The sequence below is a fragment of the Epinephelus fuscoguttatus genome, linkage group LG1 (genome assembly GCF_011397635.1).
Source record: "Epinephelus fuscoguttatus linkage group LG1, E.fuscoguttatus.final_Chr_v1".
NCBI classification, from domain to species: Eukaryota; Metazoa; Chordata; class Actinopteri; order Perciformes; family Serranidae; genus Epinephelus; species Epinephelus fuscoguttatus.
Genome location: NC_064752.1, coordinates 7,183,317 through 7,255,405, shown reverse-complemented (window position 1 = coordinate 7,255,405; position 72,089 = coordinate 7,183,317). Strand labels below are relative to the sequence as shown.

Genomic DNA, 72,089 nt, shown 5'->3' with positions numbered 1-72,089 from the left:
AAGTTGTGTTCCAATATGAAATATCAACCGCTGAGAGAAAAAACTCCAGTATAATGACTGATAGCACAGTGCTGAAATGCATCACAGTGCTTTGTTAAAGGACAGTTTCTAATTTATAACACTTTTACAGGTGAGAGGATCCGGATGGAAGAAGACACTCAGAGATTTATATTGATCCTACATAAACAAGTAGCAGTAATTCCTGCTTGCAGCAGCAGCACTCTGCATGGCCTCAGAGACCTGAGGAGAAACTGTAGTATAACTTGCTGGATGTGCAAGGCCCCGCAAGTCTCACTAAGTCACGAAGTCATACTCAAAACTTTTCTTGTACAAGTTTTTCGGGTGGTAGTGTGCTTTTTTTGTTACTGATTTGATGTGATTGTTAAAATTCAGCTCTTCAGTTCATGATTACACTAACATTTCTGTTTTTTTGGTTTCCAAAGAGACAGACAGATATTAACTGACTCTGAGGCTTGTTTCTTTTGCATTATGTCTTTCCATCATCTGTGTTTACATAAAGGAAGAACAGGAGCATTCAATCATTGATTTGTTCAATAGATTAGCAACCCAACTGCCAGACTACAGACACGCTGTCACAGCTCAAGTTTCTCAGGTTATTTTTTTTGTTTCATTCATTCATGTTGTTTCCTGTTTTACTTTGAAACTCACATCTCCTCTTGTGTCAGATCACTTCACTTCCTGCCCCTTTGTGTTTTCCCTCCCTTTTGATGATGTCACCTGTGTCTGATTGTCTGCCCCGCCCTGATTAGCCTCACCTGTGTCTCGTTATCCTTCCCCTCTTCAGAGTATTCAGAGGCCGTTTACACGTTGCCGGCTATTTTCATAAACGGACATTTCACCGTCTCCGTTTTCAAAAAGATCTTCATTTACACTTCCCCGTGTATATATACACAAGAGCATGCCAAACCTGTAGGTGGCAGTGTAACGAGAGACTCAAGCCTTCCATGTATCCATTGTCACCATAGCAACATAGGTCGCACTTTTGACACAGGCGCAAGTACTGGCGCATACTGTGACGTCGGCTGCCTATAACTCCGTTTATCTCCGTTTATCTCAGTTTACATGCAAACGCGCAACCGGAGTTTTCCAAAATCTCCACTCTGGCCGGAGTTTTTAGAAAGACTCATTTTCAGAGGAGAAATCTCCATTTGCGTGTAAACCAAGGGCACAAACAAAGGAAGATGTCTCCGTTTATCAAAATCACTGTGTACGTGTAAACGGCATCTTAGTGTGTGTCATGTTTTCTCTCATTACCAGTTTGTCTTATCGCGTTTTGTATCTAGCGCTCCAGTTTTTTGTTTCCTTGTGTCCTTTTCTTATCCTTCTGTGTACTGAACCACCTTTTGGTTCAACGATGGTTGTTTGGTTCACCAGTTGTTACACACGCTGAAATTCAGCGATGTCTAGGTGAAAAACAATTGCTTTTCATGGCACAATCCTTGGTGGAAACACAGGGATGGGCAGCTAAAAAATTCATTCGTTGGTCTTGAACAGTGGTCTGTAGCTTGGCATCTCGTCTAAGTGTCACGCCATCCACCATCTCCACCACTTCCAAATGACAAAGTCAGGTCAAATTCTACGTCACTGTAGAGACATTGATATGATACATATGAAACATACAAATATAACGTATCCATAGTTTGCAGAAAAGTACGGTGCCAACATTTTTATCTGGCAAAAGGACTGATACAGTTTTACATGCCAGCTCAGAATTTCAGGGTATTTTTGCAAAAGGAATATTCTTGACAATATGACAAATTAGTATTCTAGTATTTTTTATTTCTTTACGAAAATAGAATTGTAACAAAGTAAGTGGTATAGTTTTACAGTTTACCTTCAAATATTCAGTAAAAACTAAACAACAGTGATGTCTCATTTCTTTAATTTGTGAACAACAACAGTAACTCAGAGTGAGATTCAGATTCTTCCCTACCAGGTACATCCACAGTTTTTGTTTATAAGGTAAAACCCAAAATGATTATGTCAGGTTGAGTACTGAGCCATGTCGTACCATTCAGTGGAAATGCAGCATTAGATACCTAAAACTAATCACATCGGACCAAAGAGGAAGAAAACCAGAAAACATACATGAAGCAAATACAAATGCATGTGCACGGGAGATACATATGCAGTCACATCTGTACACACACACACACACACACACACACACACACACACAGATGAAGATAAAGATAAAGGTTCCACCCTCTGTATGAGAGAAATGATGCATTGGAGGAGGAGGCGTGTTCACTGGTGTGTGCTTATGTTTGTCTTTCCTCATCCTTCCACCTATCCATCTACCTATCTACCCTTCATCCACTGTTCCCTGTAATGATCTGTGAAGAAGAGGAGTGTCAGGAGGAGGGGAGGAGGAAGGAAGAAAGGAGTGAAGTGAGAAAGGACGTGTTAGAAAATGAGGCCTTACAGGAAAAAAGTCATTAATGACCATGTCAGATTATACAACCATTTCAACAGATTACTTTTAAATGTCATTATTTTTATCTACTGACTTTTATAGTGTATAGAAAGTGCTTTTTTTGACACATTTTTATGTACGTGTGATTTGTGTATGTGACCAAGCATCAAAAGAAAAATGAAATTAAACAACTGTTTATAGAGTTTATGAAAATAAAATATGGTGTAGTGGCAAAATGTATAACTGAACAGTTTGGTTGCTGCAGACTTTGGTGCATCGAGCTTAGAAATAATGGTTGTTGAGAAAAGAAACAGAAAGAAGAAAGAAACACAGACACACACTTGGGTCATTAACAGACAGGCATAGGTCATTACCTGCAGTGCTCCAGAGCGATATGGACAGACAGGCTCGGTGAAAAGGTTGATGGATGACATTAACGCAGCACGGCTCTCATATCAAGCGTTTGTAAATGCAAATTGTCTTGATGTGATCTCTGTCCTGGCAATACATCAATAAAATGTCTGCAGTGGGTTTCCCCCTGGAAATGCTAAACCGTTTAACGCTTCAAAATTCTGCTCAGCTAATCCAGAAACAAAGTTCCACCTTAAACCGTAGGAGTTTTGTAAACGTGATCAGTTATAAGCCAACTAAAACTAATGACAATTTAATATGTCAGATCTTCTCTCATAACCAGAAGTGGTCGCTGTGACTGTGTACAAGGGCAAAAACAGAACAAAAGGAAATAAAACACAAAAGTCATGAATCACAAAAGTAAAAATCAGACATTAAAAGGGAAAGACTTCCTAAAAATATATGTTTTAAGCAGTTATTTAAAAACAGGTAATGTGTTAGCCAGTCTACTCTCCTCAGGCAGAGAATTCCAGAGCTTTGGGGCCTTGATGGCAAAAGCCTGGTCACCTTTAGTTTCCAGTCTTGATCTAGGGACGACTAGTGAGGGCAGGCTTGAGGATCTCAGGTCACGACTTGAAGCAGGTAGTCAGAAGCTCAGCTATATAACTGGGGGCTAAAGCAAGAGTAGGTGACCCATGGAAATGAATCAGAGTTATTTCTTGTTGTACAAATGTGTAACCTGTAGGATACAACAAATTTTAAAACTGTATCAGTTCAGTCATAGCAATGTCTGCGGTCTGGCGTCTTTTCTCTAAATTTTACCGAACTTTAAGAGCGGTGTCTTGAGTCTCCTTGGTGAAGCTAGCTGTGGATTTCAAATCCAGGAAGGAAAAGTCTTGGAGGAAAATATTGAATTTAACTCTCTGAAACCTGGAGAGACATCACTTTTCTTAACCTGCATTCAGATGCATTTTGCGAGTATTTAAACCATTGAACCCTGAGCTAATTCTTAAAAACATGGGGAAAAAAGCAATGAGCAACTTGGTAAGAAATGTCCCACAAACTGCAAAAATGTAATAGATTTAAAAAATTACTCCAAAAAAAAAAAAAAAAAGGAAAAAAGGTAAGAAAAACTAAAATAAATAAATAAATAATAATAATAATAATAATAATTATTATTATTATTATTATTATTATTATTATTATTTATATGATAAATATTATTATTTAAAATTATGGTACAGAAAAAATATAATTTTAAATCACTTTTCCAGGCCATTTCCTTGTTCATTTATTTTTAACTTTTTTCTTACTTATTTTGTTGTTTTTAAATTTTAATAAATTAAATTTAAATTAATTCATTAATTTAAATTAATTTCTTGCAAATTCTTGGGGTATTTTTTTCCTTTAATTGCATATTGCAGGTCTCTCTTGAAAAAGAAATTGTTCATCTCAACAGAACTCACCTGGCTGACCATTTGTTAAATTGAATAAACAAATAAAAATACGTGGGTGGTGCTAACGTCAGCTCTGTTTCAGCATAAAGAGGTTATTGGTACTTTCAAGAATGTGTTTCTGTCATTAATCTGAAAATTTATGCTGCAATGTGCTGCACAATGGAAACAGAGATATCAGAAGCCATATGTATTAATTTCATGCAATCTATTATTCTGACACACAGCAAAATAAACTATACATGTATGAAGAAAGGGTCAAATTATTATGCTTAAATGTCTGCAATAACAAAAATGCTAAAGAGAAGGCAAAGTGCTCTGAGACATTTTGGTAAAAGTGTGTTATCCTATGGGTTCACTGGCAAATAAATACCAAGGTATATTCAAAGCAAGTTCCTCCATGTTTCATGTTATTCATTCATGTTTAATGTGTTTCCTGTTTTATTTTGTAGATTCTCTCCTCATGTGTCATGTCTGGACATACTTTACTTCCCTTTCTATCACACCTGTCTTCAACAGTCTCGTTAGTCCTTCCCTGTTCCCAGAGTCTTCCCTTCACACCTGCTCTGTATTAGTCATGTTAGCTCCACCCTAGTGTTTCCCACCACACCCTTGTTGTTGGCTAATCCCCATTTCCCTCCGTTTGCCCATGTCCACCTCCTCCTCCTCCTGTGTGTTGTTCTTGTGATTAGTTTTCTGTATGTACATATACCTATGTGTTTCCCTTTGTTCCTGATCAGTTCCTCTGTGTTCATGGTGTTATTTGTTGCCTAGTTTCTTGAGTTACATTTTTGATTTCTTCCCTGAGTTCATTGTGTTATCCCGGTTGGTTTTCAGTAGGGCTGCTCCCAACTAAGAATTTTCTTTGTTGATTAATAGTTGTCATTTAGGACCATTAGTCAACTAGTCACCTGCGTGTTTATGATATTAATTTAATGATTAAATGATATATTTTGGTGGTTTGAGTTGAAGGTGTGAGAAGGAATAGTATCAGTAACATTGTTAACACTGTGCTACATTACAGAGAAATACAAACCGTACTAATGAACCTTCATTAATATAGGCCTATATTTTATCTCCAAGTGCACGTCACACACTGAGCGAGCCGCCTGTTAATGACGCTGTGGGCTAATGGGCATGTAGCTACTTCCATGTTTCAGATGATACGTCATGTTTGTAGTCGACCAATGAAGATGAGTTTACATATCACCTTGGGTTCGTCCTTCACCTTCTCAAAATGATCCCACACTTTGGATTTCCTGCCCAACATGTTATTAACTAGCCTGTGGAATAACCGCAGGTACCAGCCCTGGAGATTAGGGGTCGATACATGCCGTGTCTTTATCCATTTGGAAAACACAAGGTCGGGCGCTGGGTGCTACTCTCGCTGCCTTTGTTGTGCCAGCTTTCAAGAGCATGGCGGCAGGTTCACTTTAGTTTTGGCTCTTTTTTCTTTTGGACTTTCTCTTACATGTGTATTTCTGGATGTTTTTCCTAGATGATTATTATGATCATGACAAAATATCAAAATATTACTGTAGTAAAAAGACCTCCTTGGAGTTTAAAGTGATTTCCCAGTAAATGTTGGTTCTACACAGCTTCATTCATCCAACAGAAACCCTCTGAGGAAGCAGCTTTTCTTCCTTCCATTTCCCAGGGTTTTTGTTTGTTCAGAGTACAAGCTAACTCTTTGGTTAACACAAAACAAGGAGGTCTATTCGAGTCATTAGCCATGTGTCTAACTATCAGACAGCTTGGCTGAACGCGCCCTGTGTATAATTTGCAGTTCTGTCCGTCTCTATTTCCTGCCAGCACAGGCCGAGTGTCACGGCTGTTAAACAGCTGACAAATAACAGGCCTGTGGAATCAGTTTAGACAGCAGGAAAAATAAAGAGCGTTGGTGGAAGTGATTACTGCCGAGTTTCCAGGATGGAATGGATTCATGGTTTCATTTTTTTTATGTGCGCGTTTGTTTGTGTGTGTGTGTTCCCCTCAGTATCTCACCTGTTTTCAGTTGTGCTCTCTTCACTCCCCCACCTCTGTTTCTTGTCATTTAGATTCTGTATTTTTGGTTTCTGTGCCTCCAACGTACCTTTTTTTTGTAAACTGGCAAGAGTCCATCAAAACTAAGGGACCACTTCTTGTGACAAACCCACAGTTCCCCTCAGCTCCAAAGAGCATCAAAAATCAAAGCAAACATCATTCCCATGGTGTCAAATCCATCCACTTTGTCACAGCCATCGAAGTGTGATATTGATGTCAAGGGCTCCCTTTAGCGTCTTTATGAGACGCACTGGGTTTTTACCTAACTCCGGTGTAACTAACGAACTCCATCCACTTCATTGTTGACATAGACGAGCCAGAAAATCCGGATGGGGTTGGTGGGAGGGGGAAAGGATGGGTCAAAAAAAACCAGACTTTCATCGAGAAGACCACAGTGCGTGTTTTGTGTGAAACCAAAAGTCCGCAAGCACTCCACAATAGAGTTTTCAAGGGGCCAAAAAATTACAGTCTGAACAGAACTGACCCGTGTGAGTTGAAGCCCGAACCTGGTCCGTCTGAAATCTTGACATGAAATACTGAGCCCGCACAAACCCGACCGTGCAAATTTTTGGCCTGAACCCGGTCTGACCTTTCAGGTTTTTAGGAACCTTTCAGGCTTTTTGGGACCCGTAGGCCTCAGGTTGAGATTGAGAACTCTGTTTCACAACATGAAACACGTGTTACAATGTGTTTCAGCCGTGTGTCATGTAGAACAACCTGGGAATGAGAACGTGTTGGTTACGTCTGAGGTCACAAACGTGGTGGAGAACAGCATTAGTAAACAGCAGCATGGAGGTCTGTGAAAATGTTAAGTTGGTTACTAAGTTGGGCGGCTGTGGCTCAGAGGTAGAGCGGGTCGTCCACCAATCAGAAGATCAGTGGTTTGATCCTCGGCTCCGAAAAGACAAAGAAAAGTCGAAGTATCCTTGAGCAAGATACTGAACCCCAAATTGCTCCCGATGGCTGTTCCATCGATGTTAGAGTGTGTTAAAAACTGAGTAGCAGGTGACACCTTGTATGGCAGCCTCAGCCACTAGTGTATGAATGTGTGTGTGAATGGGTGAATGTGACTTGTAGTGTAAAAAAAGCGCTTTGAGTGGTTGGAAGACTAGAAAGGCACTATACAAATGCAGGTCCATTTACCATTTTACTTCTCTTTTATGTCTGCTACTTACTTTCCCATTACAGAGTATAATTCAAACAATCGCCTGGTTCAAATTCATGGTTTGAACACAAGGGGTACTGATGGGTAATATTATGGAGGTGGTATTCATTTCATTTCTTATTTGGTGTTTCTATCTTAAAAAACTAACACTAACACACACTTTTTTATCTTTTTTTTCTGGATCTCCATTGATAACTGCAGGGACAACCGATTCCATGATGGGGTCACAATGTGTCAGAGTGTCTTTGATGGTCAATTACTTCTTGTTACAATAAGTTGTAAAAATGACAGGGATACCCATTTCAAGCCAAGACCTGAAGCTTTCATTTAACGTAGGAATGACTATTGAAAGATGTTTTGATGACAAGAAATTCACACTAGAGTAAAAAGTGAGAACCAGCCCCTGTCTCCCCAACACAGTGTTCCTCGGTGCATCTGAATCTTGTAGAATTGGATAATAGGACGTAAAAATGGAGAGAACTAGAGGAAATGGTTTCTGGGTTCTGGATGAATGCATCACCGATTCCTTCAGCTTGTCACTTTTCACTCCTTCCTCTTTAAGTCTTTTCTACAACCTCCTCCCGACACATTCTCTGTGTTCTCTCCACCTTTCCCCCACCTTTAGCTTTGATTTCCACTCCATCTCCCCTTTTCCATTTTCCTCTCCTCCCTCCTCTTTGTCTTGTCTTCCTCCCCACCTCCATCCTGTTCGCTCCATTTCCTCTCCTCCATCTTCTTCCTATTTCAGCACCTTCCTCCCTCCCCTCTCCTTTCTTTTCCCTCCCCACGATCCCAGTCCTCTGAAATGAATGAGTAACCTGGTTCCAGTTCTCATCCTCGGGCTCCTCTCTGGGATGGCATTTAAACGGCAGGGTGGGAACACACACACACACACACACACACTTACACCTGCTGAGTATGCAGACAGCAACTTTTGATTTTGCACAGCGACTACATACAGTATCACACACAGGGAGGTTCGGCACATGCACAAAAACAAAGACTATTCCTTTAGCATATTTTTCTGTGCAGTCCCACTGTGAAAGGAAACGGTGAAAAAGAAAGAGGTCCAACAGATCGTTCTCCCTGTAGAGGAGGAGGACTGGAGAAAAGAGATTAAAATCTAAACTGTGCCACTGCCAAGGACTCAGCCTATACCGACAAACGCTCCCTCAAATCTCTTGTCGATGTGGATGTGCAAAACGCATGCTCAAAAGCGTGAGTGATGCCAATGTGGTGTGCAAGCGTTCCCAAGCACCTTTTCTTTTGGCTCTAAGATGAATAAGGTTCGACTTTTGAAATGCAGTAATGTGCATGTTATGTGAAGAGGAACAACCAATCGTAGCTGGCTGATATCATTCCTTTCCCCGTTGATATCAGTCTATAACAAATATGGGTAAGATGGTGATCACAGGTATAGACAAAGCTTTACAATCAGTTCTATGGACAATATTGCAGGCCTCAGGCACACTTAAAACATTATTGTAAATTGAATAAATAATTCACTTTAAAGGGAAAATCAATGTTTTCAACAAAAGCATGAGTTTGCGTGTGTTGTGACCTCTCTCGGCCATCGTAGACATCTCCCCCTTGACCAAGCGGAAGACATTCAGAAGATATTTAGATCTGCCAGAGCCGTGTACATCCATATAGTGGGAATGATCGGGGCACCGACAATGAGGCTCTTAATGACACATTATCTGCCGCGAAACTCGTTCATTTCACCAATATGTTTTTATGAATGGCTAGAGTTGCTTGTCATCATCATCCGGGTCATTTATACTGACCTACTAACCTCTGACCTGGATGATGTCATCCAGGTGTGTGCGCCGCCACACACCCGAAGCACAGCTCTATTTACAACTGGAATTTGCTACTGTTAGTTTTTTGAAACATGGCTGAATATTTGTCAGATTTTGAGGTTCTGGACGACGACTTCGAACATGATGGACGTCCTTACCGTTTTGAGCCAGAGTATACGGATGAGGAGCTCTTTGAAAGGAGGATGCTGAGGCAGAGAGAGGAACAGCTGGCCAGAGAGCAACAAACCGCTGCACGTCCGAGAATAGATGCTAACTGGTGGTGTTCTTGTGGACAATGTTCCACTATGCCAACAGAGGAGGAATGCCTTTGTTGCTCCGAGTGGGGTTTGATGCCAGGAGATACACATCTGTCTCCAGAAATGACTGTCTCACAACTACAGAAGATTTCACTTCTATGATTAACCGGGCTGTTGTAGAGACTTTTTTCCGTGTCCCGAAAGTAAACTGGAAGACCCAGCCAAAGCCTGCAGGACCGAATGAGCAACTTTCGACTGAGTAAGTAACGTTAGCCTAAACACATGCATAAGTTGTTTATTTTTCTTGAATTTGTTTGCTTGATAAGTAAATATGAGAATTTACATTTCTTTAGTGTCTTCTCATCGCTTGTGTAGAACGGCCCGCACACTGCACAAAAAGCAGAGGCACTTCTTACGCAAAACGTGAATTTATTATTACATAGTGCTCAGTGACAAAAAGTGAGAAACAGAAAGGTGAATGTTTCAGTGGTAAAGAGGATTATCTTTACGAATTGCCTCTGACATCATACAGGTCAGAGGTTAGTAGGTCAGTATAAATGACCCGGATGATGATGACAAGCAACTCTAGCCATTCATAAAAACATAATGGTGAAATGAGCGAGTTTCGTGGCAGATAATGTGTTATTAAGAGCCTCATTGTCGGTGCCCCAATCATTCCCACTATATGGATGTACACGGCTCTGGCAGATCTAAATATCTTCCGAAGGACTCCAGATGACACCAAACTTATCTAGGTGAGTAAACAACCGTATTTAATGCCAGAAATAAGGTCCAGGTTGTAAAAAAACGGAACTTATTCCAACCCTTGGAGAATAATTATATTTAGCACTACAAATGGGTAAGTACATGAAACATGTGCCTGTCAGGTCTCGCTTGGTCAAGGGGGAGATGTCTACGATGGCCGAGAGAGGTCACAACACACGCAAACTCATGCTTTTTGTTGAAAACATCGACCATTCGCTCGTGACTCGCGCAAAAAAAGGTCGTCTCTTCTATTTTCGAGCTTGCTCTCGAAAGCAGTGCGACTCGAACAGCGCATAGAATGGATGCAATGTGAATGCTCTAACCTGTTAACATTCTTGCCAAAATGAAAACGCGAGTAAACAGCGACCGTTAACAAGCGCTACGCGAACACATCGCTTGCGGTATAAATGAGGCCTAATGCGTACGAGCTTAAGCAGGAGCATCCTCACCAGAAATGTTAAGGACAAAAAAAGTAGCTATGCAGACGTCTTTGCTGTTAGTGACGAATGTAGGTTCGAAGTTTTTGAATCAAGAATGAAACATAGAATTTCATGTCATGGGATTTCCTTTGTTACTATGAAAAGAAATTAATTTCATTTTTAGTTGCACATTTTAAACTTTTACATTTATCATCGAGCCTTTATGGCCATCACCATCAAGACCACTATTTTCTGACAGAAAGTCTGCTACAGTCAAACAAAGCCCATTTGTCTTCTAAAGGGCTCTTGAAGGGATATATATAAAGAGAAAAAAAGAACAAGAGGACAAGACAAGAAAAATTGAGAACATCCCTCCATGACATCGTTCTTTTGCCAGCCCACAGTGAAGACAAATGGAGAAAGAAAGAGAGACGAATCATTCTCCCCATGGGAACCTGCAGCGAAGCCTATTGGACAGAGAGTATTCCTCACAGTGTTGTTGCCGCACAAACACACAGTGAGAGGGATTGATAAGCAGGAGGAGAGAAGCCATGCTAGGAGGAGCTCATTCCTGGTCCTCTCATCTTGGCAGAGCCGTTAGAAGGGCCATCCTGTAGCTGAAAGGTCATGCAGGTCAAATCCTGCAAATGGCCAGTGTGTGTGCTTGTCAGCGAAATGTTGTCCTGTATCAGTGCAGCAAATGTCTGATCTTTGAATGTTTCAAATTGGCAAAGTGATGTTTAATTTCCACCTCTTGATGAAGCAGCAACCTCTGGGGCTGAAAAATGGAGGCAACACAGAAGTGCTGAAAACTGAAGTTCCTCTAATGGTCACTTGGGGCTGGCTCCAAGAGCGAGTCAGTCCGCCTTAATGTCATTAAGGCTTCAAGTTCTGCAAATGGACTGCACTTGTATAGCACATATAGGGTGACATTCCACTTTTTTAGGAGGTTCATGCATGTGTGACAGTTCTGGTGTAAAGAAAATTTGAATCCATGACCCCGAAGAGACTGGAGATGAAAGAGATGTGTGATGAAAACCAGAGACTGAGGGCCAGGAATACTGACAAGAGGGACAGACGATATAAAACAGTGTGTTATACAAGCTAGCAGCTAGTGTTAGAGTTAACCCCCGTCCTCTCGTCCAAATACGATCACTTTTGGCTCCAAAAATCCAAGATGGCGATGGCCAGAACGCCAGACCAAGTCCACAAACCAGTGCGTGGCGACATCCATGACTTTACAGTCTTATAGGGACCACAAGGCTGCCCCATTTCAGTGTAACCTTATTGCTTCTGAACACCGTTTTGCAATGGATGTGACACATATATATTATTTTCATTCTGAGTAAACTGCATTCTATTAAGTTTGTTTTGTGGGGATTTGTTTTTAGCAGGAAAGTTGGACATATCCTTCATCAAATATTCAGGGCCCGAGCGACCAGCGCTGTTTAAGTGCAGAGCTTTTTAGGCACAATTTACATACGCTAAAGAAGACGAAAACTGAGAGGGATTACAGAGCGAGGGAAGGAGGAGGAGAGAGGAGAGGATGGATATAAAATAAATTGGTAGAGAAGAAGAAGAAAGGAAGGATAATAATACATAGGAGAAGGTATGGAGTGATGCAGGGAGTGAAGTAGTATGGAGTATCAGAATTAAACACAAGGAGGCAAAAACACTTTTTAGCAATATTTTCTTAATCACATTGACATGAATGATTTCAGAGGAGTCAGATGGAGCAAGAGACGGGCAAGAAGCTGTAAGAAACAAATAGAAAAGACTAGAATGAGTAGAGTATGAGAGAAAAGTGAGAAAAAGAGGGATAAATAGATGGAGAGTAAAAGAGAGAGCGGGGGAGCAGCTTGTCGTTAAGCTCCACATTGATTTGACAGTTCTATTATGAAGAAGGATGAGTGGTAGAAAAGTGGAGTTTGAGCAGATCGCTCTTTTCTCTCCCCTTCTCCAGTTGTCTCTCGCACTTTTCTCTCCTTCCTCTTTGTTCTCTCACTCGATTTCCCCCAGTCCTTCCCTCCACTTAGCTCCCTTTTTCTCCCTCCGTCTCCATTGCTACCATGTGTCTGCCACCTAAATGAAAAAGGAGAGCTCTAATCTTTCACCCCTTATGGATGATTACCATTTTATCTTTCAATTACCAATAATCCCTCCCTCGCCTCCTTCTTTCTATTTTTTTTTATCTCACCCTTCTCCAGTTTCCCTCCTTACTCTCTCCATCTTTCTGGTGTTTGGTCCGTCCAGTCCTGATCCACACGTTATTAAAGACGAATAAAACAATGCTTTTTATTGTTGTATTTAGTGTTTCGCGGAACTTTTTTAGACAACAATGAGGTGAAAGTATGTCCAATTTGTGCTATTAATTTAATTTTGAATTTTATAAGATCTGAGATACACCTGCCTTCAGAGGAGCAGGGCAGCGGTGACAAATATTTAAGGAGGGTTAAAGTCGCCTAGTTGTCGCCTAAAATTTTTTGGAAAGTGATTTTTTTTTCAGCTGTCCAGAACACAAATAACTTTTGTTTTATTGCTATTTAAATGTCAGTATTTCAATACGAAGCGCAGCTATTTCCCAAATGTTGGAACCAACATTTAATGTTGATCTTGCATCACAAGAGTGACAAACTAATGACGCTGTGGGGGAGTTGCATTTTACAGAGTTAGCAAACCAACCAGTCTCATTCTGAAGTCTTCTAAATCCAGCGCTTGGTTTCCAGTGTCAGACACCATCCTTTTACGTTAGCATGATACGCGGCTGGTCGCATTATGATTTGGGTGTACTCTAAATAGACGTTTTAGGTCAATTTTTATTTGGTCACCTAAAAAATTCTTGAACATGACTTGGTTGCACTGAAAGACCCTGTAAGGTGTTGCATTTTTCCAGTTAAGCTCATTTCGTTTTAATGATTTTAAGCCTGTTTTTAGTTAGCAAAAATTAGCATTAGCATTATTGCATCAAACCATAGCTGTAAATGCAAAGTGCTAACCAAGCTAAGAGTTAGCATTAGGGTTAGCTCTACGCTCTCTGGTCATTTCTGGCTCCAAAGGTCCAAAATGGTGGCAGACAAAATGCTAAACAGGAGGTTTCAGAACTACATTAAATATACCAATGGGTAACGTCACCATGGCTATATGTCCATGGCTATATGTCATGTGCAACTTGGACTTATTTAATTTTAATGGACGATTTGATAAAGCAATAGCTAAGCAAGTTAAACTAGCTAAAAGAGCTTTATTCTCCTTGGAAAACAGAGTTACTAGATTACAGTTACCTGTTGATATACAATGTGAGTTATTTGACCAGCTTATAGGGCCTATTCTTTTATATGGAAGTGAAGTCTGGGGATTTCATAAACTTGACCAAATTGAAATGCTTCACGGATCTTTCTTGAAACATTTACTTAATGTTAATAAACGCACAGCAAATTGTATTATTTATGGCGAGTTTGGTCAAAATAGTTTAGATTTAAAGGTAAACATGACAATGATTAACTTTTGGGTACATTTAATTAGTCATAATACAGCAAAAATTTCTTTGACTGTGTTTATTGTTTTCAAGACTTTGTATGATGACAATATTTTTCAGTGTAAATGGATTTCCAAAATTAAAAATATTCTTGATGATTGTGGTGTATCGTACTTATGGCATGACGCTGGGCGGATGAACCCTAAATATTTAAAATTAATGATTGAACGTAGATTATCTGATATGGAACTACAGAGATGGCATGACAAAGTACAATTACAAAGTAACCCTTTATGTGATAGTTATAAATTATTTAAAACTGATTTCACTTCTGAACCTTATTTGATTATGTTAAGACCTGCCGAAAGAGTTTGTTTGTCTAAGTTTCGGTGTGGAAATCATAAGTTACCTATCTCTGAGCGCAGGTATGATCGTGAAAATGTCCCCCTGAAATGTACTCTTTGTTTGACTGGCAATCGAGGAGACGAATATCATTCTGTACTTGTGTGTTCTTTTTTTGATAAAGAGAGAAGAGAGTTGGTCGGACAGTTCTGTAGAGCAAATCCAAATATTTATAAGTTTCAAAAGTTAATGTCATCTCGAAAAGTAAAGGTCTTGTCAAATTTGTTGAAACTTTTAAAGAAAATCTTGAATAGTTTCTCTTGATTTGCTTTGACTTGTATGTATGTACGCAAATTCTGTTTTATTTATTTTGTTGTGCACTGGCTGCCGCCTGTCCTGAATTGTTAATGTTATTTTTTGTTGTCTGCCCCTTATACCCCAGGGAGGGGTCAAAAGGAATAAATGAAATGAAATGAAACTAATGGTGGAAAGTAACTGAGTACATTTACTTAACTTAAGTGCAATTCAAGGCACTAAGATAATTTACTATACACTACTTATGAATATATTCATAAAATATGATGCATTGTAACAGATTAAACACTAAGATATATAAATGAACTTAAATTAGCCCCACCCTGACAAACCACAACATTTCAAAGCTTCTCTCACATTAAAGCATTGGTAAAAATTATACATTATATACACAGTATTACAACACTTTGCATAAGTATTTATACTTGTGATACTTTAAGTAGAAAGATGATCATACTTATGTATTTCTAAACAACATTTGACTGCAGGACTTTGACTTGTAAACAAATATTTCTACGTTGTGGTTGTTTTCATGTACAAATACCGTGGTAGTTAAGAAGATGATCGAAATACTTACTTCACCATGGCTTATAAAAAACTCAAACTAATATATTTGTTCTTATTTGAAACCCCAGGTTTAGACATCTTATGTTGTGTTCACAGCAGGCGCAAATAAAACAATGTGCGCGAGTTAATTACCTGTAAAGTCCAAGACATGATTAGACACAACTTCCCACCAGGTGGTGCGATGGACGCGATGCGAAATACATGAATGAATTAGCATAAATGAAGCAAGTGGTGTGATTTCGTGGCATATGCTTATTCTTGAGAGTTGAAAACTCTGAACTTCAGCGACCGATTTGCGTTGCGATTGTCAGTCAGCATTGAGATCCTCTGGGGACGTATGACGCGAGGACGTACCTGTGGAACTTCTTTCATCAATTCAATGATTTCACGTGCATATGATTTGAGTCAACACAAAATATTCTATGCGTTGTGTTTGGTGTGAACACATTAGACCTGCAAGTCAAAGTCAGTGTGGATGGATAGATGAATGGTCAGAATAATTGATCAGCTGGTCAGTCCCAACTGTTGCCTTTGAGTTTCCTCCAACAAAAATCTTTTGCCAGACTCCCACAGGTCTGTAACTTTTCACTTAACACATCCAGCTCACGCATCTCTAAAGACCAAATTATCTCATCTCTTTGCCCCCTCTCAGTATCTCTTAAACCTCCTAAATCTCCACTCTCTGTGTTCTGTCCCAGTGACTCTAAAGCTACCTCCTTTTTTAGGATTTTTCTTTCTCTAAGTCAAATGCTTCCTTCTTGATGTGTCTCACTGTTCTCAGTTTTTGTAACCACCTCACACTTTACTCCTTGATTTCAGAATGTAGATTGCTGCTTAAAGAAACTGCAAATAACCAAACACTTTTATTACCTGACTCCTTATTCACGCTGAGAGCAGCTTGATTTATGGGTCGACCTGTTCTTCACAGAAACCCTGATTACATAGAATCCTAAAACATCAACATTACAAAAAAGCAAATTATGTTTTTTTTTCTCATTGCTTTGGCTCTGCTGCTGGAAGTAAAACAACCAAACACTTCAATAAAAATGACTTCAGAGCACACCGTCAACCCCAGTGATGCTCGCAACCGGTCTCCAAGCATCACACTAGGGATGTTTATTCCTGCAGTTTTTTAAATTAAACTTCACATAACCGGGAATCAAATCAAAGTGGCACAGGTGCAGCACTGCTCACCAAACCAGTGGACGGCACATTTCTTTCTTCCGTCAACTTCTCCCGTCTATTCATGCTGAGCCACTGTGAGTGGTTCAGTGCATTTCGGTGTCAGACGAACAGTGACAGTTACAGCAGTTAGCAGATTCTTACCCAGTGCAGCCTCAGCTGCTGCTCAGTGTTTGTGATAGAGACTGCAGATCAAGTGAAAACACACATTTCATCAAATCATGCCACTGATTTACAAACCGTAAGTGCAAGAGGTGCAACAAGGAGTAAACCTGAATGAACCTGAACAGCCCTGTCGTTACAGGAAAATGTTGGCCTTGTACCTCTTTGCAAACCACAAATATGTTATATTAGCATGTTTCATATGTATCATCAGCATTTATAAAGTGAGGTTAATATATGAGCTGACTTTGTCATTGGGAGGTGGAGAGGATGGTGGATGGTGTGTCATCTAAGCTAGATGTCTGCCAAGCTGAAGACCAATACAGATTAATGTTTCAGGCCAATGGACAACTAAACCAGCTGCAATTTAGACTCGTCACTGTGTTTCCAGCAGATTTTGAGGCACCAAACGTGGGTGTTTTGTAGCAGTCTCTCACTGTGTTTCCAATGGCTTTTTAGGCAACAAACGTAGGTGTTATGTGGTGATCCTTCGCTGTGTTTCCAATGGCTTTTTAGGCACCAAACGAGGGTATTTTGTAGCAACAAACGTGAGTGTTTTGTAACGACCCGTTCCTGTGTTTTCAGTGGCTTTTTAGGTTCCAAACATGGGCTTTCTGTAGTGACTCATTACTGCATTTTCAGTAGCTTTTTAGGCACCAAACGCAGGTGTTATGTGGTGACCCTTCACTGTGTTTCCAGCGGCTTTTTAGGCACCAAATGCAGGTGTTATGTGGTGACTCTTCACTGTGTTTCCAGCGGCTTTTTAGGCACCAAATGTGGGTGTTATGTGGTGACCCTTCACTGTGTTTCCAGCGGCTTTTTAGGCACCAAACGCAGGTGTTATGTGGTGACCCTTCACTGTGTTTCCAGCGGCTTTTTAGGCACCAAATGCAGGTGTTATGTGGTGACCCTTCACTGTGTTTCCAGCGGCTTTTTAGGCACCAAACGCAGGTGTTATGTGGTGACCCTTCACTGTGTTTCCAGCGGCTTTTTAGGCACCAAATGTGGGTGTATTATAGCAGTCCCTCACTGTGTTTCCAGCGGATTTTTAGGCACCAAACGAGGGTATTTTGTAACAACCCGTTACTGTGTTTTCAGTGGCTTTTTAGGTACCAAACCTGGGTGTTTTGTAGCAAGCTGTCACTGCATTTTTAGTGACTTTTGAGATACCCAGCATGGGCTTTCTGTAATGACTCATTGCTGTGATTTTGGTGGCTTTTTAGGTATCAAACTTGGGTGCTTTGTAGTGACCTGTCACTGTGTTTCCAGCAGATTTTTAGGCACAAACATGGGTGTTTTGTAGCAACCTGTTACTGCATTTTCAGTAGCTTTTTAGACATCAAACGCAGGTGTTATGTAGTGACCCTCCACTGTGTTTCCAGTGGCTTTTAAGGCAACAAACGTGGGCGTATTGTAGCTGTCTCTCACTGTGTTTCCAGCGGCTTTTTAGGCAACAAATGTAGGTGTTATGTGGTGACCCTTCACTGTGTTTCCAGCGGCTTTTTAGGCACCAAACGAGGGTATTTTGTAACAACCCGTTACTGTGTTTTCAGTGGCTTTTTAGGTACCAAACCTGGGTGTTTTGTAGCAAGCTGTCACTGCATTTTTAGTGACTTTTGAGATACCCAGCGTGGGCTTTCTGTAATGACTCATTGCTGTGATTTTAGTGGCTTTTTAGGTATCAAACTTGGGTGCTTTGTAGTGACCTGTCACTGTGTTTCCAGCAGATTTTTAGGCACAAACATGAGTGTTTTGTAGCAACCTGTTACTGCATTTTGAGTAGCTTTTTAGACATCAAACGCAGGTGTTATGTGGTGACCCTCCACTGTGTTTCCAGCGGCTTTTAAGGCACCAAACGTAGGTGTTATGTGGTGACCCTTCACTGTGTTTCCAGCGGCTTTTTAGGCACCAAACGAGGGTATTTTGTAACAACCTGTTACTGTGTTTTCAGTGGCTTTTTAGGTACCAAACCTGGGTGTTTTGTAGCAAGCTGTCACTGCATTTTTAGTGACTTTTGAGATACCCAGCGTGGGCTTTCTGTAATGACTCATTGCTGTGTTTTTAGTGGCTTTTTAGGTATCAAACTTGGGTACTTTGTAGTGACCTGTCACTGTGTTTCCAGCAGATTTTTAGGCACAAACATGGGTGCTGTGTTGCAACGCATAACTGCTTTTCCAGTGGATTTTAAAGTACCAGACGTGGGTGTTCTTTAGTGACTCATCGCTGTGTTTTCAGTGACTTTTAAGGCTTGAAACTTGGGTGTATGGCAGTGACTTGTCACTGTGTTTAATTAGCTTTTGAGACATCAAACGTAGGTGTTTTGTAGGGACTTCTTGCTGTTTATCCAGCAGAAATAGTGCTACAAAGCGTTGTTGTTTTTCCCGAGACATTTGCTATGTTCCTGCCACGAAAAGTGGTTGTTTTTTACTAAGAGATCGCTGCTTTTCCAGCCAGGATTGTGCCAACAAAAACTAGGTATTTTGAGCCCAAAACTTTCCTAATCATAACCAAGTGGGGGTTTTTTCCATGATCCTAATCCCACATTAACCACAAACATGTTGAAACGTAAAGTGTCAACAAGGCTGTTGTAAACGTATTTTATCTGCTACACAAACGTACAATGCCAAAGATTTTTCTGGGGATTGGGTTGATGATAATTAAGGCAACACTTTGTGTAGAGGAAGGCCACTGTTTTCAATAGAACACACCTGTAGCCTCTTCCTATAAACAGCAAACATATCCTTGAAATTTCTCTGTTATTTAGCCTCAGAATACCTCAACACAAAAAAGATGTTCTCATTGACTCATTTTCTATTTATGCACAGCACAAGAAAAGATTGTGATTTGATCGAGGGTGCAGCAGCTGGGGATTTACCTGTACTGTTCAAACACTGAGTTTTGTCAAAGTGTCAAACTGTAAACCATCTCTGCTTTAAACAACACGTCTGTTCAAATATCTCGAACCCGTCAAATGCTTGACATTGACGCGTGCTTTCAACAGGAACTGCCAAAAATGTCTATCCTATTTTTTTTATTTCCTGACAACATCTGATGATTTGCCTCAAAAGCGTACCTCGGGAGCAGAGCTGGAGTCTGAGAAGGGAGACTTTTCAGGAAGAGAACCGCGACTACGACCACAGCATGAGCGGCTTGATGCTCCCAGTATAACGTGAGGCTTTGGGGGCACGTCACAGCAGCGTTTCTAAAAGTAACGCGGCAAACTAAATCAATTCATTTCAGTAGAATCTTGATCCTTGTTTACCAACTCTTGTCGAACTGCAGAAAAAAGGGAAGAGGGGATCGCAGAGTTTTCATTTCAGGGAGAGTGGATAGAAAACCATTTTACACAGAAACATCTTTCAAGTTGTCAGTATTGGTGTGGACATGGCTTGAATTTATCTGTCACTTCCTAGTTGAAAATGCATTATCACCCATCAAAAGACTTTCCAGGAGTGGGATTTTTTTCCAGAACGTCTAAGTTTTCTCACCCTCAGGATAGGTGTGTGTGTTAAGTCTGTCTTCCTATCTTTTCACTTCCCATCCCTCTCTCTTTTCTACTTCTTTTTTCCATTTTCTGTTCCTTATCCTATTATCTCATCCTCCTTAGTATTTTGTCTCGTCTTTCTGCCAATTCCATCCTCTCTCTTCCCCCCTTTTATCCCCACCCTGTCACTTGCCCCTTCCTTCTCACTCTCCTCTCTCTGTCTTCCTTTTTTTCCAGTCCCTCTTCCCTCCCTCCATCTCTCTCTAAAGGCCTCTGCTCTCTCCAGTTGATGTATTTTACCTCCAGGTGTCAGTCTGGTTCATAGATTAAACTGACTTACAGGTTGGCTTTTCTCTCTCAGTCTACTTCACAACACTCACACACACTCACACACTCACACACACGCACACACACACACACTCACTCCACCCCACCAGCTCCAGCCTCCTCCATGTTTCCAACGCCGGCCGACCTATGCTTCACCTCACTTCAAAGGCGAGACGAGCTGCAATTACCTACCAAAGTATCTCGTCTCATCCAGACTTAGAGCCTGGCTGAACGGAATCCCTGGTGTGTGTGTGTGTGTGTGTGTGTGTGTGTGTGTGTGTGTGTGTGTGTGTGTGTGTGAGTTTGTGAGTGAAACAGCACAGACAGAGTGGGTGTGTACATATGTTGTGTTCCTGTACTTCTATGAGGATCAAATATACTCACAAGAACAGGAAGCTGTAGGTAAATCTTTCAGATTAACAGCAGTTTTGCTGCCTTAAAGTGATGAAGCTGAAACCTGTAAAGGTGCTTGCACATTATTGCCAATTTGCCTACGCCGCAGCGTTCGCCATCAGCTTGACCCAACGCTGATCTCTCCTCCATCTTGCAGTCGGATCTTTAATTTTTTCCGCACCCCGTCTCCGCCCTCGCCCTCCGCCTGCGTTCTATTTTAAAATCATTGGCTCTACACGGAAAGGTCAGCATCACATGGGGTCAAAGTTCAACAAAACTGAACTTAAGGCGTCAGCGGGCATCCAGAGACTTTTAACGCTGGTCATGTGCAAGCACCTTAAAGGGCCAGTGTGTAATATTTGGCATGGTTTATTGTCAAATCTGAATCTAAATCTGAATATTCTACCCATTAATATGTTTATATAAGTGTATAATCGCTATAAAATAAAATTCGTTTCGTTTTCGTAACCTTATAATCATGCTTATATATATATATATATATATATACATATATATATATGTACATATATATATGTAGCAAGGGCCTTGCTTTAGAGAGGTCGCCATCTTGTGCCGCCATGTATGTACGGCAGCCCGAGCGGATAATCCAGCCAGCCAGAGAACGCGTTTCGCGTGTATAAATAAACCAACGAAGACAGCGGAAGGAAGGAAGAAGGAGGAGGAAACAGCAGAGACTGTTAGTAGTTTGTTGATAGAGAGTAGTGAAAAGTTTTTTTAGTTATAAAGTTTGCGAATGGACCACACTTACCACGCAACAGGAGAGAATGAACCCGAACCGTCATCTGCGAGGAAAAGAAGACGCAAAGAGGGGCAAAGAAAATGGGACAAGCGGTGGCAGAGAATAAACATCTGTGATGTTTTTCAGCGATGGAGGGGGTTCATGAAGGACAAAGGGCTTCAATCCGACGCTGAAGTAGCATGTTTTCTGCTGGACAGGTAAACTACTAAAATAAATGCTACTATTTGTCAGCACATAGTATAACAGTGTTACTTGTCAGACTCAAATAGTAGGGAGTGAGGAGGAGAGTTCATAACATTACATCATCTCCAGGTAGAGCAATTACTGTAAAACAGTTGCGAAAATTTTAGTCTTATGTCAAAGGCATAACAGACAATAAGACAGCAGTAACGTTACTCCTGTGTACCCTGCTGATTGGATTCAGAACAGCTGCAGCCTATTTCAAATCACCTGTGCTGTGGACTGTGTAACAAACCTGATGAAGCCATGGGCGAAACGCTTTGTTTTGAAGACTGATTAATAGAATAAGAAGCAATTCAGCCCTGTGTGCAGGGAATCCACTTTTGTTATCCTCGGAGGCCACCGTAACTTTGCCGACGGGAGGGGTGAGCACAGGCAAGCGAGTGAGTGCTGCAATCTAGAATCTAAACGCTACATGTCACTGTTTTCATCCCATTTTACACACTGGCCCTTTAACTGTCCACACATTGTCCGATTAGTCAGAGCTGATTGAAATGATGTACGAACTTCAACATTGTGGAGCTGTTAGTGAGAGTCACGTGGGAGATGCAACCCAATCACCAGTGTTTCCACCAGCCGTATTTTTATTTGTATATTTTTCATTGTGTGTGGCAGCAGTGATGTTATAGGGGAGTGAAAACTCTCATTTCTTGTGAGGATCTTTGTTTCCCTCCAGGTAGGTTTTTTTTTTTTTTTAAGATATTTTTGGGCGCATTTTTAGCCTTTAATGGACAGGACAGACAAGTGTGAAAGGGGAAGAGAGAGAGAGGGAGTGACATGCAGCAAAGGGCCACAGGCTGATACCTGTGATACCCAGTGCAGACTGGGTGATCCTCTGTGACGTCACTGCTGTGGACTGGCTGATCTGGGTGCTTGGCCCACTTAACATCCGAATTGGCCGAGATGACACTGAGGGTTGACGTTGCCAGCAGGTCGCTTTCCTCCTCAGCCTTCCGATCGTTATAACACTGTGTTTTTGTTGTGTGACTGTACTCTGTGATTGTTCATTGTCACCTAGGTTTCATTGTGTGTGTTAGCTTCACGCTAGCCCAGCTCTGTGCTAACCTCGCTTGTATATATTGTAAAAAGCATTGCACTTTATATATGTTACTTTGCACAAAGCCATAGGGGTGAACTGCCATTTTTGTCGAAACCGTCTTCCGTTCTAGCTTAGCTCAGGGAGTCAGGCCCAGCATTGTATTTTCATTTGCTTCTTGTGTTTGTAGTGTCTAGGCAGCAATCTGAAGAAAGATATGTGGGTTTCCCTTGAAGTCTTTGCTTCAATATTGTACCAAAGTTTCTTGTATCACCTGCATTTGGCAGAAAATCATTTTTCTGTAATCAACTTTCAGATCCATTGTACTAGGAATAAACTGCTTATTGTCGTTCACTCATACATGCTTTCCATTTCACTTTTTATGCTACACTCTAACATCCCTAGACTGTGCTTCTGCAAGACAAGACAAGATTTTATTAATCCCACATCGGGGAAATTCACGTTACAGCAGCTTAAGAGTCAAAAGCGAGATTTAAAAAGCAAAAAAAAGTGACTGAGCATTCAAATGGCATGACATTAGCTAGCTTATCTTTGTCCAGATGATTGTGTGGTTGATATTTGGCTTGTAGATCTGCAGGTCCTGCACCCACCTGTTTGTAAATTAGACATTAGACCAGCCATATGGTCTCATCTCTAGCAGTCTGTATCTATATAGTTACCCCATTCACTATTAACTGTATTCATATGATACTAAATAATTGCGGTAAATCTACTGATCTCTAATTCTCTTGCATTTGTAGATATTGCTAAACTCTCATCCCATGAACTAATGGTTTGACAGGTGTCTTGCTGTCCTCCGATCTTTTGCATCATCTAATTAGATGACCCAGTTACTGAGGACAGGCAGCTGAAACAGTCTCCAGGTTCTGCAGAGACTATTTATTGAGTTTATTGAGACCCAGCACCGGGTTGCTTTTTGCCTCCATCATCTTGTTCAGTTTTTAAATTAAGTTTTATTGGTCCCTCACCACCTGTCGAAATAATTAATGAGAGTTACATAAATCAGGGCACAAAGGGAGGTTGACTTAGACGAAATTACTGCTGCTGTTTCCCCATTCTTCTTCTTCTATGCTACTTCTGTGTGTGTTGGAACTCAAGTTTCTTTGTGGTTCGTTGTGGTAGAGCAACACGGTCACTGATATCCGGTGCTTGGTCAGTGACTTCTGGTGTCAGACACCGACAAAAAAAGCCATCTGTTTACATGATACACAGGCGGTCACCACTATAGTTGAAAGGCACCCAGCAGCGTCAGGGTGAAAGAACAGCAGGACAACAATGAAAGTTAAGGTGGCAGAAGTCCGAGTAAGGTGGGTGGATCCAACAACCACTGACTTTCACCTGGGAGGCCAGTGTTCGCTTCCGGTCGCTTCCTGTTAGATTGTAGGGCCAAACCCTTCAAAAACAAACACACATGGTTGGGTTTAGGAAAAAAAGAACTGGGTTTGACTTTATAATCTCTCTTATTGTCTCTCCGGTGAAAGTCGCCGCCTTAACTTTTGTCCTTGTCCTGCCATGTTCCTCCCTGACACTGCCAGGCGCTGTTAAACTACAACAGCAATGGGCCACGTATCATGCCGACGTTAAAGGACGCCTTCTTCCAACTTCAGAGTGAGACCGGGCTCTTTAGAACCGTGTCTGCACAACTCATACACTCTGAATCTTTGCATAAAGCCCCTTTAAGACCAACTGACACACTCTTTTCAAAGGGAGTAGTTCACCATCTATAATATATCTGTTATAGGTATGTCTAACGTGCTTTTTTGGAAGCTACTCACCTTAACCTGACAGCCTTAAACCTCTGAAAATATGGAGTTAATGAAAACTACGGGGTGCCACCCTGACAGCCAATACACATCTCAGTGTGATCGTATCTTAGTTCATTCTTATTATGGAAAGCAGCAAGGGGGAGCTGCAAAAATCAGACTGAAATACTGAGACATTAAAGTAGGATGACATGCACTGTCTGTCAATTTGAAGGTGAAGCACATTTGGCTATGAACTCACCAGATTTCTGTCATAAGAAATGGATAATAGTCATGGTCATAAAATGACACTCTACCCAAAATCTATCATCTGAGTATCAAAAACTTATTACACTCCAAAGACAGCTGTAAAAAACACTTTGCTTCTTAAATGCCACGCGGCGTCATACACCCCTCCTCTCCAAACACTCATATTTATTTAAAAATATGGCGAGATAGGACACCAAATGGGAAATCTGCTCGATCCTAGCAGCTGTACTCTGCCTCCTCTTTTGCTCTTTGCAGTTTGTGATTCCTGACATCTCCCAGAATGACCTTGGACAAACCCCAGTGTGCCCGAACAAGGCTGAGCATTTCACCTGTGGATTTATTCTGCAGAAGGCGATAACAAATGTCCAAGGTTTTGCAGCTCCGAAAAATGGGTACCAATTATGAGAAATGATTAGCTCATTACTTCCCTTTGCTTGCCTGACAAGTACAAACCTTTATTAATTAAAGGCATAAAAATTCAGTCCCAGATATGCAAAAACATTTTAGTAACTTCTCCCTCCTTGTACAAAAATTAAACCTATTTCTCTGTGGTTTGGTGTGTGAATGCAGCAGCACCCGTTCTGGAAGCACCAACACTAAAAATGCTCCACAGATTCAGTTCATTACTATAATTTCAAGGCACAGACACCATGATGTATAACGATGTGGATGGTAATCCAGGCTAACTTGCAGTGATTATATGTTACATGGATAATGATGGGGTGTGAACACACATTATGGATCAACACTGCTCTGCACGCTGCAGGTGTCTCTGTGCGGGAGGTGGAGTGTGTACATCTCTGTGGTTGTCTGTGTGTATGAGATTTTCATGCACGAGTGCTTCTGTATTTCATGCGATTCTGTACATGACAGTGTGTGTGCATTCAGATGAACCTGACATCCTTGTCTCATGTTAATGAGGTGTGAAGATGAATGTTGCTGCTGCTGAAATGCTGCCAGGGAGATGACGATCATCATGATGATGATAGGAATTACTCTGTTTGTGTGCGGTAGTGTGTATATGTATGAAAGTGGCTGATAGAAGACACAGTGTGTGTGTATCTGTGTGTGTGTGTGTGTGTGTGTGTGGTGGACTCGGGGTAATGTTCGGGCTGAGTGAAGCTCCACAGTAACTCATAAAGCATGTCCGATGAAGATTACCCAGCTTATAGTACCATCTCAAACCACCACACTCAATCATTTAATAAACTCCAAATATTCTGATTGGGTCCCATGTGTCCTTGTGCTTCAATAATGCAGAGGAAATTGAGTTATTTCATGAATGGATGAGAGGAAAGCTCTGTGTAATTAATGGGTCTCAGGGAACAAATATGAAACTGGTTGCAGCCCTTTACTTGATCCACTATTTAATTAAAAACACTGAGCATCATTCATCAAATACCATAGTATTACATCTGTGTGGAAAGCATGTTTAATAGATACAATAGCAGAGCAGAGCTCTCAGCCTCAGATTGAAATTTAAGTCACGAGGCAGTGGGCATTGAGTCTCTTGCCATGCCATTTATGTTTAATTTAAATATTTGTCAGTTGATGCACTGCAGAATTATGGTTCCTCATTACAAAATAAGTTATGGACAAATATCTAGAGGTGACAGCATGTGCAAATAAATGTTGTTTTAAAATGAAGTTTGGTTTTCAAACAGACATCTCCCTCACTCAGTCTCAGCTCCTCTGGTTCCCTCCTGTTTTCCTGCCTGCAACCGACACATCCATCATCTCACTCGTCCATGACTCAGAGACCCAGCCTTCATCCCTTACCCTGTAACCCCTCATCCTTTCATCCCTCAACCCTCCTCCTTCCACCCATTTATTCCTTTACCTTTATCCTTCATCCCTTTGACCATCAACCCTTCATAAATTCATCCTTTCATCCCTTGACACTCATTACTTCATCCATCATCCTTTTGATCCTCAACCCTCATTCCTTCAACCCTCAACCCTCCATTTTTTTAATTCCTCATCCCTTCATTCTTTCATCCCTTCATCCCTTGACCCTCATCCCTTCATCTCTCACCCTTCATCAATTCATCCATCAATCCTCATCCATTCATCCCTCATCCTTTTGATCCTCAACCCTCATCCTTTGACCCTCGACCCTTCATCCATTCATTCCTCATCTCTTTATCCCCCCTCCCTTCAACTCTCTGCCCTTCATCCATTCATCGTTCATTCCTCCGAATCTCAACCCTTCATCCATTTATCCCTCGACCCTCATCCCTTCATTCCCTGATCATCAGCCATTCATCTCTTATCCTTTTGACTCTCAACCCTCATCCTTCTATCGCCTCATCCCTCGACCCCCATCCCTCTATCCCTCAAGTTTCATCCATTCACCCCTTGACACTCCTGTAACCCCTCATCCTTTCATCCCTCAACCCTCCTCCTTCCACCCATTTATTCCTTTACCTTTATCCTTCATCCCTTTGACCGTCAACCCTTCATCCATTCATTCCTCATCCATTCATCCTTTCATCCCTTCATCCCTCAACCCCCACCCCTCTTTCCATCAGTTTTCATCCATTCATCCCTTGACACTCATTACTTCATCCATCATCCTTTTGATCCTCAACCCCCATTCCTTCAACCCTCAGCCCTCCATTTTTTTAATTCCTCATCCCTTCATTCTTTCACCCCTTCACCCCTTGACCCTCATCCCTTCATCTCTCACCTTTCATCCATTCATCCATCCATCCTCATCCATTCATCCCTCATCCTTTTGATCCTCAACCCTCATCCTTTGACCCTCGACCCTTCATCCATTCATTCCTCATCTCTTTATCCCCCCTCCCTTCAACTCTCTGCCCTTCATCCATTCATCATTCATTCCTCCGAATCTCAACCCTTCATCCATTTATCCCTCAACCCCCATCCCTTCATTCCTTGATCCTCAGCCATTCATCCCTTATCCTTTTGACTCTCAACCCTAGTCCTTCTATCGCCTCATCCCTCAACCCCCATCCCTCCATCCCTCAAGTTTCATCCATTCATCCCTTGACACTCATTCCTTCATCCATCAGCCTTTTGATCCTCAACCCTCACCCCTTTGACCCTCAACCCTTCATCCTTTCAATGTTCATCCCTTTATCCTACTCCCTTCAACTCTCCAACCTTCATCCATTCATCCCTCATCCTTTTGAGTCTCAGACCTCATCCCTTTGACTCTCAACCCTTCATCCATTTATCCCTCGACCCTCATCCCTTCATTCCCTGATCCTCAGCCATTCATCCCTTATCCTTTTGACTCTCAACCCTCTTCCTTTTATCACCTCACCTTGACCCTTCACCCTATCACCTCACCTTGACCCTCATTCTTCCCCCCCTTTATTCCTTAACCCTCATCCATTTATCCCTTACCCCTCATCCCTTCATCCTTTATCACTTGACCCTTATCCGTCTCTCTCAACCCTTCATCCACTCATCCCTCAATACTCATCCATTCATCCCCAATCCCCTCAACCCTTCATCCAGTTATCCCTCGACCCTCATTGTTCAGCCCTCATCCCTTCAACCCTCCATCCTTCATCCATCCACCCTTTGACCCTCATCCCTTAATCCCTCATCTTTTTGATCCTCAACCCTCATCCATTCATCCCCTCATCCCTTGATCCCTTGACCTTATCTTTTCATTCCTTCATCCCTTCATCCCACATCCTATCATCCCTTTATCCCCTCATACCTCGATCATCATCCCTTCATCCTTCTATCCAAACCCTCAACTCCTCATATGCAGTAAGCTTTTCTAAACCGTGTTACTCTTTATTGTCGTGGTCTTTGTCAGTGAAATGATGATGATGGTGAAATGGTGAATAGCTGTGGGGATGAATCAGCTGCTGTTTTGTTTCCAAAGCATCTCAGAACTGCGCTGTAACAAGCTGACCAGGGCAACACAGCCTGACATTGCATTCAGAGTCTCATGGGTCCACTGGGTCATCTAGAATTCAGAGGCATCTTTGACAGCTGCAGGTTGAGATCCCCAAATCAGACTTTTCAGACAGAGCAAGTGAGGCTTAAAAGTACTTAACATGATTCAGCAACAGGCAGACAAGACCAAGGCAAACTTTTGTCAGACTTTGCCGGTGGCGCTGCTCTGCTAGCAGCCCAGGTTCTTACTGCTGCCACCCAGAGGTGTTTGTTGGGCTGTTTATGCATTTTAACCTTTTACGTATTTACATAAAAATTCAGAGATCAATTTGGATCCCAAAGGAGTTGGTGATCATGGTCCGGGGTTACACATAACAAGCCAATTATCTTAACCAGCCAGTATCTTGGTGTCCACATTGACGGCACTGTAACATGGAATATTCATGTTGACTGGTTATGTTCTTGACCCGTCCACAGAGTGTATTTTTTTACTTAAAAAATTAAGCATAGCATTAGTTCAGGCAGGACACGATGTCAAACACGGCTCACATCCCAGCTACATCAGCTGATCTCAAACAGCCCAATCAACTGATGGAGCAGCTGATTGATGGAAGGGAGTCAGCTGATAGATCACATGATTCCTTTCTATGCAACCAATTGGTGAATCTCATTCAGGGCGCCCTATTTAAACTGCTCTGGCCTGCCTACTGTTGCTGCTTCCTCTGCAAGCTGCTTTGCGACCTGCCTCCACCCCAGCTCCTCCTTTTGCTGTGTCTGACTTATCAGTGTCATTTGTGTTTGTCACTGATGCTGCTCTGTTCTGTTCCCAGGGGGTCTTTGCTGCTGGTGTCCCTGCTTTAGGATTTCCATATAGGCGCATGGAAGGGCAGGGAGGTGTGCTCTCTCCGCCTTAGACTTTCTGCGTAGGAAGGGCAGAGGGGCCCCAGAACAGAGCCATACCACCAAATATAATACTGCAAATGGAAATTAAGTTTTCTTTGACTAAAGTGTACCTGACTGAAATATGTTTTTGTTTTATCAGGCTGTTCTGGAGAGTGTGATCAGGTATGGAATGACCGCATGGTTTGGGAACCTTCCTGTATCATCAAAATCAAAGTTATAGCATCTGGTTCAGACTGCAATGAAAGATCAGTATAGTCTCCTGTCTCTCTCTGACCAGTGCATAAACAGGTAAAGAGAATCCTCTATGATCTATCCCATATCCTGAAAACTCAATATGAGCTGTTACCATCAGGCAGACGATGCAGAGCTCAGCGGTGCAAACTGAACTGGTTTAAGGACGCCTTTGTGCCTGCATCAGATCGTATTTTAAACAGAAGCCTAAAATAAGCAGAGCTTACAGAGGCTGTACTGCAGTTCAAAACCCAAACTGACTGATGCCTCAGGGTGTGTATTTTTGTTTTGCTTGTGTTTTTTGTATTTTTATTTGCTCTTTGATGTCTTGATGTCTTCTGGTGGTGCGTGCCCATATGTGTTGACGGGTCTAGCTTTGCAGAGTCCAAGTCAAATTTCCCCACAGGGACAGTTAAGTATCCTTAACATAAATGTCAGACACAGAGTTAATCAGCGGTTCCAGACAATGGTATGGTGAGGTACTTGTTGACAAAAATAGTCACTGGGTTACAAGGCAACTCAGATGATATAAAAAATGAGTCAGAAACAAGTTGCTATCTATATGTGTTAAAGCACTAATGAACTAATGGAGGACAGGTGTGCAGCCATGAGGCTCATTACACAGTCAACAGGCCTTTTTCACTGGAAACATTTTGATTGTCACAGCAGGAGAAGCAGGGGTGTAAATAATGAAATTAATGATGGCTGAATTCCATAGCTGGTATCGAGCATGCTTGCTCACTGTCACTCTCACTGGAACACTTGAGGAGAACAGAGCCATCATTAATGTTATTAGTAACACAGGGTCTGACACACAAACATGGGAAATAAACAGATGCAGACATATTCAAGGGCTGACAATGGTGTGGCAGTTTGTATGTGCATTAATTCTATATAATTTACAATATGTGTATTTATGTCTTTCTTTATTATTATCTGGCAGTCGCATTCAGGCGGCAAGGTGGTGCCATATTGTTATTTACCCCTCAGGTCCTTTGGCACAAGTCCGTTGGAGCCAGAGCAAGACAAAAACTTTTGGTGAGACAGCTTTTGGATTTTTTTTGCTCTAAGCTATTGGAACAGACTGTCGGAGCAACAGAAAGTACTGATATCTGTAAGAATACAAACTTTAAACCCACGACTTTACCCTGGCTTTTGACTAGAATGTTTAATGGAATAATTTATTTGTTAATGTCTGTTATTTATTTGAATGTTTTTGACTGTTGTAAATTGTTTAGCTGCTTTCCTTCTGCAACATACTTTATCAGCTAACATTGAATGCGTTTACGCGGACAGTTTAATTCCCTTTTCATTTGGAATGAAAGTTCATTCCTATTAAAGTGATCTTGTAAACACCTTATTCGGAATGAAAATGGCCAATGTGATTGAAAATTCAATCCGATGTAAGGGGCTGGAATATTCCCTTTCTAATTCCGAAAGAAAGAATTTCTCGCACTTGTATACACTCATTCCTCTTTAAGTTCATTCCGGTCTTTCTGCGCATGCTCGTTTCCTTGCCCCTCTGGCGCGATGACGTATGTAGCGCGCGTAGCAACGGGCTGAGATAGAGCAGTTGGAGCACGGTCCTCTATCTCCCTCTTCTCCTCCTCAACAGACGAAGCATGAGCAGAACAAGGTTGTTGTCGTACTGCTGCTTCAAGAATATAAGCAAAACAAGCCCAAAAAAGGCAAGCATCTTGTTATCTGGAACGATGTCTACAGTGTTTTCTTCCGGTAAACGTAAACACGTCACTTCCGCCCTGCCCCCTATCCAATCAGAAACCTTCCCTGCCCCAAACCTTGCGCGGACCCAAATAAAGGCAATTTAAACTGATTTCCCGTGTAAACCCTCATTCGGAAGGAATATTTCCGATGTAATCTACCTGGAAAAACTTTAATTCCGAATGATTTCATTCAGATTTATTTCATTCTGAATGAGAAGCCATCATGTAACCGCACCCACTGTGAAGCAACCAACGCCAGATCCATTAATGTAGCTAAGTAACAGCTAGCTGGCTACTAGAGTAAAATACTAAGTCATGGATGTATTAGGAGAACTGGATGAATTGTTAAATGCAAGGCCTGTTCATTTTTATGAAAGTTGCTCAGTGGTTCAACTTCTGCTTTTAAAGTTACCCATATGATCCGGGGATGATCGGCACTACTTCTGCACTGTGTGAACTATAGAGTGCGCTCGAGCGTCTTCTGATTAACCACTCTGCAAACCTAAACGGGAATGAAACAATTTGATCGTGCCCCTCTTCTAGACTTTCCAAATGCTATTAGAGCAAATGGATCAAATCCTGAATCGAGTCATTTTGTGGAGGCTGTGACCCTTAAAAAAAGAATACAGAATACAGAATACAGAATAAAGAATTTACAGACGTCCTGGTCCACTTCCTGGAAGCTTGCTTTAAGTGGATATATCAGTCAGTTAGCTTGCCAAATTACCTCACGAGCTAATGTGATCCGTGTCACTAAGCTATGTAATATGAGAAATGGTACTAATTTAGCCAACAATAAATTATGTAACAATACAAAGCACTTAACTACTGACCAAGAGTGATGCTGGGGACAGCAAACAAGCTAACCCTAACCTATGCTAAGGTTAGCCAGCTAGCTATGGCTTAGCTACGCTACATGGATCTCCCGTTGGTTGCTTCGTAACGTCAGCTGATGATGTAATTTGTGAACTGCAAGTTAGTTAGCATGGAGTCATTGGTTCTATTGAAATATCGGAGCATTGTAGACATTATTCTGAATGTGATTGTAGTTTATTTTCAAGCATTTATCAACATGATGCTGGTCAGTTCGGCTGATGCCCACGTGTTCATTGCTGTGAAGTGAAGTGACAGGATGCTGAATGCAGTTCATTTAACAGCCACCAGTGTCATTAATAACAAGGATTTCCTGAAGGTTACATGCTGAACCCTAAAGTTTAATGTATCCACACCCACTGTGGGAGCCTCAGTGTACCCAGGTAGTAACAGATATCCCACGGTGGGACCTAGTTGTGACCCACATGCACTTGTTCTCTTCCCACATTCAATTAACCCACATACAGTAAGTGAACACAAACAGGGGCCCATGTGGAACATAAGGATCATTGCTCACACAGGCCCAACTTGTAACTCAGCTTGGCCCCATTAACCTCCACATGGGCAGACACACATTAGGCCTGTATGGAGCCGGTGGACAAATATGGCCCATCAAACTTGTGTGTCCCACATCGACATGCTGGCTGGATGCCTAATTCACTCTCGCGCCTCATTCATTCTCTCTTCCAGTCTGACTTCTCTTTGTCCCGACAGCCATTTTCACTCCTCCTCCTCCTCCTCTCTCTCTTCTCCTTCCTCCTCTCTCTCCATCCTGTCATTGTATCATCTGTCATTCTCTCTCCAGTCCATTCCACCTTCCTTTCTTTCCCTCCTACCCTCACCTCTCATCTCAAGACACCTCGCAAAGAAACACTGCTTATTTTTCTGAAGATCCTTGAAGCTTTAGATAAAAGAAAATGATCCCACAGCAACCCAACAAAGCCATGAAACTGAAGCTGAAGTGTGTGTCTGTAAGCCCGTCTGGATATATATATATATAAAAAAGAAAAACCTCTCACTCAAAAGCTGCTCAGAGTGAACATAAAGCTCATCTGTTGTCTAGACAAGTCCTTATATCTACAGTCACATATCTGAATGGCAAACAACAGCACACACACACACATACACACTCACGAATACACACACTGCTTCTAAGGATCCATGGCCAAGACTGTTATGTATAATGTATAAAACAGCGGTGACCAAAGAACAGTTTATACCTGAATAAATATTTCATTCACCATCCATGTCTCGGGTAAGAAAAGAAAAGTTTCATCATTGCTTTTCCAGCTCAGCAGAATGTAACAGTCCTTCCCAAGTCACACATAATGGTGTTTGAAGTGATGTATTCACTGCTCTCTGGTAGTGTAGGGAACTCTGCCACCGACAACACATCAATGTAATATCAAACCAGCACATTTTGTGGGATGTTTGTGCACATGAGAGATCATGTGGCATTAAATGGAATAAGTGGAATATGTATATCAGTTATGCAACAAATCATCAATGCTGAGATGTGAGTTTGAATCTGTAGCTCACCGGTGGGGCTCAAAGTGTTTGAATATGGAATAAAAGGTTGTGCATATTGACAGAAATTTTAGAACATGTAGTAAAATCGGAGGATATTCATTTACAATGGGAATTTGGATATCTAGTCTGCACACACCAACAGCAGCCTCTGATGTCATTGCTTGGGACCATCTGCACACATTCAGTGGTATTATGATGCCATCTAGTGGTCACTTGGGACAATTTCGGTCAAACCCTTCACACACGTGTGCCAAATCCAACCACATGAATAGGACATGTCCTCACTCCCAAATTGATGGACAGAACCTTTAACACAGACAAGACAAACAACTGCTTAATCCAATTTAAACATGTTCTCAGCCACCATGAGCTGTGGGGTCCTTCATGAACACAACATCTGTTTCAGTGGAGAGATTTTTCTGTGTGTGTGTGTGTGTGTGTGTGTGTGTGTGTGTGTGTGTGTGTGTGTTGTGTTTGAGCTCTGGCTGATTTTTAGTGTTACACCCAATAACTGAATTCAACCCAAGGATGTTGTTTAATTTGCAAACTTTCACATGCAGTGGTTCCCAACTGGTCCAGATTTCTCTTTAGTCATTAGTTCAAGGTCCACACAGTTTAATACAGTCAGCATTATACTTGTGTTTGGCCATGTCGTTGAGCTAGTTTGCTGTCTCTGTCAAGTAGCTGTCCATTAGTCGCTTAGTCTACAGCAGGAAATGCTGCACCTGCACCCACTTTTGGACCGTGACCCACCAGCTGGGAACCACTCTACTAGAGGACTTCGAAAATATGAAAATACTTTTAAAAAGACTAAAGTCTGTCACCTTCCCCTGTCTAAAAACAATGTTAGTTTTATATGGGGATCTTACAGGGTCACTATTTGCAAAACTACAACTAGACTCCTTCTGAGATTATTTCCCATCCTGCTCCTGGTGGAAAATATTACACCAAACTCCCTTTAAGAAATACGACATTTTAAGAGTTCCTTACATGTCCACAAAAACACATAACTCCTTAAACACAGCTCAACAGACGTCAAATGTTGACAGTATTCTTCAATTCAAGATCAAGATTATAAAGATAGTGAACAAAATTACTATTTTGGATTTTGTTACAATAATATTAAACGTTTTTTAATTTCACACAAAAAGCACATTTTTAATCTGTGACTCAAACTCTTCTAATATTTGTTTTTATGTCCAGTAACGATATATTTTGTGGATTTTTACAGTTTCAGTTTTCCTTTTTTTGTTTGCGACAGTTTTACTTCCTAAGCCAAATAAAATATATTCTGTGAAAATCACTGGATATATGAAACATGCCGTCCTTAAAGTATGGATTGGGCCTTTGCCGTCTTTAAAACTGTTGGTGTTTGTAGCAGTATAAAGGCTACATGACAAACACGTTGTGTAATTGATTTCACACTTTGCAGCATGACATGACCTGGTTATCAGTCAGTGAACGAGGCAGAGTTTGGGACTAACAATAAGAGGCACAAAGAAAAAACAAAGGATGCTGGATGCACTGAGGTTTACTTGACTTCCTTTATTGTCTGATCATCCGGCACATGGTCGAACAAACAAAACTTGTACAATCAATGTTTCCAAAGCCACTGAGCTGAGCTGCTAAATATAATAAAGAAGGCTCCAAAGTAGGATCTGGACACATAGTTCGTTTGTGGGGCTCATTATTTTTGGTTTATTAACAACACAAACAAAAAAAGAACTACTGGATTTTTGTTTATTGATTTATTTATTTATTCTTTTATGGCTGTATTTTTCACCGGCCGACTTCTCTTGAAGCAAGAAACATTATGTTTCAATGCTGGTCAGCAAAATGGGTGAAAATCATTTAAACAAGATAGCTAAAATAAATAAATAATCTTATTTGTATGGAAGCCCTGAGCGGCAAGGTGATTTTTTTTTCTTTTGGACAATGTTGGCAAGTTTATCTCCTACATACAAGATATTATCTGCGAGGTAGAAGATAATGTTTTAGGCTTAATTAGGATTAGGGCCATGACGGTGACATTGTAAATATGATAATATCACCTAAAATGTTATATTACTTTGGTACTGCTAAAACGGATATTACTGTCAGCCCATCACTGTCTGTACAGAATAGAACTTTATTCTACTAGATTTATGACTTTACTCTCAAGATGCAGAAAAATTGGTCCACGCTTTTGTTACCTCAAGGCTGGATTACTGTAACTCTCTATTATCAGGTAGCTCTAGTAAGTCCTTAAAAACTCTCCAGCTAATTCAGAATGCAGCAGCACGTGTACTAACAGGAACTAAGAAACGCGATCATATCTCTCCTGTTTTAGCTTCTCTGCACTGGCTCCCTGTAAAATCCAGAATTGAATTTAAAATCCTACTGTTAACTTATAAAGCTCTAAATGGTCAAGCTCCGTCATATCTTAGAGAGCTCATAGTGCCATATTATCCCACCAGAACACTGCGCTCTGAGAACGCAGGGTTACTCGTGGTCCCTAAAGTCTCCAAAAGTAGATCAGGAGCCAGAGCCTTCAGCTATCAGGCTCCTCTCCTGTGGAATCATCTTCCTGTTACGGTCCGGGAGGCAGACACCGTCTCCACATTTAAGACTAGACTTAAGACCTTCCTCTTTGATAAAGCTTATAGTTAGGGCTGGCTCAGGCTTGCCCTGTACCAGCCCCTAGTTAGGCTGACTTAGGCCTAGTCTGCCGGAGGACCCCCCTATAATACACCGGGCACCTTCTCTTCTTCTTCTTCTTCTTCTCTCTCTCTCTCTCTCTCTCTCTCTGGTATTCTATTACTGCATCTAGCTAACCCGGCCATTCTGGATGTCACTAACTCGGCTTCTTCTCCGGAGCCTTTGTGCTCCACTGTCTCTCAGATTAACTCATATCGCAGCGGTGCCTGGACAGCGTGACGTGTGTGGTTGTGCTGCTGCCGTGGTCCTGCCAGATGCCTCCTGCTGCTGCTGCCATCATTAGTCATTAGTCATTAGTCATACTTCTACTGTTATTATACACATATGATTATTGTCACACATGTATACTGCCAGATATTAATACATACTTTCAACATATTGTACTGCAGTAGCCAGAACTATAACTATAATATTATTACTTTCAATAATGTTGTTGTAAGCTACTGTCATTACCTGCATCTCTCTCTCTCTCTCTCGTATCCTATTACTGCATCTAGCTAACTCGGCCATTCTGGATGTCACTAACTCGGCTTCTTCTCCGGAGCCTTTGTGCTCCACTGTCTCTCAGATTAACTCATATCGCAGCGGTGCCTGGACAGCGTGACGTGTGTGGTTGTGCTGCTGCCGTGGTCCTGCCAGATGCCTCCTGCTGCTGCTGCCATCATTAGTCATTAGTCATTAGTCATACTTCTACTGTTATTATACACATATGACTATTGTCACACATGTATACTGCCAGATATTAATACATACTTTCAACATATTGTACCGCAGTAACCAGAACTATAACTATAATATTATTACTTTCAATAATGTTGTTGTAAGCTACTGTCATTACCTGCATCTCTCTCTCTCTCTCTTTCTGTCTCATTGTGTCATACGAATTAATTTATCATGTTGATCTGTTCTGTACGACATCTATTGCACGTCTGTCCGTCCTGGAAGAGGGATCCCTCCTCAGTTGCTCTTCCTGAGGTTTCTACCGCTTTTTTCGTTAAAGGGGTTTTTGGGGAGTTTTTCCTTATCCGCTGTGAGGGTCCAAAGGACAGAGGGATGTTGTATGCTGTAAAGCCCTGTGAGGCAAACTGTGATTTGTGATATTGGGCTTTATACATAAAATTGATTCACTGACTGACTGACTCATGTTTGTTTGCACTAACATTACACCATCACCATAAAACTGATTAACCCCCCGCAGGCATTTCATATACCAGCCAACAAGCCAGGTCTTCACCTTATCTCTCAGAGCTTCTGTATATTTGTCAGATTAAAAAAAAATAAATAATGAGCCTTATCAGTTTGGTATACTAGTTTCAGATGAAGACTGATGACTGACTGATGAAGAAAAAGACAAAATGGCTTGACACAGTCATGATGCCATGCAACACCATTAAACATTCAAGATTACATTTTAGACAAACTGACCCATATATTCCACCTTTCCCATGAAGAACATGAACATTGTTGGTGTCATGAAAAAACAGAGGTTTCCACCACCATTTGCATAAATGTCATTACTTTAGCCTCATAAAATTGAAAAGAAAAATAAATGTCCCAATGAAAAAACTAGATATGAAGCAAGATGCCTGCTAAGCTGCAGACCACTGTTAGACACAACAAACAAAACCAGTTGTGCTTTAGCGAGTCACTGCTGTGTTTCCAGCAGCTTTTTAGCCACCAAACATGGGTGTTTTGGAGCGACCCATCACTGCGTTTCCAGCCAGGACTGTGCACCCAAAGCCAGGTATTTAAACCAAAGTATAATCTTTTCTTAACCATAACCAAGTGGTTTTCGTGCCTAAACCAAACCACACATTAACCAGTGTTGTTGAAACTTACTGTCTTTCCAACCTCGTGCATTTTTAGGAGCTAAAGGAGGATAATAATCCCTCCCAAGGAGGAAATGGGCAATTTGTAATTTGTAGAATTCTCTGCTCTGTTAGAAGGCAAGTTTTAGAAATTGGAGACGACTAACATTAGTACAGGTTTTTTTTTTTTAGTGGTATCTGCAGTTGTAGTTATTAATTGCATGATGAGATTCACCTAGTTAGAAAGTCTTATTTATCCAAGGTATTACATTTAATAAAACAAATAAAAATTGTGCCCAGCCTGGAGCCTGGAGCTAACCTACGGAATCACATGAGTGATTCACTTTTATTGACATTAGGTGTAATTTAATAGTGGCAAACACAAGTAAAGGTATCCATGGGATAGACGTGCTGCAACAAAAGAGATACCCTCACAACTGGATATTTGGAATTTAGGTCATAATTTTCTTAACAATGTATTTATCATTGTTTTTATTCTTAGTTAAATTAGGTTGGTCATTATTGGGCCGACATAACTGCAGGTAGAATACAGTCTGTTTAATTGTATTACTGTCCCTTTGTGGGTTGGTTAGACAGACATGTTAAAGGTTTACTGTGCATGTTCTGTTAAAGGTATTTGGCATTGAGGTCAAGTGTGTGTGTGTGTGTGTGTGTGTGTGTGTGTGTTAAAAGGGGGCGTGGTAATGGGAGTGGCCTACTGCAAAAAGGCGCCTAACTTCCTAATGGATTCAGACTTGCACAAGATTTTGTGGAAAGATCGGTTACGAGCCAAAGGGCGACTGCGTATGTGGTCGCAGCTATCGCACATTTGCACTTGTTATTTATCTGATATTATACGAAACAAAACCTCATGATTTTTTAATATTTTGTTTTATTTTCATCTTCTATTATTTATCACTGCATTTCATCACTGTTCCGTTGGCACTTCTGCTTTTCATGTTACTGTCCAAACCAGCTCAGCTAAACTGCTAATTACTGACTTGATGTTTGAGGCTACTGTAAGAGACGATACCATAAAGTTTAGTTTTAAACTCGGGCCAAGATCGTCTTCGGTAGAGTCCGTCAATCAAAGTAATAGTTCTGCACAAAGATGGCATGGGGGCCTCTGTAGATGGGAGAGAAGTTGTAGATGAGAGCTCGCTCCTCCTCCACAGGACTGGGGAAGTGGTGCTGGCTCCTCATGGCTGGAGGAGAGAAAGACAGGAAGGAAAAATAAGGGAGGGTGTAAATAAAGTTTTATTCATACAGACCAGCAACTGAACTTTACTTTAAAGCATACACACACAGGTCATTTGTTTGTCTTGTTTTATAATCATTCTAGATTAACGATTATTTTTGAGGATGTATAAATCTTGTGCAACAAAACTGGCATTTATCATGTGTCATGTTGCTTTAATGCTGGTAATAGGCTGGTTATACTGAAAATGAAGTGACGCCTGCAAGCTAGTTCAGACAGTCAACTCAACTGCACTGATTCAAACACACACATCATAAGTCACTCCCCCTATGTCATCTACAAAACACACCCTCCCAATTGGTGGTCTGTTTAAGTTGCAAATTCTTCTTTTTGCATCGGCCATGCTGCTGCTCACTCTCTCAGCCCCACCTCCACCCCAGCATCCACCTGCAGGCTCCTGCTCAGGGGGGGAATATTTAATCATCACTCCCCAATATCTCAAGTAAACACATCTGCAGGGAGCAGTGAGGCCTGAGTCTAGATGCCAAACTAACTATGTTCTGCTGCTGAAATAAACATTTAAATGTGACTGAAATACATTCAACTTTTGCAGGATCACTCATCGCTGATGTGTGCATGTCACATAAATTCAGCTGCACCTGAACAATTCAGGTGTCACAGCAACTTCCATCAAATAGGCCACATCTGCTGTAAGTTGGTAACCCATGGCAAGAAATATCAATCGATTTATCTGATTTATTGTAAGCCCACATGGGCAAGAATTTCCTCAAAGTGCTCAGACAAGTGGAAATTCAATTCATTTACATTTACATGAGAACTAGGAAAACTGCTGATAAAGATTATGTGCTAAGACTTAAATCTGTGGAACTGCTGCTGAGTTCATTGTTTTCAGGCTCGTCACAATATGTAACACATTTGGTGAAAATTGATCTAAGTTGAACATCAGCTTTGGAAAAAATCAATAAATGATGGATAGTGTTTTTTTCCTCAGTGCTAGCATCTTGTTTCAATCGTTCTCGTGTGGAGCGAGCGTGTGCTGTGCCCAGCATCCACACGCCTGAAGCCAGAACAATCATGATTGTAATAGTAAACAGTTATTATTTTACATCAGGAGTTAAGAGCCAAAAAAGGTCTGATCCCTGTTGGCTCATGGCCTAACGTTCCATTGTATTACAGTGAAACTGTTGACCTAGCCTTTTGGAAATATTCTGCTGAGAAACTGGGAAACAGACACACAAAAATGGACAAACAGTGCTGGAGACAACCTGACAGAGGTAATAAAAGCACACAGAGGAACCACATGTTACCTTCAGAGACAAAGAAGCTGGCAGTGTAGAAGCAGGCTCTTACAGCAGACGTGGAGTGAACCATGCCGGGCTTATCTATCCACTCAAAGGTGCTTTTCTCTGGATGCCACTGCACTGCATAAAACGGGTAGCGGTAGGCTGAGGAAAAAAGAGACACACTGTCAGCAGACAAAAAAGAAAACACTGTTTTGCCGCCTCACAGGTACGGTCGCAAACGGCGTCTGTATGAACAGGACAGCCAGCAGGACAGGACCATGGGCAGGATAGCTGTGACATTTTGACAATGTGTTATCCATGTAATCCACCACGGGTGATTTAAGAAGTAGCTGTTAGCAGTCAGTAGCTAACTCAAAGAAGAAGAACATCAGCCGTAAATGTCTGCAAAAAAACAGGAAAACAATGAAATTTGGGAGCTTCTAATGCTCCAAGCAGAAGACGAGATCAGCCGCCATATAACAGAGATGGTAAATGATTGTTACCGTCTTGTTAATGAAAAATAAAATAAAATAAAATGCTGCACACTAGAGGACGATGCTGGCGTGTCACATGTCACACCTGTCATACTTCTTTTGATGCCGCGATGCCGCCCTCATATGATTCTCTGTAAAAATATAAACGTCGCATAAAAATGAGACTTAGGATGCATTCACACTGGCGCTATTTAGTCCGCTTTAAACAAACCCTGGTCCGCTTCCACAGATGGTTCGGTTCATTTTGAGTGGTGTGAACGCTCATTCGAACTCTGGTGGGGACCAAACGAGTGAACCCTGGTCCCCCTGAAAACTGGGGGTCTCAGTTCACTTGCAAGTGGGAAATGCAAACAAACTATCCAGCGAACCAAAGAGAGGAAGTGAACCACAGAGAGGAAGTGAACCACAGAGAGGAAGTGACGTAGAGCGCAGTGCATTTTGGGCAGGAAAAAAACAAAGCCAACAGCGCGAACTGGGAGAAGCAGAGGTTGAAAAAGTAAAAGTTGTAAAATGTCTTGTGGGCAGACGTGGAGTAGTGAGGAGGTGCAGGCGCTTATTGATATATGGTCAGAGGACTATATATCGCAGTTGCTGTTCTGGCTGAAGGGGATGGATTTCTGTTTTCGGTCCTGGCCAATCGATGAGCCAGGTTTTCTTCTTCCTCATGCTTTTTTTCTTCCTGGTCAGTGGTTGTTTCAGGCAATACCACCCCCAAACAAGCAGCTGTTGTAACTGCATGATGTCGTCCAGGCAGTTTGGTCCGCTTTAAAAAGTGCAGTGTGAAAGTGAACCGAACCAAATGAAGGTGTGAAATTTTTCGGCATTCACTGCCCAATCAAACCAAGTCCCTACTATCTATACTAGACTATCCTGGTGTGAATTAGGCTTGTGCCGGTTTGAAAATTTTCCAACCAGTTTGATTAAAAGCCAAATATCTAACTGAACCAATGTATCGCACTCTCGCCTCACAGCAAGAGGGTTGCCGGTTCGATCCCGGGCGTGGGAGCCCCTCTGTGCGGACTTTGCATGTTCTCCCCGTGTCAGCGTGGGTTCTCTCCGGGCGCTCCGGCTTCCTCCCACAGTCCAAAGACATGCAGATTGGGGACTAGGTTAACTGATAACTCTAAATTGTCCGTAGGTGTGAATGTGAGTGTGAATGGTTGTTTGTCTCTATGTGTCAGCCCTGTGATAGTCTGGCGACCTGTCCAGGGTGAACCCTGCCTCTCGCCCGATGTCAGCTGGGATAGGCTCCAGCCCCCCCGTGACCCTCAAGAGGATGAAGTGGTTAGAAGATGAATGAATGAATGAATATACCTAATTTTACCACTGGGGGTCGCATTTGAGCTATTTTGCCCAATAAAAGCCTGTTATAGGTGTAATGCGCTTCCAATCCACTAGGTGACGATAATGCTGTATTAACTGCCAATACACACAAGGTTACACAAGAAGAAGAAGAAGAAGCAGAAGGACACTTCTCTGCAGCAGCAGCAGACAGCTGAGCGGAGCTGCGGAGTAAACATACATAAACCTTATTAATTTGTCATAATGCATGTTACAATGCAAGATAAGTTGAATATAGTCCCTTGACACGCCGCTGATGTGAAAAGCTCCCCCTCCACCCCCACCTGGTTTATCTGGTTGACGTGAATTAAACCAGGTGGAGCTCTTAAACCGGACCGAACCGGTTAAACCGGAAATCGGCACAAGCCTAGTGTGAATGTGCCTTAAGCGCAATTTCTGTGTAAAAGAGCTATAGAAACTGATAAACATTCATGCTTATGGGCAATTTAAAGTAACCAGTTAACCTGACCTGCATGTCTTTGGACTGTGGGAGGAAGCCAGTGAACTCAGAGTAAACCCACGTTTACATCATGCAAACTCCACACATAAGGGCCCCAACCAGCCGGCAGGTCCGGACCTGGAACCATCTTAATGTGAAGTAAAAGCTCTAACCACTGCATCACCGTGCCACCTAACCTTTTGTGTTTCTGACAAATGTATACTGAGCAACATGAATGACATGGCACATGGCAGACTGCATCGAGGTCAGGGAGGTCTGGTACCTTCCATGGTGGAGATAAATTCTTTCTTCCCGTCGTTGTTAGTGGACAGGACCTTGTAAAACTTCTTCAGCTTGGCATTGCGGGAGTAGTTCTGTTGGTTCAAATGCAGAGATTTTGTATTAGCAGTGGAGTCGTATGCCCTAAAACTTTGTTCCTCCCTCTGCCCAGCACAGAAATAAAGAAACATTCAGGACTTGGGTCAAACTAACTGGTGTATGGTGATGTGATGCCATGGATGGTGTTAAAACATTTTTGAAATCCATAAACCTATAGCAAGAACATAATCAACAGGAATCCTACTTGAGACGTTAGCTGAGCCACATTATGTAAGAATTACAAGTAGTTTGACAAGTTTTGCTTGACGCCTGACCACCTGTGTTTGCAGCTGAGTGGTGTTGGGTGTGGTCTGTTACCAGTAAGTACATACATTGAGGGTGATTTCATTAATTAGTCTGGTTCCAGCCTCGCCAACCACAAAGTCCTGAAGTTGTAACTGGAATAAGAAACCAGTTACCCAACAAGCACCTTATTGACATGGCACACACTCCTGCTGACTGCAGAAATGTGAGATGTGATGGACAAATTACTTGTTACGTGGTTGTTCACTGTAGTCTTGCTGGACCGTGGCTGACATAGCAGCAAACGATTGGACGTTTGTCTGTGAACACATCACTCTCTCCCCACACTGTATGGCTCATTTTGAGCAGCGAGTCATTTAGTAACCAGGCAGAGTCCAGCAGCTGCGCATTTAACTTTAATTTAAAATGTTGATTTCAGAGAGAAATAACCCCACCTTTCTGAAATCCCAAAGGAGATTGAAACAGCAAGTTCCAAATCTTATCAGGCATGGATGGGGGTTGAACCCATTATCTTTGGTTTACAAAACCAATATCCTACCACTTGGCCACCACGCCTTCTCCAGCTTGAGACAGGGCTTAATGAATTTGTTTAGTTCCACTTTCATCATGGATGACCTGCTTGAAAAGTACTCTGTAAGTCAAACTATTGTTATCATTATCACTGTTATTACTAAGGCTTATTCAGCAAAAAAAAATGTGCCGCCATCAATTTCCTTGCAGAAGGACACTCAACAGGAGTCTGTCAACGAGTACACTAACTGGGTCACACTGTTTCTGATATCCCATTAAGGAGTTGGAACTAGGAAAAGAAACCAGTAATGCACCCAGCCATGTGTTAACATGTCATCATTCAAGAAACTCAAGCCAGTCCAAATAGCACTTTGGACTACACTTCTGAGATTGAAACAGGAAGCATCAAAGCTTATCAGGCATGGATGGGGTTCGAACCCATGATCTTTGGTTTACAAGACCAACGCCTTACCACTTGGCCACCACGCCATACTACCTGATCACTAATCAACATGATGTTGGGTGATATAGATTACTTGAATGGGTGCAGCTGATGGATCTATTTTGGTCTTTTGGGAAGAGAACACAATCTGCATATGTCCTGTGAATTTCCTAACTTTAGAAAGTACTTTGAGATTATTGTTTAAAAAGTGCTACACATAAGCTGCGTTTCTACCCAACACTTTTCAGTACTGTACCCTTAGACCCATCCGTAACCCATAAGGAGTTTGAAATCTTATCAGGCATGGATGGGAGTTGAACCCACAATCTTTGGTTTACAAAATCAATGTCTTACCACTTGGTCACCAAGCCTTCGCCAGCTTGAGACAGGGCTTAATGAATTTGTTTAGTTCCACTTTCATCATGGATGACCTGCTTGACAGGTACTCTATAAGTCAAACTATTGTTATCATTATTACTGAGGCTTATTCAGCAATTTCCTTGCAGAAGGACATTCAACAGGAGTCTTTCAGTGACTACTTAACTGTGCCCCACTGTGTCTGATATCCCATTAAGGAGCTGTAACTGGGGAAAGAAACTAGTAACACACCCAGCCATGTGTTAACATGATACACATTCCTACTGACCACATTCATGCAAATGTGTAGCTCCTGAAGACCATGCAATGCCACAGCTACAAAGCTACAGTTGGTGGCAGTAAGTAGTGATACCTTCAATAATTGCCTTGGGAATGGTGAGTTAAGATTCTAATCATTCAGCATGAATAGGCTCACTTTATACTCTTTTAACTAGATGGCATGGATGAGAAATGAACCCATGATATTTGGTTTGCAAGAACAACTGCCCTGCTGCTTGGCTACAGTGTCTCAACACTTGTGCAAACCTGGGTTTTCAAACTTAACACAGGGTTTGGGAATTTGTTTTCCTCTACCTTCAACCTGGTATACCTGTGAAGAGGTCCATATAATGCCTTACAATATGCAGTAAGATTGTTTCCTACGACACACACTTGTAACAGTTTCACAATTCCTACCTTCAACAGACATTTAACAAAGCGAAATAATGCTACATTTACAATGTTGGTGATAATACGACAAACCTGCACCCAGCTAATCCTAATGACACACATGATGGCTGGGTGGCTGTGGGCTCCACATCAGTCCCTTAGAAATGAAGAAGCCTCTTGGACTTCAAGAAACTCAAGCAAGTCCAGTCTACCATATAGCACTTTGGACTACACTTCTAAAATTGAAACAGGAAGCACCAAAGCTTATCAGGCATGGATGGGGTTCGAACCCATGATCTTTGGTTTACGAGACCAACACCTTACCACTTGGCCACCACGCCATTCTGCCTCCAGTAATCTACATCACGTTGTGTGATATAGATTACTTGAATGGGTGCAGGATCTATTTTGGTGTTTTGGGAAGAGACACACACAAATTTGAGCGAATTAACCCTACATTTCTGATGTGTGTGAAGATTCTCAGTCATCAAGGTCATGGCAATTCTAAGTGCTTTATCGTCAACAATACGATACATCTGTTCCAATTTAAATCTTAATGACACATAATGTCTGGGGGGCTCCACACCAGTTCCTTAGAAATAAAGAAGCCTCTTGGATGAGAGATCATTCAAGAAACTTAAGCAAGTCCTGTCTACCATATGGCACTTAGGACTCCATTTCTGATATCCCAAAGGATATGGAAACAGGAAGCACCAGAGCTCATCAGGCATGGATGGGGATTGAACCCATGATCTTTGGTTTACGAGACCAACGCCTTACCACTTGGCCACCACGCCACACTGCTCCAAGTAACAGTAATCTAAACTTATTTGGGTGATACAGAAATAACTAATATATAACTTTAAAAAGCACTTTGTGATTACTGTTTGAAAAGTGCTACAAGCGTTTCTACCCAACACTTTTCAGTATCGTACCCTTAGACCCGTACGTAGCCCATAAGGACTTGTACCTAAACCGTACATTGGTTTTGCATTTCCCCTGCAGACAGTTCTCTTGATGTAGGCATGGTTGTTAGCAGATGGTAACAGCTGGGTTACTGCTCCATCCATCCCTCTGACTGTATTTTCTCTTTACCGATCCGCTATGTTATTTAGCTCCGTCTTATAGTATCCGATCAGTGTGCTAGGTACCTCAAAGAACGCTGACCCCGCTAACTCATGAAGTGAATCAGAACAATCACAAACAACAGATTTCCATCATGACAGGAGGTGATTGTGCTTTTCAGGAGTGCAGAAAATACCTGCAAAGACAGGCTCCATTTATGGAAGTTGGAAGTGATGTTTTCCTCAGTCAGAGACTGCAGCAGGTCGCTGGGAAAGCTGCGGAACATACGGCTGGACTGGGCCGCTGGAGCACGGACACAGATGTATGGCAAGGCAGGAGGTCACACAACAAAGAAGAGAGGAAGTCACGTTTAATTCTAAAATAAATTAAACAAATTAAATGATTACTTAAAACACTCCCTTAACGTAATATGTTAACACGTGTACTTTCTGTCGACAACTGCAGCTGGCCTAAAGACTTGGAAGAACTCAAAATACATTTTCATAATAGATAGGTGTGCTACTGAGAGCAGTTTTCTCTCTCATTTGCACGGGGTCCACCCTTATTTTACCGCACTGAGCACCATGAGAAAAACTGCTGTGGGTTGAATATCAATCCCAACATGAGTAACTGGGTAATCAGGAATTTGTGCTCTTCAGATTTTTTTCCAGCAGGACTTCTGTAAAGGAAGTCCCACCTCTAGTGTCAAAAAGAAAGCTAATATTATACAATGACTTTGTTGCATTATTTAACAAAACCCTAGTAAAATTCAATGAAGCTAAAGCAATGCTTGAAGGGTCTAGTATTGCTTTCACAGTTTTGTAGTTCTTCAGAATGACAACATAAATGAGTCTCAAAGTAACAGGTCAGTAGAAACACAAACAGAGCCAGAACTAAGAAAAACACAAGTGAGGCAGTAAGTAAGACAAGATATGGCACTTGTGTAGGGATCAGATGAAGTTTTAGTTGATTAATGACAATGGTTATTAAAGCTCTGGTCTACGTTTAGAAAGATTGATCATTATTATTAACATCATTTAGATGGTGGTTGTGCTAGCTACACAATATGAAAGCTCCGGCAAGATCTGGATGTTGTGACATAGATAACTGTATGCTGTATGTAACTGTATGTTGCTATGCGGGAGGGGGTGTGTCGTTAGGAGGCTCCGAGGGGAGGGGGACACGAGCTCAGAGGGGAGGGATCATGGAGCACAGAGGGAGGGGTGTGTTTGTGTGTGTGTGTGTGGGGGGGGGGGGGGTGCTTTTTTCAAATCTCTCTCATCGTCTTTCTAAACGTAGACCATAGCTTTAAATGTATTGTTGGGACTGAAAGAAAATGGGAGAAAATTGAGATAGTCATCAATGCTGCAGAGAGATTTCTAGACGTTGTGTGTGTTTCTGGAGAAGAGAGAAGCTTTTAGGCTGTCTCAAGCAATCAGGAAATATGAAATTTAAAACAGAGTGGGAGCTGGATAGGAGGGGCTGACTATCATTACTATTATTATTATTTTATATGGTAAATGGAGACTTTCGATTAAATCCAACAGGTGGTGATAATTCAACTTTTTGGTTCCCAGCTGCCATTAAAACCCACAGAAGAAGAGGCAGAAGAAGAAGGATTAGGTTGATTTCTATGTACGGTAAAACATATTAAGATTAGCGTTTAACACTATCAGCAACAAAAAACTTCTTACAGTTGATTTTGTGGAAGGTGTGTTCAAAATTAGTCTTTAGTTATATGAAGCTACAAAGAACAAACATGTAAAAGGCTTTTGAGTAACTAGGCTCAATCGCAAGATAATGAACAGAGCCATCTAATTTGCATGGGATCCACCCATATGTCACACTGCACACCACGACCAAAGGAGGTGTGGATAATGAAGGGATCACAGTTTGACAAACAGAATGATAGGGACTGTAGCTCTTTAGATATTTTCCAGAAGGATCTCTGTGTAAGAGATCCCACCTTTAATGTGAAAATTAAACTCCATATATCTGTGCCATCGTGATGTAGCTTAATACAGAAGATCTATAACACATTTTCAATCCACAATGTGTCCTCTGATAAAGGCTATGATCCAAAAGCTAGTGATGGTGAAATCAAAGATTCATGAAGCGCTGAACCACTTTGACACACCTGCTTCAAGAATGACACACTGCTTTCATACAGTCAGAAGAGTGGCATCTGCTGGCTGTGTGTCAGAACTGCATCTAAGCGAAGACCTGGAAAAGCCTCAAGACTGCCTGTAATGAGGCCTCGCTCCTGGTAGTCACGTGATTGTGGGCGTGCCGAAGCAGGTATCGAAACACTGCCTCGGAACACTTGCGCTTCAAAAAGATCGACACTGTGTTGAGCAAACTGGCTCGAGCGTAACATCACTACCAAAAGCAGGATAAACTCCTAGATCCTCAATAAATTCTGGATTCCTCATCTAAACTATTACCATACTGTTTAAGTTACTGTGTTAATGTCACAGCCTGACTGTCTTGCATTACTTGTTGTAATGCAATAAGCGCCACAAGATGGCAGTGGGAAGACGGCAGTGGGAAACCTGCAAATGATTTTGCTTTTTGCACTGTGTAATCAACTGTAGGAACAGCTGCTTTTTGTTGAACTTTTCTAGTAGGATACTAATGAATAGGATCGTCCCTTTTCTCCTGTGGGTATGTGTGCAACACGTCTTTACTTTTCCTAATGAAAAAGCCCTACAGAAAAACTGACTGTAGACATCCCGTCTGAAAAGAGTGACGTGTTTGTCTTTATAATTTGAGATTGCTAAAGACAAAGAATGAAGAACAGAGCAAATACGAGAAGGCAAGTAGGAAAAAAGAGCAGAGGACAGGGATGGGAAAGAATACCTGGTAAGAAAGTGAGAGGTAGAGCCACAGCCTTGGTATCAGTGAGGGTGAGCAGGTTTTTGTTTGCTGTGAGGACAGACAGCTGCTGGAAGCCCTGACAGGTCCCCCAGATAGGGAAGTAGTCCCCAGCATCGTTGGCCTGCAGAGGACAAGAGGGTGACGAATGAAAGGGTATAATATATAATATAATCCATATCAATCTCATGCACTTGCACACATTCAAACACCTGAGGCTAAATGTGGCTCTTGATTAAAAAAAGAAAGACTACATTATTTTCTTTAGTTTTATCCTGAGATGCCACTTCATCTCGGCAGTCAGTCAAACACGTCAAATATAATATTTTACCTTCAGAGCCAAGTTGTAGAAAATCCTGGCAGCTCGGCTGAACTGCGATGTTTGAAGATCTACATCTCCTCCCGGCAGCAACAACCTGAGGAGACACGTCTGTGTTTACATTGAGGCACGGAAATCTTGTAGACAGGCTAATATTGCTTTTACACAGCATTTGTGTGTCGAAACATGACACAAAGAAAACTTTATTTCCATTTGCAGTATTATAGTTGGCGGTATGGCTGTGTTCTGGGGCCTCTCTGCCTTTTCACGGGCCTACATGGGAAGCCTAAGGCGGAGAGAGCACACCTCCCTGCCCTTCCATGTGCCTGCATGGAAAGCCTAAGGCAGAGAGAGCAGCAAAGACAAACAAATAATGTTGTAAAATGCAATAGTAAATGTCACCCTCTCAGCCTGATCACCTGTTTAACCACACAGCTAATTTACACTGTCCTAATATAACACCAATTAACACCAAATGAATTATTTATTACCTCTGTCCTGTCTTGTGTGCAAGCTAACAATTGTCTCAGAAGTGGCCAGAACTACATTAGCCTGTTAACCTTTTAACTATGCCAAAACTTGTCTTAACCAAGAAGTAGTGTATTCATGACTGATACAATGGAAACCTGTTGTACAATGGAAGCCGAGAGCCAGGCAGAGAGTTGTAATTATTAGTCTGATCGCAGCAAATTACAGTCAGTGTAGTCATATGGAGAGCTGGGCAGTGGAGACAACAAGAGAACTCACCCATTTATTGTGTAGAATATGTTGGTATATTCTTCTTTTGTGCGGTTGATTCTGGTGACAAAAAGGCACAAAGAGACATAAAATAAATAGTTAAACTCATTGACAATCAAACACATAAGATCACTCCAGATTAAAGCTACATAATGCATGGCAGCAATGAAAAATGAGCCCTGTCGCCAGAGGGTCGTGCAAAAAGAAGGAGGCATGTCAAATCAATTTTTGAGCACTGGGGAGGGACTTTTTTTTCCCCGTTAAAGGGGTTTTTTTGGGGAGTTTTTCCTTATCCGCTGCGAGGGTCATAAGGACAGAGGGATGTCGTATGCTGTAAAGCCCTGTGAGGCAAATTGTGATTTGTGATATTGGGCTTTATAAATAAAACTGAATCGAAATTGACTGATTGACTTGTGTTTTTATTTTGGCTTAGGGGAGGGGCATACAAATTTAAATGGTTGTATTTTGTATTCATTTTACCAAATTGACGAAATGACACCATTTATCACAGCCAGAACCAGTAAAAACAGAAAACATCGTTGGATTTTAGTATATTTTCAACGGTCCTTGAATACATTATGTGAAACGAATGCTTCCATCAGAAAAAAAAAAGTTTAAAATAGTGCTATTTCATCAAAATCACTTTGATCTACATGTTTCATTTTAAAATTTTGGATGACAAGAGTGAAAAGCAGGGCCTTAATCAACTCCAGGATTCGTCTTCAGCTTTCAAAGTTCAAAGGGTAACATCAAATATAAAGGGAGGGTCATGTATTTATGTATTTTCCCCAAGTCACTCCAGCGTAAGCACATCTTTACCACAGCGTGGTTGTTACATAAAGAAACGTAAAGTTTCAATGTTTCCGCTACATAATGATGTACAATGGTAATGTTTCTGTGGTTTGCAGAGACGTGCAGTGCCAATATTTATTGTGGTTATTGAAGTGAACGAAAACTTTCACTGTCATACTGGAACAAAACTTTACAATTCAAGTGAGCTACTGATGTCATGATACTGTCTCATTTGCACAGGCTCCTCCCACATGAAAACACTTTGGGCACCATGACTGACACTGCTGTGAGTCACATATTGATCACAATTTGACAGACTGTATCACGTGGAACAAAAGCTCTTTTGTATTTTTCAAGCAGGATTTCTTTAATAGAAATCCCACCAAAATGTGTGAAAATAAAGTTCCTTTAGCATACACTACTGATGTCATAGTGGTGGGTTGCCTAACAGTATGCACTATCTTATGCATGTATGTGAGTTATGAAGGAAAGTGTAGCTCTGATATGTAAGTACACATGAGTACTGTCTGTATATTTTTAAGGGACAACGGGGCTGGAGCACACTAAGTCTATTCAAGCAAACCGACCAGCTTTTCCACACTGCTATATCTTCAGTGGCTGTGACTCAGGGGGGAGCAGAGGCCTATACTACGAACCCTAACATTGGCCATTTGGATAACCAACACCGCGAGGCTGGTTATCAACTCGCTCAGTCAACTCTGAGGTTTTTTCTATCCAGCCAGTGCATTCATGTGAAAGAGGCAGGGTTGTTAATTACTAGCGGCCTCATCAAAGCCATGAATTAAGTAGCCTATGTTATATTATAGGGCAGATGAAACAGTTATAAAAATTATCTGCAAGAATGCTTTGCTTTATCGCAGTGAAATGTAAAGGTTAGCATGTAATTTTACAGCTGAGAAGACTAGAAAAAAGTTCCAAATATTAAAAGAGAGAGAGTATGTTCTGCTATATAGCCGACTTGAATGATGAAGAAACTGATCTGAACGTGGCACAAATAAACACTTAAAAGTAATGCCAGACTGTTTCTGTAAAAATTAGTTAGACTAATGTCTGATGAGGTCTATCTGACCGAAATGTTGCATTTATAATCAGAAGAACTAATTAGCAGTGTGTGGATGTCTTTATCTTTTTATTTCCGAATGTCATCACATATGTGTTTCACATCATTCTGAGCTGCAGTGATGAATCAGAGTGAAAAATCAGCCACGCTATCATCTTATGTTGCCCCAGGATAGAGTTGCAATGTATGAGGTTCTCACAGTATGTAGGTATCATGGTATCAAAATATCACTGTATTATGGTATTACAGAATTTATATTATCATCAATCAGAGTGACCCTTAAAAGGATCAAATGGAAGGGTTGTTTATGGTGGAACAAATGTTTAATTACTATAATTGAAACTAGAAACCATTTTGTTTCAAGTTGCTGGGATGAGGGGGGCAAGTTTTCAACAATATTGGACTGCCAAACAGCCTTAACTATACGCTGTTAAATTTAAAGCACGAGCAGAAGAGGCACCTACTTTGTTATTAATGAGATCCCTTTTATGGGAGTTACAAAAGCCTACGTCCTGATTTCACTACCTTTTAAACTCTGTGATGCTCACACACAGCAGTATCAGTCATGGGGTCGTGGTATCACACATGCCTTTACTGAAAACAGCTGCCTGCTGTGGCTTAAACTGAGGTATTGAAACTGAAAGTAAAGATATTTCTACTTTATCACTGAGAACTCACCTGCTAAGTAATCTGAATCTTTACATTCTTGCTGAGAGCCACATGGATTGTTGTTGTCATGTTTTGTTAGGGCAAATGGCCCATCAAAAGGGGAATCTATGGGTTGATTCACATCAGAATGCAGCTGTTTTTCTGAGTGTAGAAACCAGCCAGAATATAACTGAAGTGGCCTTATATTGTGGCTTTTATTGTGAAGCAACAACAGGAAATGCAATGTATTGCGTCACTGTGGGTCGACTGTCTGCGATCAGTCAAAAACACATCTACAAAACAAAAGTTTTTGCTGTAGTATTAAATTGCAGTTGCCACAGTGATCACGGGTGTTGCCCTGGCTTCACTTGGAGCAGGTCTGTTGGAGCCTGGGTGCTTGGGCAAATAGTGAAGCTGCAATGTACAATGAACAACAGTCTGCTGCGTGCACTGAACTTAAAGGGAACTTAAAGACAACACAGGACATAAATAAGAAATGCACAATATACAGAGAGGTGAGGTGGGGTCAATATTCAATAGCAAAATACAGGTTAATCCAATGTGGCTCCTACATCTGATTCATACAGTATGAGAGAGATGTTATATCTGACTGGTGTACCTGATGGGAACAACTCTCGCCCCGGCTCCCTCCAAGTATTTGACATAGGAGGCAGGGATGTAGGAGGAGCCACGAGCAAACCGGTCTCCGGGAAGATTTTCCTGCGCCAACACACCTAAGGAGGACAAAAGACAAATAATATAACACAGATATATAAATAAATGCATTGAAAATTTGAAATCCGAACCACACAGGAAAGACTAAGAAGCAACAAAGAGATGTCCACACTGATGCACTCTTGAAGAGATCAAATCTCTTACAGGTACTGACTTGTTAATTCAGGAGACGTGTGCGTCTCTCTTCATGTTTCCTTTCATTTTTTTCCCCGAAGGTCACCGGAACATCGGATCATAATTCACACGTATCACAAAACAGCACAAACTCTACCAGCCAGATGTATGTACTAAATATAGTTTAAAATTCCATCAGGTCCATCAAATGTTTTCATCCACAGTCTGTTGTTTTACCTGCAGCCACCACAGACTATAAATAATGGACGTAGCTACCGTGATGTCACCTACTGGTTTGGGGACTTCCATTTTAAAGTTTAGTGTTTGGCATTTTGTCCATCACCATATTGTTTTTTGGAGCCAGAGGTGGGCGAGGGGGTGGCGCTGTGGAGGAGCAAGGGGTGGATGTGACTCACAGACTGTGGGGACACCTCGCAGACAGCCTGTCACTCAAGCAGCCCAGCCCTAAACATGCATAACTTTGGGCCTTAATCAAATGTTAACAGGTGAGTTATACAACTAATTAATGCTTATATTAGCTACAGAGACCAAAACTGTTGTGCCAGGATATAAACATGTTTATTTCTGCTGTAAAGTTGGGCATTTTAACATGGGGTTCTGTGGGGATTTAATTTGTTCTGGTGCCAGCCCAAGCAGCCGTTTGATAAACTACAGTTTTTGGCACCTCAGTGTCGGCTTCATGTCTCAGCCTCGGTGGTTGCAGCTTGGCAGCCGCCAAAACAACGGGGTGTCCCATGCTGAGAGTGAAAGTTCTACAAGAGCACAGCAGATGAGAACTGTAAGATATGAAGTGCTGGACCTAAAATTCATGCATCCAGTATAATATACAACACAATGCCTGAGTTTTAGTTTGAAGCAGAATCAGAATTTGTGGACACGCATAGGTGTCAGTGTATATATGACATATGTGTATATAACTGCTGGACAACTCTGACAGCAACAAGTAAAAACAAAATCCACCATCAATTACGACCATATAACTCGAGCCCCTACACAAATTAGGTGACACAGGAATATGTAAGCGTATTATACAATAAGTTTAGACTGAAAAATGAACTTAAAACCACAGGTAAAACACAAAAAATACTACAAGAGCAATGTCGCTTACCTCTCCCATGAAAAAGGGGAGAGGTAAGAGGTACACCCCTTTATAGGTGGGGTACCCCCAAAGGTGTGTAATTACAATACTGAACATTTGGCTTTGTGACACATATTGCTGCTGTATAATTGACCCTGTTACATATAAGACAAACTAATATGGTTATCTAAATAATATTTCTGAGAGTGACTTATTCAACATCCTGCAAAACGTGTTCAATAGGACTTCACTACATGAAAAAAGTCATACTGCGATTATTTTGATGGATATTGCTATTGCGGTATGTGTCACCACTGTAGTGCGAATGGTCATTTTTGCATTTTATTTTCACTTTAAAAATATAAAATGATGATGGTAGTTTTGCTAGGGGTCTGTAAACAAACAAGCATGTTCCCTTACAACTGGAATATGGAATATGGATATTGCACTTGCCTGTATTGCGATTTTGATTAACTGTGCAGCCCCTGTTTAAGTGTTTGATGTTGTCCTTACACTTACAGCCATGCAAGAACTTCACCCAAACAAAATGCATCATAAAATTTAAACTATCTATTGTTTTATAGGTAAACAGAAATACACAATCCTGAAGCTATATTCATCATAAACATTTACAAACTTCCAAAACAGATTAACAGAAACTCTTAGGCTATATGGGGTATCTCTTCTTTTTCTTTTGTAACACTCTGCTGGGAAACAAACAGGCCACCTGAATGTAGTGACAAACTCAACCCTTTGTATGTCAACACACTTCCTACTGTACTCAAAACCACAGATCATGAGTCATGGCCATGGTCTACAAAAGTTTCAGAGTTCTGACCACAGTGACAGCAGCAGGTTTGCTCAAGACAACATGTTGTCCTGGCAAGTTTTCTCATCTCAATGCTGAAGTTATGTTATTTCTTTTACTTCTATACCTCAAAAATAAGGTTCAGAGTGTTGCAGCCTCTGCAGAAACGTAACTGGGGCCCCTTTTTACACAGACATCGTGCTATGGGGCCGCTGTTAATTCCATTCTTCTCACCGTCTTTTCATTTTTACACAGAACCAGACAATGACAGCATCATTCCACTCGTGTGTGATTTTAGATCACATCTAGGAATCAGAGGAGGAGGTGGGACAGACATGACATGTAACACAACAGCATCAGTCTCGAGTGTGATATATGCACGTCAGCAGCGCTTCATAAACAATAACAAAGGCATAACATGGCAATAACGTCTCTGTTACTATGGCGGCTGATCTCTTCCTCTGCTCAGAGGGTAAGGAGCCCCTGGACCTCACTGGATTCCCAATGTGCAGTCACTTTTGGGCTGCTGTTCTTCTTCAAGTTAGCTGCTAACTGCTATCAGCTAAAATGTGTATGCAATATTTAACTACAGATGTTATCAAGCACAAATAAACAAGTTTCGACCATAAAATTTGATCAAGTTTAGTCTCTTGTCCACTTTTGTGTCGGGATCAGCTGCAGACTAAGCTCATCAGAATGAAGTGTAAAGTACAGGAAACTCAAAGTGTAATGTCCTCATATGAGGACGCAGGGGCTCAGGAGGATAATAATGACAATTTGTTATGTTTAGTTATGTTTAATTATGATACATTTGCTAACGATTATTTCAGACCTCAGTGCGTAATTATTGGCTTTACATATTTTGTCAATATATTAATAAAATATATAAAGAAACATGCGTACTGCCTGGAGTTAAAGGTAATTAAGTGTTAGGTATTACAGTCTGTGATTATACATGTTGGCTGTGTAAAAGCTGATACACCCTGAGAACATTTGCACATAATTCGCAAAGGCGATGGAAAGACAAATAAAGCATAACTTTCTCCCCTGCAGCCTTCCATCCATCATCATCATCATCATCATCATCATCATCCATTCATCTCTTTTTCTGCACCCCTCTTGCTCCAATCAGCACAAGAAAAAGTACTTCAGATGTGGTAATTACTTTGAATATTCTGAAATTTACACATTATTTTTGGCAGTTTTTGAAACACAGCCTTGAAAATTCAGATGAGGACGAGTGGTTTTTAATAACTAGGATATTAACCAATAAGAGTGGTTTTGATCCAACTGACTGATTACATTCCAGTGGAGTATCTCTGAATCTGCAGCACACAGGCTACATATACAGCCTACACACAAGAGAAGCACCTCCAGAAGAGACACATAATTGAATGCTGGTATTTCTATATGATGATATTACAGTATACAGAGACTCCCTGTGTCTCTGTCAGCACACACACATACACACACCTCTCTCGAACATTCTCGATTAGAATTACATAAGAGCTAATCCGACAGCCGGTCTCTGCACGGACAGGGACCGACACAAACAGCCTCTGAGGCGGCTCAATCTTACCGATGACCGGCCGGTGGTTGAGCTGCTGGACCTTCGCCGCCGCGCACAGCCGCTGCCCGCAGAGACAGGCGGTCAGCACCGCGAGCACCGCTGCAGTCCGCCGACACATCCAAGACACCGGGCAGTGTTTCAGTCACTGAACTGCTGGAGATGTGGGATGGAGGATGGAGCTGCAGGTTCAGCAGGAAACGATACAATACCGGTGCTGGTTTCTGTCTATAAAAATAATAATATGCAGATACAATAAAGATCTGAAGGAAGAAGAAGGCACAAACAATGGTCAGGGTGAGGATGCTGAGTGTGGCTCAGGCTGTGTGGTCTAAGTGTGAGCCTCTGCTCGCTAAAGAGGAGCATCAAGTCAGTCACGTGTGGAACTCCCCTCCATAGACCCACGTCACCTAGAGAAGCCTCCTCCTGCTCTCTCCTCATAGAGACAGATCACACAGATCAGACACATGTCCCATCAACACTTCCGGTGCCTTCAGCTCAGGTACTATTATTCAGCTCAGCTCCATAGTTAGATCAGCTACAGTGGACAGCCTGCTCTACATGCAGTGGGAATTTAATGCTCGGGCTTTGCTGGACTGAAGCCTGGGGCCTGCTACAAAACCAGATCAACATATCCATGATATATTTTGGTTATCTGGCATGACTAACCCTAACACTGGCTCTCTGAAAGACCTCCTGAGGCGCTGTGTCCTCATTTGAGGACATCACATTTTGGGTTTACTGCACCTTATACTTCATTCTGCTTAACTTAGACCTGTTGTCCTCATTCATGGACACTTTTTTTGTGCCATCTAGTGGTAGCAAAACCACAATACCCTAATCCATGTAAAAACAAGATGGCAGCCATCTCTGCCACGTCAGTCTGCAGCCGACCCCGACACAAAAGTGGACAAGGAACAAAACCTGATAAAAGGATTTATAAGTGTAGTTTGATATGCCCTACAAACTTTACAAACTTTAGAAATGGTAACAAGCTGAGACGCTTTTAATTAGAAAGTATTAGTTTGAAGACATTGGGACTTAATTACCATTAACAATGTTCAGTTTTTCATACTAATCAGGTCCTACTGATCCCAAATAGCTAGGAGAAATTAAAAATGCATGCCAAACACAAGTTCAGGTCTCAGGAGGATATTCAGTACTACAAAGCTGGTTATCAACTGGCTCAGTCATCTCTGGGTTTCCTCTCCAGCCAAGAGCACGTTCATGTGAAAGAGGCAGGGCTGTTAATTAGGAGCCACATCATCAGAACCATGAATCAAAGAGCTTACTTCATATGATATGAGATGAAACGGTAGTAGAAACTTTCTACAGGAATATTATGTTCAAAGCACAGTGCCTTATCATGTAATGGCAACTTGTAGCTATTCCAGACTATTTCTACATATCAAGAGATCCAATAAGTAGTATATAGGGACCAGCTTTGCGCGTGCATGTGAAATGCGCGTGCACGTGAGACGTGCGTGCGTGCACGTGAAACACCCCCCCCCCCCCCCCCCTTCCGGCCCCTCCCCCACTACGCTCCTCCCCCACTCCGCCCCTCCCCACACTCCGCCCCTTCCGGTTCGCCCCCCCCCCACTCCGCCCCTTCCGGCCCCTCCCCCACTACGCCCCTCCCCACACTCCGCCCCTTCCGGGTCACACACACACACACACACACCGTCATATGAAATCCGTCTCTCATTGGTTAAACATAGCGCCTCCTATTGGCTAATCAAAAGCCCCTCCTTGCGGACGGATGTGTGTGGTGTATATATACAAGGGATTTTCTTAACAGGACATCCTCAACTTCTCGGACGGCGAAGCTACGGCGGGACGAGCTCTGATTTTTTTTTCTTCAACGATCGCCTGTATTCTGCAAGACGTTTCTGCAACCATGTCTTCCTGCACCAGCAACAGCTGCATCGGGTCAAGCGAGCGCCCAGGTATGTCTGATGACCCGGCGACAGTTGTGGATGCTCGGGCCTTACAAGAAAAGGAGACGTGTAGGAAGTGGGCTCGTTACGCCGGAGAATCGTGAATTTGAGCTAGAGCTGGAGGGTGTTAATGGGTATGTTTACAATGTTAAATATCAGGACTCTGTTGTCACACTCAGTGCGCCACCGTCGCAGTGTGGTTCCAGGCGTTGAAACATGGTCGGTCAGTTTGATGCATAGCGATTGGAAATTGTTTTGGTCTGAGTTCTGCCCTGACCTAGACCAACCTGGTTTCCCAGAGAGTATTTATGTCTCGCAGTGGGTCAGCAAACGGGCCCCAGATGTACCGCATTGAGACGGATCGTTTAACAAACGGGCGGAGGACTTTATTTTTCTCAGTGTGTGCAAAGATCGAGAATCTGTGATCGCGAGCAGAGGCCGCGACGCTGGGGACAACAACCCTACCCTCTTACGCTTCAAGAGCGTGACGAGTGGTTTAAAACTGTTTTCTTTATTCAGTGGTGTGACTGGAGATCTCTGCAGAAATTGTTTGACGGTTGACAAGGGCATCAGAAGAGACAGGATCCTCTTCTTACCAGAGTGTTAGAAAACGTCTTCTTTTCGATGATGCGCAGACTAATGCGCGGGGTAGTCACCTTCCTTCCCTGTGCCGCCCGAAAATCATCAGACACATCGACTACTGATAAAGCCTAGGTTAGCATAACTTTTGTATTTTTGTCTTTTTTAAATTATGATAAACGCTGTATATGATTTTAATGTTGTTTTTCTGTTGTTTTTACAGGCAGCGTCTTGATCAGCACCCATGACGACGATGATACTAGAGGGTGTTGGGAAAACGATTGCGGTGGTGTGGAACCCTGGACACCTCATATGAAGCCGCTTGAGGCGCTGCATGTGAAGAAGAAGAAGGAGAAGAAGGAGGAGGAGGAGAAGGGACATGTCTCGACACGGTCCCTGACAAAAGACGACGTGGACACGATCAAAGACTTTCTATCACGCTGCCAGTATCACGCAGGGCTGGAAAAAACAAGAGCTCTCTGCAACGGGTGTAAAATCAACCACCCGAGTCGACACTCTTGCTTGTATGATTTTGATCAGATCAGATGTATGTATTTTGACCAGATCCTGGACTCTGTATTCAACCCGTCTCTAGGAAAAGCTCTGCATTACCTGTTTGCGCAGATATCACCGGGGGCTTTCTCACAAGACAGGCTTTTAGGAGCGGCCGAGACTCTGAGACACTATCTCAGACCCGGATGTGACGGACCATCTGCCAAAGAGGAAATGGAGACGGAGGAGGACCACAAGCACGACCGCTTTACGCAACGCCTTCACCGTGTGGACCAAGTGCTGCTGCTGCTGCATGTCGACAGATTTGTAATATTTACCGCAGAAAAAATGATGTTGTTCTTTGGGATCACATTAGCCACATATCTTTTCACGTGGAAAAGACGCCATGCCGTGAACAGACTGACATCACTTCTGCACGGGGTAATTACCGGTGACGGTGTCCTCGCGAATGTGTTACATTCAACAACCATTTAAACGTTATAAGGACAAGTGTTAAAAATTGAATGATACAGTGTGTGCGGCAGCACACAGTACATCAGCGGTTAAAGATGAGGTAACGGAATATTTCACAAACTGTAATGAGTCTTAGGCGTTTGCAACACGCCATGTTATTTGTCTTTGTGCATTTCTTTGTGATGCGTGTTTTGATGATTAAAAATGGTGTACCATTAGATGTTTGTGATGCAGTTCAGCACCTAGTGCGACACATGATAGACAGAGATGTGACGGTGTGTGTAAAATACCTAAACATGTTGAAAAACCATAAATAAATAAATAAAAGACGGTGTGTCGACCTCATCTTGGCCACTTGTGTTGTTGACTGAATATGGAGCGCACGCTAGACAAGATTTACCACGAGCACACCCAGGGGTCTTGGAGGTGTACAAAAACTTTGCGATGCTGTTAGAAAATGCACTGGGGAGGCTCCGGGGATGCCTGAAGTAAAGCGTTACTTACAGGGGCAAGATGTGTATACCCTCCACGCTAAAGCAGCTGTACACTTCCCTAGAAATAGGGTGTTGGTTAGCGGTATTGACAAACAGTTCCAGGCCGATCTGGTGGACATGAGTGAATATTCAGCAGAAAATGACAGTGTGTGCTACCTGCTGACATGTATCGATGTATTTTCTAAATATGCATGGGTTAGGTGTCTTAAAAACAAGACCGGTGCATCTGTTGCAAAGGCGTTTGAAGACATTTTGAACGAAGGACGCATACCTGTAAAACTCCAAACCGATCAGGGGACAGAGTTTTATAACAAACAGTTTCAACATCTAATGGAGGTGTATAAAATTAAACATTTCTCTACCTCAAACGAGACTAAGGCTAGCACGGTTGAACGTTTCAACAGAACATTTAAGACCCGCATGTGGAGATATCTAATGTCTGTTAATTCGCGTAGATATGTTGATGTCGTCCAGGACATCGTCAACGCCTACAACAAGACTCACCACAGATCGATAAAGATGACCCCATCCGATGTAAACAAAGACAACGAAGCTCGTCTTTAACACGCTGTACAAGGAGAAGAAGAAGAAGAAGAAACCGCAGAAGATCGTATCGTTCAAATATAATGTAGGGGACACTGTGAGAATATCAAAACTCCATGTGTGTTTAGAAAAGGTTATGAACAAACATATACAGACGAGTTTTTTACAATAACTAGGCGCATAGCCCGCGACCAGCCTGTGTATAGAATATCAGATTGCTCGGGTGAAGAGGTAAAAGGCACATTTTACGAGCCTGAGCTACAGCCGGTAATCATTGACAAAAACAAGGTGTTTAAAATAGAGAAAGTAATATCCAGAAAAACTATAGGCCGGAAAAAGATGGCGCTTGTGAAATGGTTGGGGTGGCCTGAGAAATTTAACTCGTGGGTCTCTGAAAAGGACATCGTTGACGTGTGATATATATATATATATATATATATATATATATATATCACGGGATGTTACCTGTTTACACAGCCACTTTGGAATTGTCGCACGTCCCAACAACATCAAGAAGATGGAGAACAAGAACGGATTTTATGTCACGTTACCGAGTAATGCATCGCTACACGTGTATCCTAATAACAAGATATGGCGCTACCGAACAAAATTAGCAAAACCGATTGTTCTGAGCGAACCGTACGAGGTGGGGGTTATTGAACTTCAGTACTCTAGGGTGGTCAACGGTCCCTGCTTCTGACGCGGACGTGTTAATATACGATAGTAAAACCAACCAGACAGCCACTATAACACTGTTTGCCGGGTTTTACGACTCCATTCCCAGAATACTAAAAGAATTTAATGCTAAATGCATCGGTAACCCGATAACATCGCGCTTAGGTCTTCAATATAACAACATTACAAATCACGCTTCATTTTTCGGAGGAGAAGGATATAAGGTGACGTTCCGCGCGGGAAACTGGCCGAAATATTGGGTTTTAAGCCCGGTGAGCCGTTTGAGATACCGGCGACCCCTATTTTTAAGAAAATCTACGCCTCTCCTCACCCCGCAGATATTTTTGGGGGAGTTTATAATATATACGTTTACAGCGATATTGTTGATTATCAGCTAGTGGGAGACAGCCACGTGCCGCTCCTCCGATGTATAAATATAACGCCGGAGGTAGGTCGTATGCCCACACTGACAAATGACAAGCCACACTATAAATCGCTCTCCAAATCTGTCATTGGCGATATCGAGATATCGTTAAAAAGCGATCAAAACCAGTATATACCATTCACGTGCGGAAAAGTGATTGTTAAACTACACTTTAGACCTGTGAAGCAGTATTTCTAGACCTGAGAAAATGGCCTACACACCATATGTGCGTGGCGATGCCCGATATATGACATATTACATGAACCAAGCGGGTGGCGAATTACCTGGATTTATAGGTTCAAGTACACAATACGTAACGGTTTAGGCGGCATATTTAGGCTTGCTTAGAATGGCTGTACCGTTATTTAAAAAGGATTCAGCATCGCCAAGCCACATTTAAAAACGCGCTGTAAACATTGTAGGGGATATGGCGCCCAACATTGCCAGAAGCGCTGTATCGAGACGACAGGAAGGAAAGCGGGTTGATGGTGATCAGAAAAGACCGTCCAAAGACCCCCTCATCGAGGTCGCAGCTCGGCAGGTCCAAAAGCGTAAACGACCGTCAAAGTGACACGACGCATCAGAAAGAAGTCGGCCACCAAGAGAAGCACAACTTCCAAAAGACGCGCGATGATTCTGCGTAAAGACATATTCTAGTCTGAGAAGAGAAAACAACATCAACAGCCATGGCACTCATACACAACCAGTCGGAAGAATGTGTGAAGACGGAGCTGGATCTGTTCACAGTGCCGTACACACAGACATCCATTGAAAAATCTACATTTGTCGAAATACCCCCGGTTTCGCCATTACGGGATGCCGGGCCTCTGGAATTTTTATATCAGCCTGCGGCGATTACATTGATCTAAACGATACCTACCTGTACATGCGCGAGAATCACGAACCCGATGGTACCGATTTGGCCCAAGCCGCAGATGTGGGTTTGTAAATTACCCCGGTGTACGTTATTCTCGCAGGTGGATATCATGTTAGGAGACAGGCTTATAACCCAATCTTCCAACACATACCCGTGCGAGGATAATCAGTGTTTAATCAACTACGGAAAGGACACCTTAGATACGCAGTTTAGCAGCGGCCTGTTTTTTATAGACACAGCAGTACACATGAATGCTGCCTCGATAACCGGAGTTATCGAAGGCCTAGCCGACAGAGGGCGATACACCGTCAACAGTCGCACTGTGGAATTAATAGCACCGATACACTCCGATTTGTTTTTTCAGGAAAAGTTATTGCTAAACGGTATAGACATTTCCCTAAAATTTATTCGATCAAAGGACGAGTTTGCCTTAATGACTGCGCAAAATAATCAATACGCCGTGAAGATCGTATCGGCTAGCTTATTTGTGAAAAAGGTGGCCGTGGCACCTGCCGTTAGATTGGCTCATAGCAGGGCACTGCAGCACACTAACGCTAAATACGCTATTGACAGAGTGGCTCTGAAAACATTTTCCATACCTGCAGGAACAAGAGTGTGCAACCAGGAAAATCTTTACATGGGACAAATCCCCAAATTCGTCATCATAGGCTTTGTTGACCATGAGGCATATTCGGGGAGCTATAACCGAACCCCTTCTGTTTTCAGCATTACGATACAGAGTTTATTAGCTTGTACGCAGGACGGGCAGTCTCACCCTGCAAAGCCCTTTCAGCCACTATTTCAGAGAGGTCAGTATGTGAGAGAGTATTTCCAGCTGGTACAAACTACAGGACGTCATTTAAAAGACAGGTCTCTGGCCATATCACGTAATGAGTTCGGGAATGGTTACACGTTATTTTGCTTCAATCTGGAACCTGGCGTCGTGCAGGGAATGTATCACTGATTAAAAGTGGTAATGTGAGGTTGGAAGTCCGTTTCAGAGTACCTCTACAGCGCACCGTTAACCTCGTGTGTTATGCTGTTTACGATTCTGTTATCGAAATATCAAACAAGAGACAAGTACTTTTGGATTATTACTAAAAAGAAGAAGCGGTATCAGCCATGAACACTATAGAGCTGACCGGCATCCTCAATAAAAGAATCATTAACGGGACAAATTTTTAGGAGTCCTGGCATGCGACCAACTGTCAAACCATAAAGGCACAGCGTTCCCGCCATGCTGGTTGTGAATACACACCCTCAAACATGCCCGGTGAACACTGGCTCGCTATTTATATTACGAAACAGAAGCATGGATATTTTTTTGATAGCTTTGGAAACCCTCCCGACAGCGACAAATTTCCATCGGTGATATACAGATACCTCGTTGAAAACTGTGCAGACGTGTATTATTCCCAGAGGCAGGTTCAGAACAACTACTCTACAGCCTGTGGACAGCATTGTGTCTTTTTTCTGTGTCATATACAAAGAGGAATTCCTTTTACAAGAATGTTAAACATGTATAGTGCTAATCTGGCACGCAATGATGCTATGGTGTGCAAGTTTGTAAACAAAATACAGCCCTCTGTATGTCGTGGATATAATTTCACATGTGTACAGTGCAGCAACATGCTGTGTGACTGTGAATAATTCTAATAAATAAAGAGAGAGAAAGCATGATCCGCAGTTCAGACATTCCATTTATTTAACACATTTGTAGAATACATTCATTTGGTCAAGAATTTAATAATAGTAATAATGAAAAATAAAATATACATTCAATTGATCAAGATTTATAAACAAAAATACATTCAATAGGTCAAGAATTTAATAATAGTAATGATGAAAACGATGGTACATTCAATAGGTCAAGGGTTAAAACAAAAATACATTCATATGGTCAAGAGATAAAACAAAAATACATTAAATTGGTCAAAAGTTAAAAAAAAACAAAAATACATTCAAACGACATTCAATAGTAAATATTAAAAATATAAAGAAATCAGAACAAATGTAACAAAATTACACACACACACACTTTTATTATTATTAAAAATCCTCCCACTGTGAAGTGTTTAGTCTGTGAGGTAGTGAACGTGTTGAAGCAGGTGTCCTTATTGGCGCTAAAGCACCCGGTGAGCCTATTACCGACCGTTTTCCCCTTGCTTTTATGGGATGAAAAACTAGGGCGTCTCCGATTCTTTTATACTCCGCTATATCCCCACGCACCTGTTTGTTAGGGATGGCCATTAAAGGTATGTTTAAATGGGCTAGGGTTTTTAGGAACACGTCCCACCCCAGTGGTCTAGAAATGTCTGAAATATTGTGTGATGCAGTGACACTTTTCACCAGGTCATACAAATGAGTACCGTGGAGGGACGGCCGTTAACAACAATTTCAGCGTTGTCTGTCCAGGATAAAACATGCTTTGAGCGGGTAATTGCATCTAGAATGTATTCAGCATTTCTCTGACTTCTTTTAGGAATGTGTTTTAACACACCCTCTAAAACCGTGTCCTTTTTATGCCCATCATCATCATCATCATCAGGTCTGCGGTCCTCTGGTCTAATTTCGTTATCAGGCATTGCCAGGGTCAGTACAGTTTTTTCACGCTCACCCTGTCTCACCAATGCCAAATAACGCTGCAGTACTTGAGAGTATTTTTGGCTTTTCATATACGTCTGTGTCCGGTAGTTTCAATATGTCAGACATGGCTCGGTCAAGGTCGTTTTGTACTACCTGTCTTATGCTTGCAGTGTTTTGGTCCTGATGCTGCTGCTGCTGCTGCTGCTGCTGTTTTAACATGTCAAGCTGATGCTGAGGAACCAAAAACATCTTCTGTGCATGCTCCATATTCTTCTTTCTTAACCTCTGCTTATCAGGCTTGTGATAAATGGTATAGCTGCTCCAAGTAGTGGTAGTAAAAACCCGCCGCTCTGGTTAATCCTCTTTTTCTTCTTTAAATGTTTAACATTTTTGTCCGCAACCAGTCTGATGATGCCTCTCTTCTTTTTTAACTGAGCGTACTGTTTTTCTGTCAAAGGGATGTTACCTCTCAACACATTTAAAGCTATTTCACAGAGTGCATCGATAAAGTCTGCGCTAGCGCCACACACAATGACCCTTCTCATACCGGCGTTGCTTTATATAACAACTCCAACATGGCTAGATTCCTCTGCACGCGTGGCGACATTATTTAGCCCTTTGTTTGTTTTAGGCATATAAACAACCTGCTGATTTGACAACAAAGCGTTTCTGAGCCTCAAGTGGTCTGGAGTGAAAGCTTTATAATCTATGAGGAGATACCCGTATGCGGAACTAGTGGCGTCAGTAAACGCCTCAAAAAAATATTTAGTGTGTCCGGAAACATCTGTTTGCCCAGGAGTGTAACCTGATATTTATCCCTAGGGTTTTTGAACAAGACAAGGTAGTTTGTGTTTAAACTAATGGTTCTGCTAGCCTTGCCTTGTATAAACAAATTTTGAACCAGATATATACAGCTGAGATTTCTATGGTGGACATATTTGGTGAATACATTCTGAACTTCTATATTGTCACTTGCGTCATTCATTAAATCGTCTATGACGAGTAGATTAGTCTTGTCCGGGGTAATAGCTCGTCGTCACACAGGAATCGGGTAACCCTTTAACAAAGTTGATGTCTCTTAATTTAAGGAGTTGGTCATATAAAGGTTGCCAGCATGAGTATCGTAGACCAAATTATCAATGTTATGTGAAATAACTGTAGATGCATTTTCAATAAGACCCTTGACAAAATATGTCTTCCCACAATTTGAGGACCACTCACCACCAAACTAAACGGATGCTGCAGTCTTGAGTCAAAAGAGATGTTAGTAGCCATAAGGTAGGGTGCTGTAGTCTGACAGGACTCTGCGCTTGTTATACACAACCTTGACTTTTTTGTGTACTACGTCATTTTTAAGATGAAACTTCTTTTATCACGTCTGATGGTTTCCGCCTCTGTGATCACATGCATCTGAGTGTTCTGATTGGTCACAAAGGACTGGACCAACCCTTGCGACTCGTGGGTGAGCACTGCTGCATTTTTGGCGTTAAGTGTGACACCCTTGCACTTGACCTGCGTTTTACCAAGTTTTGTGCAGTAGGCGTAACACTTTGGACCCCCAGACACAAACTCTGTGATATAATCTTCCTCTGGGAGCCCGCACACATCACCGTCATTGATCTCGTCGGTTAAGTCACCCAAGTATGAGCCTAGAGGGGGAACCCAATCACCTGGGCCGGACGTGAAAATGACGCTGTCCGTGTCACAGTACAGCACACGCTCCTGCAGCCTGTCCAACAAGTCATACAGCATCAGCCTAGCATAGGCGGTGGTCATAGCCCCTATGAACACATTCACATCATTCACTCTGGGACGCCTTACCATCTGCGTGACACCACTGGACAATGGCCACGTCATCGGATATAAACCCAAACTGACGCACGTCATAATGGTCGCTGAACATGAGCTGCGTGAATCTCTCCGGTTCTGTAATTAACTCGCAGGAGGGCATGTTACTCCGCATGCTGAATCTGCCCCACAATGAGTTCAGGAGAAGCTTGTTACAATTCCTGACCGCCTTGTTGACACAGATTTTGTCAGCATCGAGTAAAATCCTCCTTTTCATGGTAGTCACGTATGTACTGGGCTTTCTCTGCAGGAGTAATGACATGCCGGGTAGCCTGACGCCTCCTGCTTACACTGCCCAAACGTCTTGACATATTCCTTGAACAAGGTGTCTGTCTTGTTTGGGAAATGCCACACTTCATCAATGCAGACAATCAGGTACCCCTTCTCGACAGCTTTCTGAAGTTCAAACGAGACCCACACACCTGACAGCTGTCGCTCGGCGTCAGTATGCGCACAGACACTGGTCTGGTTTAACTCCGCAGCACACCTGCCACACGGAAACATGAGCCTTTTGTGACACCTGTAGGGCAGTACGGGTGGTACAGACCTCTGGGAGGAAGCACGGTACACTTTACAAACCCGAAATAGTTTTCTACCGGACCAAAATCTCGGTGGATAATTTGAGGGTGTCCAACCGGTATTGTTTTTGACTGTACAGTAGGATACAGGCTTGTGAAATCGTAGTATCTGATTTTCTCATCTGCGTTATCAGCCTTGTGGTACATCTTGATGGCGTTGTACGCCCTCCAAAAAGGGCTTGTCGTGGGCGTTCTTTGAGCCTGTAAGTGTTGAGGTGCGCCTGAACAGATGGGTCTGAACGTTTAGCGCCTCCCACTCACATTCCCACATCACCACCACACGCAGACCATGCACACTTTTCAACGCTGATATTTTTCACAGAATGAGTGGTACAGACTGCCATAGGGTTTTTGGTGACAGGATTCACTTCGGTCTGGACGCAACACTTGACACATCCGTGAAAAAGCATCCCGCAAACTCGTAGCATGTGTTTGTGGCCCTGTTATACCCATCCACAAAAACTGCCCAAATTGTTGCTCACCGTGGTTCAAAGCGTGTCTAATCTAGCCTTCTACCTGGCCACGTATTCCAGCCATTGCATAGACACCTCAGAATAGGTTTTATTCTGCCGTGTGTATGCGCCTTCATACGTGAGGGCAAGGGTGTCTTTGGGTAAGCGCGTTTTGAAAACGCCCATGCAACTCGGCGCCAGTGTCGTGAACGCGAACGGTCGAGGTCTGTGCACCTGATAAATGTCTCACGATAAATTAGACAGGCCTTGCGAAGCACTTCTACATCATTAACACAGTAGTGGCGAATTTCTGTCTGGAAATCAAAGGTTTTCTCACGGACGGTGTCATACCAGATCATGAACCTATGCTTGTCACTGTCAGACATGGTGTTGTACCCGTAATAAGAGGGGTCGGGGTATTTCCCCACATAGTACTCGTTCGCCCTGGTGTTGAACTTGTGCGGAAAATACCCCTTCTCCATGTCCTCAAAACCCATGGCAGCCGGTGTCCTGGATAAACGCATGGGTAGAAAGCTGAAAGAATCGATCCAGCGTTGCTGGAACGCCTTGTCATACATCAGGATGACCCTACTGCCACGCATGGTTACTGTGGAGGGATCCCTGTTGCACAAAATATTCCAGCAGTATGTAATTATCAAACCCAGAGGCGTTGTGTGCAATAAATGTGTACCCCTTATATTTTGGCTGCCGGTACCGTTTAACAAAGCGTGTCAACGCATTTCAGGGTGTTGAAACAAAATTTGTTTCCCTCTGTGTCCATAGCACACACAAAGTTTGCTTCGTGCTTGCCCTCGTGATAACGTGTCTCAAAATCAAAAATATGTATTTTGTGTGTGGGTTTTGTTTTTCAGCGGCTGGATAAAACATTGGTGTACAGCATCGCTCTCATTTAGGGCCTCGCCGCAGTGTGTACACTTTGGTGGCTTGCATTTATGCTGCGTTCTTGCCGCATTGTAGGTTTTACCACACTCTTCACAATATTTCACTTTGTCACACGGCGCTGCGTCGTGTTTAGAGTGAGGGTGTTTATGCTGATTATAGCAGTGTCTGGACTTGCAGATTCGTTTACACCCTGTACATTTTACAGTGGCCCCTGTGTGCATGTGACACTGTGTATAACAAACATTGCAGAGGTATTTACAAACGTGCTTAAACGGTTCTGTGTATGAACCGTAACAGTAGTCACACACATAGGTCCCGAAGAAACCGGTTTTATTTACAATCAGGTAATAATGGTCATTGTGCAGGTACATCCACACAGTGCTGGCGTGTACAGCGTCATGGGTTTTGTAACACTGTAGGTGTTTACGCCCTGAACCATGGTGGAATACTACGATTTTTATGTTTAAGTGATGTTCAAATTTTGTGATATCAGAGAGCGACACCTTGTGGGTTTCATCAAATCCTACAGCGCTATGCAGTTGTTTAGCATACTGCATTTTATCAGTGGCAGACATGCTTTCATTAACAAAATGGGCGAGACAAAGAGAAAAAAAGACTGTTATGAGACACGTCTTTTTCATGGTTATACAGGTGCCTTCCCTTCTTAGATAAAATTTCATCATAAGGGCGCTTCCTAGCCTCAGTCTAGAACCACCACCACTACTACCCCGTGCCACGGTCACAACAAACTCCAGATCATCATCTGTCAGCGACGTGTCATTACTCTGCACAACTTGAGAGACCACCTCCAAAAACTCGTCAGCGTTATATGCGTTGTCAGAGCTTAAAACAGCCTGCACATCGCTGGCTAGAGATGGTCCTCTCAAAACCACATTTAATACACTACCTGCAGGAGAGTCCTCTAAGGCTGCACCAATCACGCATGACAACCTCTCTCTAACACCGTCAATTGCCTGGGTGATGTTATCAAGACTAACGTCTCTGAAATCGACCCTCTGGCGAAATTCGGCAGCGTTGAATCTAGGTATGTCACGGACACGCAACTGTGCACCGCCTGTACTGGTAGATGGAACAGCAGGTGTTCCTTCTACCGGATTTCCTGCGCCGTGTTGACAGACCATAGAGTTACTCACAGAACCGACAGCAGCATGTTCAGCACAGACCCCGCGATCACTCACATTCACACCAGAGACACTCACGGTCCCAGAACTGATAGCAGCATGCTCAGCAGAGACCCCGCGATCACACACATTCACACCTGAGACACTCACGGCCCCAGAACTGATAGCAGCATTCTCAGCAGAGACCCCGCG

The 72,089-nt window shown here is 42.1% G+C and overlaps 1 protein-coding gene, 1 long non-coding RNA gene and 4 other non-coding genes across 6 annotated transcripts in view; 1 reads left to right on the top strand and 5 right to left on the bottom strand.

Moving 5' to 3' along the window:
- Positions 1-21,736, bottom strand: part of LOC125903450 (uncharacterized) — a 307,807-nt gene extending 286,071 nt beyond the window's left edge. The window contains exon 1 of the long non-coding RNA XR_007451314.1: positions 21,710-21,736. This is a non-coding gene — a long non-coding RNA (uncharacterized LOC125903450). The remainder of the gene's footprint in view (positions 1-21,709) is intronic.
- A 13,942-nt stretch (positions 21,737-35,678) lies between these two features.
- On the bottom strand, positions 35,679-58,265 carry zgc:171566. Its single transcript, XM_049599479.1, has 9 exons — positions 57,906-58,265; positions 54,190-54,304; positions 51,059-51,109; positions 50,324-50,408; positions 49,978-50,116; positions 47,315-47,421; positions 43,717-43,807; positions 41,184-41,321; positions 35,679-39,862 (listed from the first exon to the last, which is right to left on the bottom strand). Exons 1-9 carry the CDS (start codon positions 58,012-58,014, stop codon positions 39,741-39,743), a joined length of 957 nt encoding a protein of 318 aa, XP_049455436.1. The 5' UTR covers positions 58,015-58,265; the 3' UTR covers positions 35,679-39,740.
- Positions 45,003-45,074, bottom strand: trnat-ugu (transfer RNA threonine (anticodon UGU)). Its single transcript has one exon. It is a non-coding gene; the product is annotated as a tRNA-Thr (tRNA).
- Positions 46,323-46,394, bottom strand: trnat-cgu (transfer RNA threonine (anticodon CGU)). The gene has a single exon. It is a non-coding gene; the product is annotated as a tRNA-Thr (tRNA).
- trnat-cgu (transfer RNA threonine (anticodon CGU)) lies at positions 46,779-46,850 on the bottom strand. Its single transcript has one exon. It is a non-coding gene; the product is annotated as a tRNA-Thr (tRNA).
- On the top strand, positions 52,169-52,224 carry LOC125898275 (U7 small nuclear RNA). The gene has a single exon (XR_007450612.1). It is a non-coding gene; the product is annotated as a U7 small nuclear RNA (small nuclear RNA).
- Positions 58,266-72,089: the final 13,824 nt, after the last annotated feature.

Bases quoted from the DNA above. Each gene is read 5' to 3' on its own strand.
- zgc:171566 (XM_049599479.1), bottom strand. From the start codon at position 58,014: ATGTGTCGGCGGACTGCAGCGGTGCTCGCGGTGCTGACCGCCTGTCTC. The intron at 50,117-50,323 runs GTAAAATATTAT...TGTCCTCTGCAG, and splicing joins TCTACAACTTGGCTCTGAAG to GCCAACGATGCTGGGGACTA. The intron at 39,863-41,183 runs GTAACATGTGGT...TCTCTCCTCCAG, and splicing joins CAGCTTCTTTGTCTCTGAAG to CCATGAGGAGCCAGCACCAC.